At 40.0% G+C, this 72,089-nt stretch overlaps 1 protein-coding gene across 1 annotated transcript; it reads right to left on the bottom strand.

Annotated features, from left to right (window-relative positions):
• Positions 1-29,840: 29,840 nt before the first annotated feature.
• On the bottom strand, positions 29,841-68,675 carry LOC133218853 (ubiquitin carboxyl-terminal hydrolase 10-like). Its single transcript, XM_061365665.1, has 14 exons — positions 68,667-68,675; positions 63,877-63,945; positions 60,852-60,897; positions 53,414-54,424; positions 47,784-47,875; positions 46,089-46,198; positions 45,579-45,634; positions 44,095-44,198; positions 43,218-43,317; positions 41,764-41,941; positions 37,868-38,033; positions 34,602-34,746; positions 33,220-33,285; positions 29,841-30,949 (listed from the first exon to the last, which is right to left on the bottom strand). Exons 1-14 carry the CDS (start codon positions 68,673-68,675, stop codon positions 30,762-30,764), a joined length of 2,340 nt encoding a protein of 779 aa, XP_061221649.1. The 3' UTR covers positions 29,841-30,761.
• Between the last annotated feature and the right edge of the window lie 3,414 nt (positions 68,676-72,089).

The raw sequence follows: 72,089 nt of genomic DNA, 5'->3' as shown, positions 1-72,089 counted from the left end.
AGCAAAGAATGGACTGGATGCATAAGGGCTGTGACAGCAGTTGTCATGAATATTGAAGAGGCTCGCAAATTCACCTTGGGACAAAGGATTACTGTACTAGTGTCCCATGTGGTAACAGCAGTCCTGGAACAGAAAAAGCCCACTGGTTATCTCCTTCATGTTTTTTTAAATACCAGGTCACCCTTGTGCAACATGATAATACAGAAATTGTAGTCACTAATGTTGTCAATCAACAGAACTATTAACACCTGACTGCTTGGCCACTATGTGAAACTGTATATTCAAGCCAACCAGATTTGAAAGAAACCTCTGGAATGTGCCCTGGAATTGGCTAAGGACAAAAGGATAAATATTTGGACTGATTCTAAATACGCATTTGGTGTGGTCCATGCACAGTGTGCCATCTGGAAAGAATGAGGACCTTTTGAACTCACAGGAGAAACAGATTAAACATGCTACAGAAATTCTGTGACTACTGAAAGCTGTTCAGCTACCTGAGGAAGTAGCTATTATGTATTGTTGAGGACATCAACAAGATGAATCTGATCAGGAAATTGGAAATAATTTGGCCAATTTTGAAGCCAAATGAGCAGCTACACAATCTAAACTCGATCCCTTAATCCCTGACGGCAAACTAACAATTGAGAAATCTAAACCTAGATATTCAGAGGAGGATAGAAAATTGATTGGAGCTCTCAAAGGAGAGGAAAACAAAGAAGATTAGGTTTAGATACCTGATGGGCGAATTATAAAACTCATTGAGGTAGCAACTCTTTGTATAAATACTTAGATGAACAAATGGAAGGAAGGAATTGATATAACGTAGTTGAATTGGTGACAATGTCAGCTCTGTCTCAAGAATAACCCTAAAATTGAAAGTAGAAATCCAATGGGTACAACTGTGGAAAAAGTTATCTGGGACAGCACTGACAAATAATTTTTTCTGAATGATGGAGACCAATATTTGTTGGTGTTAATGAATACTTTTTCAGGGTGGCCAGAAGCATGCCAGAGGCAATTTCTTCTGACTGAGGCTCACCCTTTAGTACAAAATAGTTACAAGAAATTAGCAAAAATTAGAAATTGATTGGCAACTACATGTTCCATACAGGCCTCAGGCCAGTGGGCAAGTAGACAACACTTCCTCTTACTAGTCCATGGTAATGGATGTGAAGATTTTGAAGGTATGTGTTGTATGAATTTAACAGACCATTCCAAATCCATCTATGCTGAGACAAAGGGGAACAAAATCACAAAATGGGATATAGAAACTTTTATAAGAAGTTTTAAGTAATGTTAAGTTTGATGACTTTGTAACAGTAGCAATGGAAAATTACTGAGGTGCAGGATACATAGAGAAAAAAACAGAGTACAACTAGAGAACATACTAAGAATTCTCACAAGATAAATCGTTATAGTTGGCCTAGTTTTAAGAAAAACAGTCTAGAAGAACAGGACACAGGGATAAGGAGTATCTGGGAATGGCAGGTGTCCAGGATGGGCTACAGTTAAACTAACTGATAAGTAGAAGGATAGGAGGATTATTATGTCTCTGGTGCTAACGAACCAATTAAACTGGTATGAGCATCTACTGCGCGTGCTTCAAAGGCTGCCAGAAGTGATGAAGATTGTTGGAAGAAGTAAACGACCCTCAGAGACCACCACCACAATTCTGTACGCATGCGGGGAGCTCTCTGGAAAATGATGTAATCCATACGTAGCCTCATGAATATGTATGTATGCCCAGGGGCTATATAAGGGTGGCTTGTATAGCAGTACGGGGACACACGTTAGGAGGAGTTATCCCCCGTGTCTCCCGGCGTCGCAATAAAGAATACCTGCTTGTCAGCTTGAAAACGTCGTTGGCAAGTTTGTTCCTGGAGTTTTCTCCAAATCAATTTGGCGACCCAGGTGGGACCCTCTCTGCTCGGCTGCAGGACCCGCTGAGGACAGGGCTCCCTAGGGCCCTCGGGAGTTTTTCCCGGAGGGACCCCTCAACTCATTCGGATCACTGCCGGAGCAGACAAGGACCATCTCATAAAAGGTATTCTTTTTTTTATATAGTCTGTAAGGTGCAGGGGGCACCTCGGTTTGGTAAATTGGTTTGGTAAATTGGTTTGGTAAATTGGCTTGGTAAGCGTACGCATGGTTTGGAAGCCTTCCGTAAATCGAGATAAGAAATCTCGTAGGTAAAGGCGTATACCCGGCTGCTAGCATCCGTTCGGTATACACCCACAAGAAGCAGGGGGCTTCTTGTGGTTTGGGTCCTGCAAGACGCAGGGGGTGTCTTGCAGAAAAAGGTTTTGGATTTTACTGGTATACACCCAAAGGAAGCAGGGGGCTTCTTGTGGTTTGGGTCTTGCAAGACGCAGGGGGTGTCTTGCAGAAAAAGGTTTTGGATTTTACTTGTATTTGATTTATTTTGTGGCTTGTTATATTAAGGATTTTGGTCTTGTGGTTTTGGTATCAGTGACAGACTGTTATAACTAAGCAGGGGGTATCATCTTGTGATTTAGGTCCTACAAGACACAGGGGGGTGTCTTGTGGAAATGGTTTTGGGTCCAGTGTGCTATCAACAGCCCATAAGGGATTTTATTCAGTGATGCTGTCAGCGGGGGTCCCTGAATAGGTTAGTAGACTCACCCTCCGATACAGTGGGCTGTTCAGTATGGTTCCCACAGTGGGACGCAGACAGGCTGGTCGGACACAAGGGTCTCATCCTTCCTGGGACACTGACAGGCTGGTCAACTATAAAGGGTTCAAGGAAACCCCCCTATTAATGTTACAATATGGTCTGAGCTATAAGGGTTAGGAAGTATTGCTTTTGATTCTACTGGTATTCGCTTATTTTGTGGCTTGTTACAGTAATGATTTTGGCCTTGCGATTCTGGTACTGGTGACAGGATGTTATAACTGTGTTATTAACTGTTGTTTGTTTGGTTGAATTTAAGTCTCTGTCTTTGTCTCAAGTGTTGTAACTGTGTGGAGTATGCCTGGGGATCCCATCTGTGTGTGTGTGTGTGAATGTGAGATTGATAATGGAAAATCAGCAGAGTGAAGAGATCTTGAAAAAGAATCCTTTTGGGTGCATTTTGGCACACTGGAAAAAACTTGGAGGGTCTCCTGGGGGCTTGGTAAATAAGAAAATATTGGTAAAATATTGTAACCAATGGTGGCACTTTGTATACTTTGGAAGATCAGGAAAAATGGCCTAAAAATGGAACTCTGAACTATAATACATTGTTACAATTAATGTTGTTTTAAGGGGGCAAGGAAAATGGGATGAAGTAATGTATGCAGATACGTTTTTCACTTTAAGAAATCACACAGAGTGACAGACTGAATGCAAAATTAATATAGCTCCACCAGATTCCTTAATTTTGGCTTTGGAAAAGGACAGGGAAAAACTGAAAGTTACGCTGGAGATGCTCAGCCTCTGATATTGGGGAAAGATGTTTAAAGTTAAAAAACAGTAATCAGGAACATAAGGTGGAAAATCACGTACTACAGGTACCTCCGAGAGGAGCACCCTCTGCCTCTGTCCTATCTGATATTGATAAGGAGGAAGAGATTTCTGTCACTGGCAACAAGCGGCACATCCACATTCAGAGTTAAGAAGGGGTTAAACCAGAAGCGCTGTTGCAGAGGCAGGCATCTGCAGGCCCTGCAGAGCAGGGGGAGCTGCTGTGAGAAAAAGAAAAAAAAAAAAAGGAAAACCAAGGGGGAAAGGAGGGGAGCTCGAGCAGCTCCAGTGTTTGAGCGTGGGAGGAGGGATGTGTGCAGGAGGTGGGGGAGTGGGCTCTTCTCTTCTGTGGGACCGGACCGGTGTGCGTGCTATGGGGGGTTTTGGACGCTGGAAGTGAGACTGCCTGGGGAGGGCAGTGCCATGGAGTGGCTCCGGTGACTGAACTGGAACTAAACTGACGAGGACCTGGGGAATCTACCCTAGCAGATCCACTGGTTACATTAAGACTATGAACTAGGGGAAATAAAGTGGAATTTTAGTGGATACAGGAGTAACTTATTTGGTGTTAAATAAGAGAGAAAAGAATTCGTTACAGATGTGGGAGCTACTGGCCACCAAGGAAAAGAGGAAAAAAAAAAAAAAAAAAAAAAAAGCATTCTTTTTGGAACCTTTAAAGTACAAATTGGGAAAACAAATCGGAATGCATAAATTTTTATGCATGCCAAATTCTCTAAAATCTTTGTTAGGGCGAGAAGCAACATTTAAAGAAGGCAAAATGGAATTCAGAGTTAAAAACAATTAATTGCAGTTTTGAGTTTAATTCAACAGAAAAGCAAAAAGGAGAACCTCCCTGAAATAGAAGAAATCCTTAATCAGGTATATGTGGGAGTATGGGCACCTGAAGTTCCAGGTAAGGCAAAAAATGCTTTGCCTGTTATAGTGGAAATAAAAAGGGGGGGCCTACCCAATTAGAATAAAACAGTATCCCTTAAAATTAGAAGATCAAAGGGAATAAAAAAAAAAATTGATAAATTTTAAAATATAGATTATTAATTGAATAATAATCAAAAATGGTTTGCCGTCCTGGATTTAAAAGACACTTTCTTTTGCTTACCACTGGCCAAAGAAAGCCACAATTATTGGCTTTTAAATGGGAAAATCCTGACAGAGGAAGGGAAACTCAATTAACTTGGATAGTTTACATAAAGGGTTAAAAAAACAAACAGTCCGGCAATTTTTGGAAATCAGCTAGCATGAGAACTAGAATCATGGAAGCCACCTGCTCAGAGGGGACTCTGTTACAATATGTGGATGGCCTGTTAATTACTACAGAAACAAAGGAAGAATGTATCAAGTGGACAGTGGAATTGTTAAATTTTCTGGGACTGAATGGGTATCGGGTATCCAGACAAAAGGCGCAACTAACCCAAACCCAAGTTTCCTACCTAGGATATGAAATAACAGGAGGACAGAGAGAACTTGGAACTGCTAGAAAAGAAGCCATTTGCCAGACTCCAAGACCATCGACCATCAAGGAGCTCCGGACATCCCTGGGAATGACTGGATGGTGCAGATTTTGGATCCATGATTATGGTGTTCTGGTAAGACCCCTATATGAACTGTTGAAAGGAAACTCTCCCTCTTTAGAATGGACTGATACAGCAGAAGGGGTTTTTAGAAATTTAAAAACAGAGCTAATGAGAACTGCAGCTCTGCGACTCCTGGATGTGACTAAATCCTTTTGGCTATATTCCTGTGAAGAGCAAGGAATAGCTTTGGGGGTCCTTGCTCAAAAACTAGGACCCTACAGAAGGGCAGTGGCCTATTTTTCAAAACAGCTGGATGAAGCGAGCAAAGGATGGCCCAGATGCCTAAAAGCTATGGCAGCAGTTATCACAAATATTAAAGAGGCTTGCAAATTTACTTTGGGACAAAAGATTACTGTACTAGTGTCCCATGTGGTATCAGTAGTCCTGGAGCAGAAAGGAGGTTATCTCCTTCATGTTTTTTTAAATACCAGGCCACTATTGTAGAACAGGATAATACAGAAATTGCGGTCACTAACGTTGTGAATCCAGCATCCTTTTGCAGGAACAATCGACAGAACCACTAACAAAAGACTGCTTGACCACCATAGAGACTGTATATTCGAGCCGACCAGACTTGAAAGAAAGACCTCTGGAAGATGCTGATTCTTGGTTTACTGATGGTAGTAGCTTCATGAAAAATGGTAAATGAAAGGCAGGATATGCCATTACCACCACTTCACAGGGAAAAAAAAAAAAAAATCTAAACCTTCACCTGGTAACACCTCTGCACAGAAGTCAAAAATAATAGCATTAATAAGAGCCCTGGAACTGGCTAAAGATAAAAGGATAAATATTAGGACTGATTCTAAATATGCATTTGGTGTGGTCCATGTCCATGGTGCTATCTGGAAAGAATGTGGACCTTTGAACACACAAGGGAAACAGGTTAACCATGCTACAGAAATTCTACAATTACTGGAAGCTGTTCAGCTACCTGAAGAAGTAGCTGTTATGTACTGTAAAGGGCATCAACAAGGTGGCTCTGATCAAGAAATTGGAAATAATTTGGCCAATTTTGAAGCCAAACGAGCAGCTGAACAATTTCAAATCATGTCCTTAATCCCTGACGGCAAACTACCAATTGAAAAATCTAAACCTAGATATTCAAAAGAGGATAGAAAATTGATTGAGAATCTAAAGGGACAGGAAAATAGAGGGTTGGGCTGAAATACCTGGTGGGCGAATTGTAATCCCCTATAACCAGCTCTGGATGTTAGCTCAGGAAGAACATAATAAAACTCATTGGGGTAGCAACTCTTTGCATAAATATTTAGACAAACAAATCTATACACCACAGTTCAATTAGTGACAAAACAATGTCAGCTATGTCTTAAGAATAATCCTAAGACTGAAAATAGAAATCAAACTGGGACAATTGGGAGAGGAAGTTATCTGGACAGCAGTGGCAAATAGATTTTTCTGAATTACCAAAAAAAAAAAAAAAAAAAAAAAGGGGTGGTTATCGATATTTATGGGTGTTAACGGATACTTTTTCAGGCTGGCCAGAAGCATTCCCTTACAGAATAAATAATGCAAAACAAGTGATTAAAATATTATTTAACAAGATAATAAGATCATTTTGGGGTACCAGAGGCAATTTCTTCTGACCGAGACTCGCACTTTAGTGCAAAATTGTTACAAGAAATTAGGAAAAAATTAGAAACTGATTGGCAACTGCATGTTCCATATAGGCCTTAGGCCAGTGGGCAAGTAGAAAAGATGAACCATCTGATTAAACAACAAATTAGTAAAATATGTCAGGAAACAAATTTATATTGGTACCAGGCATTACCACTGGCTTTATTAAGAATTCGAACTAGACCCCGGTCAAAAGAAGAGGTTAGCCCATTTGAGATTTTGTATGGAAGACCGTATCAGTCCCAGTTTAAAGGAGAAAGTCTTCAGGAAGTGGGAGAAGGCTATCTCCAACAGTTTCTGATCAATCTGGAAAAACAATTGGAGGAGATAATAGGGAAAAGAGCAAGAGGTTTGGATTATCTGATTCACCCTTTCAGATCTGGAGACTGGGTTTATGTTAAGAATTTTTCAGGAGATCCTCTACAGGAGAAGTGGAGCGGACTGTACCAGATATTATTGATCACCTTTACAGCAGTGAAGATAAAGGAACAACCTGCTTGGGCACATTATTCAAGAATAAAGAAAGCACCAGAGCCAGAGAAGACAGGGTGGATCGAACCTTCAGGACCCTTGCGTATGAAATTGTGTCGGTCATAATTTGGACTCATATGATAACTGGCGCACAAGCTTGGGACCAGAATTTATACCTGAAATTAGTGCAGAATGTTACTAATGTTTTAGTCATAGTGACTGTTGGGTGTGTGCACAGTTGCCTAAATCAGGAGAAAGCCTGGATCTCCCATTAATTGGAGTTCCAATTCCTAACACTGTCTCATGGACAAATTTGTGGGTGAACACTAGCGATCTGTATTCGAAGGAAAGGTTAACATTTGAAATAGTTAATCCTAACCCAGGTAATAAATACTACACCTGTGCACAAAGGGGTATTACATCAGAAACCAGAGTAGGAGATCAGGCTTGTTTAAATGCCACAGATGTAGGTCACCATTCAAATTACAATCATACAATTAACAATTAACATAGATGGTATCGTAGTTCAGTGATGGCCCGTTCCTAAAGGGAAAGGATGGTATTGGTTATGTGGAAAAATGCTTATAAGATTCTACCCCCAACTGGAAGGGGGCATGCACCTTAGGTGCTGCAATACCCAATTTTACTATTATCAACAGGTACCCTTCCAGGACCTGGATTAGAAGTTTTGCTGAACGAATTGATTGAGGGTTTAACCCTATTATTGAACGGCACAACTCATTTCACAGTTTTGTAAAAGGGCTAATTCCATCTTTGGCAGTAAGTGAATTAGAGAAGGCAATTGTAAATATCTCGGCAACCATAGAGGAAATGGAAAGTAAAAACATCGATATAATCCAGGCAGAACAAGAGATAACTAGCCTATCTAAGGTGATATTACAAAACTGAATGGCTCTAGACATGTTACTGGCATCAGAAAGAGGGGTTTCTTCCATAATCAATGAAAGGTGTAGTTCCTATACAGACTAAAGTGGTGGAATTGAAACAGATCTGGAGGAAATTTGGAAACAAACTAAGATATTTCGTGAAATGGCCATGGATGACACCTCCTGGGGCTTTGAAGAAACATGGAAAAAGTTAACTTCATGGTTACCCAATCTCTCCTGGTTGAGGCAACTGGTTGCAGGAATATTGGTGTTAATTATTTTAATATTGATTACTTGTGGTATGATACAATGTTCCCTCTGGTGTTGTAAGCGGTCTATGATAAATTACGAAGAATGGAAACAGAATGAAACTAAGCACCAGGTAGAAACGGGATATTATTTCAAAAAGACTTTTGGTGGTAATGGTAATATATAAAATGTTGCAAAAGAATTTGCAAAAGGACAGAAAAAGGGGGGAATTTGAGACAAAGGGGAACAAAATCACAAAATGGGATATAGAAACTTTTATAAGAAGTTTTAAGTAATGTTAAGTTTGATGGCTTTGTAACAGTAGCAATGGAAAATTACTGAGGTGCAGGATACATAGAGAAAAAAAACAGAGTACAACTAGAGAACATACTAAGAATTCTCACAAGATAAATCGTTATAGTTGGCCTAGTTTTAAGAAAAACAGTCTAGAAGAACAGGACACAGGGATAAGGAGTGTCTGGGAATGGCAGGTGTCCAGGATGGGCTACAGTTAAACTAACTGATAAGTAGGAGGATAGGAGGATTATTATGTCTCTGGTGCTAACGAACCAATTAAACTGGTATGAGCATCTACTGCGCGTGCTTCAAAGGCTGCCAGAAGTGATGAAGATTGTTGGAAGAAGTAACCGACCCTCAGAGACCACCACCACAATTCTGTACGCATGCGGGGAACTCTCTGGAAAATGATGTAATCCATACGTAGCCTCATGAATATGTATGTATGCCCAGTGACTATATAAGGGTGGCTTGTATAGCAATACGGGGACACACGTTAGGAGGATTTATCCCCCGTGTCTCCCGGCGCCGCAATAAAGAATACCTGCTTGTCAGCTTGAAAACTTTGTTGGCAAGTTTGTTCCTGGAGTTTTCTCCGAATCAATGCGAAATTACAAGAGTTACAGGAAAACATGAAGAAATTGGAAGTTGTTGGATGATTGGTTGAATGGATTTGGGATTACAGGGTGGATTAAGGAGTTAATCAAACAAGGGATTTCGATTCTGGCTGTATTTCTTTCAGTTTTAATGGCAATTCCATGCTTAATCCAATGTGGATCGAATATGTTTTGCAGATCCATTGAAGGCACCTGGGTACCTCTTAAGTAAAAGAATTTACTTATTTTATAGAAAAGGGGGGAAATGAAACTGATGTGGCCTATTGTGTACAGGGGGGGTGTACAAGGGGGTTAGACAGAATGTACAGAGGGGGGTTGTACAAGGGGGTACTGCTTAAGTCATAGCTGGCTTGACAAGCTCAGCAGATGCCTTATCAGGCAGTACCAGGATAGAACCTCCTAATGAGGAGAACAGAGGGGGGTTGTACAACGGGGTACTGCTTAAGTTATAGCTTGTTTGACAAGCTCAGCAGATGCCTTATCAGGTAGTGCCAGGATAGAACCTCCTAATGAAGAGAACAGCTCATTAAACCAGTTGGGCATAGACCAGACCCATTCAGCTCCTAAAGAGTATACGTGAGGACCAGAGGTAAAAAGTTCAAGCCTGAGGCAGACTCGTTTACTTCATCTTGAAGACCCCTACCCACAAGAGGAAGACTACTTACTTCATCTGAAGACCCCTGCCCAAGACCACCAGGAGGCACTGCGCATGCGTGGAGAGCCTTTTAGCTCATTATAATACGAAGCGGGGATAGAATATAAATATGTATAGGCGTATTGTGCAACCTAATACATATGTACAACATTACAAGATAAATGTAGAAGGAAAATGGCACTGAGGGGCACATGCCTTTTGGAGGACCAATCCCCCGTGCGTCTTCAGCTGAATAAAGCATACCTACTTTACAACTTTAACGAGGTTGTGATTGTGAAGTCTATTCCGCTATCAATTATCATAAGTTTCTTCCCTTTTGATGCTTGCGCACTGTCCTCTGATGGTCATGGGCAGGGGTCTTCAAGATTAAGTAAGCAGTCTTCCTCACTGTGCACTTTTCACCTTTGGCACAGTTGGATGCCCCAGTAATCACAAATTAGCTGAAACCAACCATATCTGCAAGCTTCTGATATCTGGCAAAGATATAGAACAGTGTGACCTTTGTACAAAATCTATTGCAAGCAGAAGAGGATGGGCAGACAAGGAGTATCCTAAGCTAGCAGATGTTTCAGAGTCACTGTCTCCAAACTAACTGATAATTAGAAGGATGGTAAGAAATAATTCACTCATTAGAAGGATGGAAAGAAATAATACACTCTTGTAAGCAGAATCATAGAATAGAATCATAGAATATTTTGGGTTGGAAAGGACCTTAAGATCATCAAGTTCCAACCCCCCTAACATGGGCAGGGACACATCGCCCTAAACCATACTACCCAAGGCCTCGTCCAACCTAGCCTTGAACACTGCCAGGGATGAAGCATTCACAACCTCCCTGGACAACCTATTCCAGTGCCTCACTACCCTAACAGGAAAGAATTTCCTCCTTATATCCAATCTAAACTTCCCCTGTTTAAGTTTTAACCCATTACCCCTTGTCCTATCACTACAGTCCCTAATGAAGAGTCCACCCCCAGCATCCCTATATGCCCCCTTCAGATACTGGAAGGCTGCTATGAGGTCTCCACGCAGCCTTCTCTTCTCCAGGCTGAACAGCCCCAACTTTCTCAGCTGATCTTCATATGGGAGGTGCTCCAGTCCCCTGATCATTCTCGTGGCCCTCCTCTGGACTTGTTCTAACAGATCCATGTTTTTTTATGTTGAGGACACCAGAACTGTACACAATACTCCAAATGAGGTCTCACGAGAGCAGAATAAAGGGGCAGGATCACCTCCTTTGACCTGCTGGTCACGCTCCTCAGGATACGGTTGGCTTTCTGGGCTGTGAGCGCACACTGCTGGCTCATGTTCATTTTCTCATCGACCAGCACCCCCAAGTCCTTCTCCGCAGGGCTGCTCTGAATCTCTTCTCTGCCCAGCCTGTAGCTGTGTCTGGGATTTCTCCGACCCAGGTGTAGGACCTTGCACTTGGCAGGGTTAAACTTCATGAGGTTGGCATCAGCCCACCTCACAAGCGTGTCAAAGTCCCTCTGGATGGCATTCCTTTCCTCCAGCGTATCAACCGAACCACACAGCTTGGTGTCATTGGCAAACTTGCTGAGGGCGCACTCAATCCCACTGTCCATGTCAGTGACGAAGATGTTAAACAAGACCGGTCCCAACACTGATCTCTGAGGGACACCTCTCGTAACAGGTGAGACTGACTGGTCTGTAATTGCCTGGGTCATCCATTTTCCCATTCTTGAAAATGGGGGTTATATTTCCCTTTTTCCAGTCGTCTGGAACTTCACCTGACTGCCATGATTTTTCAAATATGATGGCCAGCGGCTTAGCAACTTCATTTGCCAGCTCCTTCAGGACCCGCGGATGGATTTCATCAGGACCCATGGACTTGTGCACGTTCAGATTTTTAAGATGGTCTCGAACCAGTTCCTCTCCTACAGTGGGCCCAAGGTCTCCATTCTCACAGCCCCTGCATCTGCCTTCCAAGACATGGGTGAAAATTCTGTTATCACACCACAGACTTGCAACACAAACATTGTTCTCTGTCTTAGACCTAAGTTAAGTTAAAAGTTCTTTAGCCCTATGTTTTCCAGGCACTTGCTTTCCTTATATCACCCCTTCCTGCCCGCCTCACCCCCCACACAAGCTGCCTTCCAGACCTGGGGGATAACACCGGGATCCCCAGGACGTCCCCCTGGGCACGAAGCTACCCCGAGGTATTATGAGGCACTGAGGAAATGCTTCAGCTCTGGCAGAGACCTCCTCCCCAGCTGCCATGGGGTCAGCACCGCCAAACTCCCCCTCCCTGGCCCGACACCATCCAACCTAAAGCTCAGAGAGCTAGGATGGAAGTTTGGGACACAGCTTCATCCCACCCGGGACAGGCTGCGAACTTTGGGGCTGTTCAGTCTGGAGAAGAAGCTGCGTGGAGACCTCAGAGCAACTTCCAGTATCTGAAGGGGGCCTACAAGGACGATGGAGAAGGACTCTTCATCAGGAACTGTAGTGACAGGACAAGGGGCAATGGGTTCAAACTTAAATGGGAGATTTAGGTTAGATATAAAGAAGTTCTTCCCTGTGAGGGTGCTGAGGCACTGGCACAGGGTGCCCAGAGAAGCTGTGGCTGCCCCATCCCTGGCAGTGTTCAAGGGCAGATTGGATGGGGCTTGGAGCAATCTTGCCTAGCGGAAGGTGTCACTGCCTGTGGCAGGGGCTGGAACTGGATGAGCTTAAGGTCCTTTCCAACCCAAACCATTCTAGGATTCTGTCCCTCTTCCCCAGCCCCAGAGAAAGCACCTCATGCCTGCCTGGTGCACCACAAAATCATGTTTATTGACTAGAGGTCCCTCCACTGTGGAGACAGTGTTCTCACAGGAGAATGGATAATTGGTACATAAATCCTGAAAGATACAGCAAGGCCATGAGAGGCCCAAGGAAGCCTAAACAAGCAAGATAAGAAGAAGCTGGAATTAATTGAGTTAATGAGAACTGTGGACTGTTGGCAAGCTTTCGAGGTCAAGTTCTCACACCTGTGCTTAACCAATTATATGTTAGTCTCTAAGGGTCTTCAAGACATGTATCCAATCATAATATGCCAAATCACTGTAAGTGCATGTAAGAAATAGTATATAAGGGGTTAAGGCTTTGTAATAAATGGCTTTCGTCTGATCATATTGATCTCTGACTGGGTCCATATATTTTATGCAGCAAATGGCGCCCAACATGGGGCACCCCCTATTTTTCATATTGAAACTGAAGAAATTAAAGCGCATGGCACCGAAGAAAGTGGAAAACGTGGAGCCACAGGGATGCTGGCTGGGTTCCATCCGGCAGGACCAGGATTGCGAGGTAGACGCCTCGGAACAGAGCCTTGTGAGCCCAGAAGACACTGCGCAATTCAAATAAGATAACAGCTGATGGGGTCTGGAAGAGGGTTAGGATGGGGAATCAATTAAGTAAAGAAGAAATGGTCATCCTTAAGGTCTTCCAGCATATCCTCTCAGTGAAAGGGATAGAATATGACGATAATTTGTTAAAAAGACTATTGCTCTGGAGTAAAGAAAAAGAGCTGATCAAGGGTGTTAATGAAGTTCTTGATCTCGGGACTTGGGAAAAAATTGGGGCACGCCTGTGGGATGAAGTTACTTGTGGGTCTAAGGAGGCGAAGTCTCTTGTCGCCCCCTGGCTACTACTGAGACTCTAGCCGCAATGAAGGCTGAGAAATAGGCGGAAAAATATGCTTTTACAGCTCCCTCTGACTCACCTTCACAACAGCAGGGCTCGGCACCTATATTAGATTCAGCACCCGGCGCTACAGCCATGGTAGTGTCGTCTGTTCTGGGCATAAAACAGTCTGGCCAAAAACCGGCGCGCCGTAAGGTACAAATGTTTGAGGACTCTGCGCTTTTTCCCTATCCTGTGTCAACAACACCTTTATCAGCAGTAGCTCCAGCTGATACTCGGGAGCCAGTAGCGGCTTCTGAGCAACCGAAACAAACTGATGTCAACACTTTTCGTGCTGCTGCTGCTACTCCCCCTAAACTTAATCTCCAAGATTTTTGCCTGGGTGGGAGTCTCCTAAGGAGGAGAATGTAACTCTGAATAAATACCTACCTCTGCCACCTACACCACCGCTTGCATCGCTCCCACCAGAGCTGCAAAATGAGTGGGACTGGGGACAGTGGGCAAAATCCTTAGATAAACAATTACAGGACTTGTGAGACCGTCTGGACAAATTGGGGGAGGAGAGGGAGCAAGCCCCAGAAAAAACGGAAAAAACGGAAAAAACAGATAAGATCAGTACTTGTGATGTGCCGTTACCACCAACTCCTACATTTAATAAAGTTAATCCGAGTGCCATCAGATGGCAAGGCTGCATTCAGGATGCAATCATAGATGGTACTATTTTACCGATAGATGTTCCCGCTGCATTTCCTGTTATTCTAAATACTCAGGGACAGTCTGTCTGGACTCCTATGGACTGGAAAGCTATGAAAGAAATTAAGAGAGCAACTACTCAGAATGGGTTGTCTTCCCCATATACACAGCAAATGTTATCTGCTTTCTTTTCTAGTACTGTTCTAACTCCAAATGATTGTCTTAGAGTGGCTGCAATTTTATTAACTCCTTCACAGCTCCTACATTTTAAAAGTGAGATTGAGGAGCTTGCTGCAAGAGCTGTGAATGAGAATTCAGAGTGTAATCCTCATCACCCTTTGCACGGTGTTTCATCTGAAATGTTACTGGGAAAGGGACAATTTCACCCTGATGGAGTACAAGCTCGTATGAAAATTGAAGTTTTACAGCAAGCACAGCAATTGGCTTTAGCTGCTCTGAAAGCTGTGGCGGAAGCAGGAAACTTAATCCTTCGTATACATCAGTAAAGCAGGGACCTACTGAACCATATATGCAATTTATTGACAGATTGAGAGAGGCTATTGAAAAGAATATTGGTCTGGCATCTAATGCTAAAGAATCGATGCTTAAGCAACCAGGTGATGATGTGCTCCCCTGGTTGATGGGTAAAATCTTTTCGCATGTTCTGCAGTTTGGTTGAGGTCCAAGGTTGAGAAATCACCTCTTCTTCTTCCACTGACTCATGCAACAATAACTCCTGATCAGATGCTGTCCCCTGTAGTAAGTGCATTGGTTCTCCATCTTTCTTTGCTATGCAGGTCGCTTTTTGTGCCTCTTTTTTCTTTTCCCCTTGCCTACAGTGGCAACCAATATTGGCGCAAATTGGTTCTCTGGTTTATCTGTAGTGATTATCACTGTCGTTGGAGTGGCTGCAGTATCTATTGTTGGGGATGGTGCAGCCACTGTGTTTGGGGTTTGAGTAGCACCAGCAGCTGCGCTGTTTGTTGCTGTCAGGGTTTGAGAATGTGCTGTACTTGTCACTAGGGTTGGTGTAGCTGCTGTATTTGGAGTTGGAGTAGCTGCATTGTCTGTTGCTTTGTCCTCAGATCCAGAGACATTTTTTTCCCTTTGAAGGTGCTGGATGGTGTTGAACAAGACTCTGTAAGCATAGGCCAAGCCCCAGCACATTGCCATGATTTGTCCGTCTCTGGTATGACCAGGATGACAACACGCCTCATTTAAGTGTTTTACTAATTTTTCTGGATTCTGCACTTGTTCAGTGGTGAAGTTCCAAAGCACTGGAGGGGCCCAGTGCCCTAGATACTTGCCCATACTATCCCACACACCCTGCCACTCATGACTGTCCAGCCTCGGGGAAAATCTCTTAGTCCTCCTATAGCTTCGTTAACCCTAGACAAGGCCAAAACCCGACTCTGCTTAACTTTTGAGATCAGACAAAATGGTCCTGGGTAAAACATACTCTGTATGTGTGCCAACATGGTGATCCCCATCACAATCACCAGTCAGGTCTCAAGGGTACCCAAAGGCCATTCAAAAGCTTCAGAACTCTCAAATGATACTGTAAATAGGCTGGTGGGGGGGGAATGTCTCATACATAGATTGCCCACCTGAGGAGGGGAGAAAATATGTGTTATTGATAAACACTTGTAATATAAACCTCCCAAAGTATAGCGGTGGTGACCACACTGGGAAAACAAGTCAGATCAGTTTCATGATCAATGATTCTATTGTATTACAAGTCATTATCATAAAGTACAGTGAAACAAGAACCTTAGTCCAGGCCCCCCAGCTGATAAACACTAAAACAGCAAATACAGGCTGAAAGTAAGGTACAACATGCTGAAACTGTGAGACCAAGTGCAACAACTTTGAGAGCCAATAAGACAGCATTGTGACAGGTGACTATTAATCTGAAACAATGAATGCTTATCACAAATACGATTAGACACACTCTGTTCAGATCTGTCATTATCTCAACCCTTCGCGCCCCAAGTTGGGCACCACAAAGAACTGTCGTGTTTTAAGCCCAGCTGGCAACCCAGAACCATGCAGCCACTCCCCCCCTTCTTCCTCCCCCCACTCCCAGAGGGATGGGGAGGAGAATTGAAAGAATGTAATTCCCATGGGTTGAGATAAGAACAGTCCAGTAACTAAGGTATAACACAAACCACTACTGCTACCACCAATAATAATAATGATAAGGGAAATAACAAGGGAAGAAAATACAAAAGCTCACCACCCGCCGACCGATACCCAGCCCGACCAGAGCAGTGATATAGCCCGTCTGGGTAACTGCTCCCGGTTTATATACATACTGGGCATGAAGTGCTGTGGTATTGAATACCCCTTTGGCAAGTTTGGGTCAGGTGTCCTGTCTCTGCTTCCTCCTGGCTTCCCCTCCTCCCTGGCAGAGCATGAGGCTCAGAAAGTCCTTGGTCAGAGTAAATATTACTGAGGAACAAGTAAAAACATTTGTGTTATCAGCATTGTTCCTGTTCTAAAAGTCAAAAACACAGCACTGCACCAGTTACTATGACTGAGAAAAAATGACTGCTACTGCTGAACCCAGGACACAACTCACCACAGTTCCTGGTTACATCTGCAATAAACTATTTTGAAACATAATTTTTTGATAATCAAACTAACTGGTCCAGATCTGCAGACTGAAACAGTTCAGAAATATTAACCCCACACACCAATATCTTTGGAGATTTCACCTGGTAACAGAGAAGGTGAATTGCAGTCACAAGCTCCATAGACATTACATCTTATTATTTGCCAATACAAATTCTTCCGAAAATCCTTTGGGCCATTAGAAATAGCCCAGAATAAACCCACGGCTGTGTGAATCCCCAATACCTTGGGAACACCACTGCTTGTCAAAGGCACTATCTTCATTCCTGTTCAAACCCAGTGAGATTTAGGGTACTTTTATGAAGATAAACCCCTTGCTGACAGCCCAGGAGGTCCCCAAAACCCGGGCAGCAATTCTGGGAGCAACTTTAGAGCTGCAACACCACAAAACTTGGGAATGCTACCACTGCCCTTTGATGTGACACGTCTGGGAACGTCCCACGACATCAACACCAGGGTAAAATTGTGGAAAACAGAACAATTTCTTAATTAAAATCCACATGACCTTCCACATGACCTCTCTCCACCCCCAAATACCTTGTGCTTTTGATAATCCTTCTCCCCCACCCCATCAAATCCATCCCCATGCAGATCTGGCTTATGGAACAAGTTTTCTACCAGCCTTTTGGCCTCACACATTCCAAGTTTCTAGCTGAAAACTTTAGGTCTTAATATGCATATTTTAAAAGCCATTTCTTCAAACCTGGTTTAAGCATCAGTAAATAGCCACCAGATTTGTGGAGTACTGGAAAGGAGTTGGGCGTTGGGTTTTTTTCTTTTACATAATTACTCCCAGACAAAGCAAATATCCAAAAGGCTGCAAAATCCTTCTTTTGCTACAAGGGGAAGAGTCTAATATAGAAAATAAAAATTGTGGTTATGTGTCCACACCATACTCTTTCCAGATACCTTTTTCTTTTTTGGCCTTTGAGCAATACACTGATAATATCCTCAGTGAAAAATCAATAAATTAACTTTCATTTTATACTAAGGGAGGATTTCAACACTTGCTTTTTAAACCAGCAATTACCCGTTGTTATTTCTTTGGAATAGTTAATAACACTTGTAACCTGTTTCTGCTTGTTGTGGTTTAAACTCAGCCAGCCACGCACTCTCGCTTGCTCACTCCCCCCCCCCCCCCCTTACCTCCCCCTGCTCCCGGAGGGATGGGGAGGAGAATCCAAAGAATATAACTCCCACAGGTTGAGATGAGAACAGTCCAGTAACTAAGGTATAATAGAAAACCACTACTGCTACTACCAATAATAATGATAAAGGAAATAACAAGGGAAGAGAATACAATACCACCCACCGATCAATACCTAGCCAAACCCAGCAGTGCACCAGCACTTCTGGGTAACTCTCAGTTACATCGTGGGCATGATGTGCTGTGGTATGGAATACCTCTTTGGCTAGTTTGGGTCAGGTGTCCTGTCTCTGCTTCCTTCCGGCTTCCCCTCCTCCCTGGCAGAGCATGAGGCTCAGAAAGTCCTTGGTCAGAGTAAACATCTGAGCAGTAACTAAAAACATCGGTGTTATCAGCTCTGTTCCCAGGCCAAAAGTAAAAAACACAACACTGCACCAGCTACTAAGGAGAAAAGTGATTGCTACTGCTGAACCCAGGACACTGTTAAATAAAATGCAGGACTCAGGGTGAATTGCATCTTTGCAGCAGGAACTCTTCTCGTTACCTTCCCTGGTCATGACAACTTTACCAGATGTCTACACAGGACTACAAAGAGGAAAGGTCTTGGTTGTATACCAGAACCAAGTTGTAATATAAATTCATTTCCTATTTTTACCCCAGCGGATTATGCACAGGACATGGGAAAAGTTCCAGGAGCTCCCACAGCTGCAAAGGAACGCAGCAACGTTCAACACTAAAAAACTCCTGAGAGAAAAAAAAATAGCAAATAGGATGTTCTTAGGACTCAGCCTACATTAGATAAAACAGTATTAGGTGATAAAATTTTAATTTAAAAACTGTAATGTTAATCCATCACACCTATAGCAAGTCTAAACAAACTGAGACAAGGGGGCACAAAATCACAAAATGGAATATATAAAAACCTTTAGAATCAGTTTTAAGTAATATTAAGTTAGATGGCTTTGTAACAGTAGCAATGGAAAATTACTGAGGTGCATGATACATAGAAAAAAATAGAGTACAGCTAGAGAACATACTGAGAATTCTCACAAGATAAATCGTTATAGCTGGCATAGTTTTAAGAAAAACAGTCTAGAAGAACAGGACACAGGGATAAGGAGCATCTGGGAACCGCAGGTGTCCAGGATGGGCTACAGTTAAACTAACTGATAAGTAGGAAGATAGGAGGATTATTATGTCTCTGGTGCTAACGAACCGATTAAAACTGGTAAGAGCATCTACTGCGCATGCTTCAAAGGCTGTCAGAAGTGATGAAGATTGTTGGAAGAAGTAAACGACCCTCAGAGACCACCACCACAATTCTGTACGCATGCGGGGAACTTTCTGGAAAGTGATGTAATCCATATGTAGCCTCATGAATATGTATGTATGCCCAGGGACTATATAAGGATGGCTTGTATAGCAATACGGGGACACAGGTTAGGAGGACTTATCCCCCGTGTCTCCCGGCACTGCAATAAAGAATACCTGCTTGTCAGCTTGAAAACTTAGTTGGCAAGTTTGTTCCTGGAGTTTTCTCCGAATCAATTTGGTGACCCAGATGGGACCCTCTGTGCTCGGCTGCAGGACCCGCTGAGGACAGGGCTCCCTAGGGCCCTAGGGAATTTTTCCCAGAGGGACCCCTCAACTCATTTGGATCACTGCGGGAGCAGACAAGGACCATCTCATAAAAAGGTATTATTTTCTTTTGTATAGTCTGTAAGATGCAGGGGGCATCTTGGTTTGGTAAATTGGTTTGGTGAGCGTACGCATGGTTTGGAAGCCTTCCGTAAATTGAGATAGGAAATCTCATAGGTAAAGGCGTATACCCGGCTGCTAGTGTCCGTTTGGTATACACCCACAAGAAGCAGGGGGCTTCTTGTGGTTTGGGTCTTGAAAGATGCAGGGGGTGTCTTGCGGAAAAGGTTTTGGATTTTACTGGTATACACTGAAAGGAAGCAGGGGGCTTCTTGTGGTTTGGGTCCTGCAAGACACAGGGGGTGTCTTGTGGAAATGGTTTTGGATCTTGCTGGTATTTGATTTATTTTGTGGCTTGTTATGTTAAGGATTTTGGTCTTGTGATTTTGGTATCAGTGACAGACTGTTATAACTAAGCAGGGGGCATCTTGTGATTTGGGTCCTACAAGACGCAGGGGGTGTCTTGTGGAAATGGTTTTCGGTCCAGTGTGCTATCAACAGCCCATAAGGGATTTGATTCAGTGATGCTGTCAGCGTGGGTCTCTGAATAGGTTAGTAGAATCACCATCCGATACAGTGGGCTGTCCAGTATGGTTCCCACAGTGGGACGCAGACAGGATGGCCTTACACAAGGGTCTTATCCTTCTTGGGACACTGACAGGCTGGTTAACTATAAAGGATTCAAGGAAACCCCCCTATTAATGTTACAATATGGTCTGAGCCATAGGGGTTAGGAAGTTTTGCTTTTGATTGTACTGGTATTCGCCTTATTTTGTGGCTTGTTACAGTAATGATTTTGGCCTTGTGATTTTGGTACTGGTGACAAGATGTTATAACTGTGTTATTAACTGTTGTTTGTCTGGTTGAATTTAAGTCTCTGTCTTTGTCTCAAGTGTTGTAACTGTGTGGAGTATGTCTGGGGGATCCCATTTGTGTGTGTGTGTGTGAATGTGAGACTGATAATGGAAAATCAGCAGAGTGAAGAGATCTTGAAAAAGAACCCTTTCCGGTCCATTTTGGCACACTGGAAAGAACTTGGAGGGTCTCCTGGTGGCTCGGTAAATAAGAAAATATTGGTAAAATATTGTAACCAATGGTGGCCTTTGCATACTTTGGAAGATGAGGAAAAATGGCCTAAAAATGGAACTCTGAACTATAATACATTGTTACAATTAATGTTGTTTTAAGGGGGCAAGGAAAATGGGATGAAGTAATGTATGCAGATATGTTTTTCACTTTAAGAAATCACACGGAGTGACAGACTGAATGCAAAATGAATATAGCTCTGACAGATTCCTTAATTTTGGCTTTGGAAAAGGACAGGGAAAAACTGAAAGTTAAGCTGGAGATGCTCCCATATGAAGATCGGCTGAGGAAGTTGGGACTGTTCAGCCTGGAGAAGAGAAGGCTGTGTGGAGACCTCATAACAGCCTTCCAGTATTTGAAGGGGGCATATAGGGATGCTGGGGATGGACTCTTCATTAGGGACTGTAGTGATAGGACAAGGGGTAATGGGTTAAAACTTCAACAGGGGAAGTTTAGATTGGATATAAGGAGGAAATTCTTTCCTGTTAGGGTGGTGAGGCACTGGAATAGGTTGCCCAAGGAGGTTGTGAATGCTCCATCCCTGGCAGTGTTCAAGTCCAGGTTGGACAAGACCTTGGGTGATATGGTTTAGAGCGAGTTGTCCCTGCCCATGGCAGGGGGGTTGGAACTTGATGATCTTAAGGTCCTTTCAAACCCTACCCATTCTATGATTCTATGCTCAGCCTGTGATATTGGGGAAAGATGTTTAAAGTTAAAAATCAGTAATCAGGAAGATAGGGTGGAAAATCATGTACCACAGGTACCTCCGAGAGGAGCACCCTATGTATCTGTCCTATCTGATATTGATAAGGAGGAAGAGATTGCTGTCACTGGCAACAAGCGGCACATTCACATTCAGAGTTAAGAAGGGGTTAAACCAGAAGTGCTGTTGCAGAGGCAGGCATCTGCAGCCCCTGCAGAGCAGGGTGAGCCACTGTGAAAAAGGAAAAAAAGGGAAAACCAAGGGGGAAAGGAGGGGAGCCTGTGTTTGAGCGTGGGAGGAGGGATGTCGGGAGGAGGTGGGGGAGTGAGCTCCTCTTCTGGGGGACTGGATAGGTGTGCGTGCTATGGGGAGTTCGGACGCTGTAAGTGAGACTGCCCTGGGGGGGGGGGGGCAGTGCCATGGAGTGGCTCCGGTGACTGAACTGGAACTAAACTGACGGGGACCTGGGGAGTCTACCCTAGCAGATCCACTGGTTACATTAAAGCTAGGGACTAGAGGAAATAAAGTGGAATTTTAGTGGATACAGGAGCAACTTATTTGGTGTTAAATCAGAGAGAAAAGAATTCGTTACAGATGTGGGAGCTACTGACCACCAAGAAAAAGAGAGGAAAAAAAAAAAGTCATTCTTTCTGAAACCTTTAAAGTACAAATTGGGAAAACAAATAGGACCGCATAAATTTTTATGCATGCCAAATTCTCTAAAATCTTTATTAGGGGGAGAAGCAACATTTAAGGAAGGCAAAATGGAATTTAGAGTTAAAAACAATAACAGCAGGTTTGAGTTTATCTTTAATTCAACAGAAAAGCAAAAAGGAGGACCTCCCTGAAACAGAAGAAATACTTAATCAGGTATATGTGGGAGTATGGGCATCTGAAGTTCCAGGTAAGGTGAAAAATGCTTTGCCTTTTAAAGTGGAACTAAAAAGGGGGGCCTACCCAATCAGAATAAAACAGCATCACTTAAAATTAGAAGATCAAAGGGAATTAAAAAAATCATTGAAAAATTTTGAAATATAGATTATTAATTGAATGTAAATTGGAATATAATACTCCTATCTGGACAGAAAAGAAATATAATGGGAAAAGTTGCATATGGGTTCACGATCTCAAGGCAATCAACAAAATTGCAGAGGATATTCGTCCAGTAGTAATTAATTCGTATGACTTATTGACTAAATTTTATAATAATCAGAAATGGTTTGCCGTCCTGGATTTAAAGGGCACCTTCTTTTGCTTACCATTGGCCAAAGAAAGCCACAATTATTTGCTTTCAAATGGGAAAATCCTGACACAGGAAGAGAATCTCAATTAACTTGGACAGTATTATCTAAAGGATTTAAAAACAGTCCAGCAATTTTTGGAAATCATCTAGCATAAGAACTAGAATCATGGAAGCCACCTGCTCAGATGGGGACTCTGTTACAATATGTGGATGACCTGTTAATTGCTACAGAAACAAAGGAAGAATGTATCAAGTGGACAGTGGAATCGTTAAATTTTCTGGGACTGAATGGTTATCGGGTATCCAGACAAAGGGCCCAATTAATCCAAATCCAAGTTTCCTACCTAGGATATGAAATAACAGGAGGGTAGAGAGAACTTGGAACTGCTAGAAAAGAAGCCATTTGCAAGACTCCATGACCGTCGACTGTCAAGGAGCTCCAGACATCTCTGGGAATGACTGGATGGTGCAGACTTTGGATCCATGATTATGGTGTTCTGGTAAGACCACTCTATGAACTGTTGAAAGGAAACTCTCCCTCTTTAGAATGGACTGATACAGCAGAGGGGGTTTTAGAAATTTAAAAACAGAGCTAATGAGAACTGCAGCTCTGTGACTTATGGATGTGACTAAATCCTTTTGGCTATATTCCTGTGAAGAACAGGGAATAGCTTTGGGGGTCCTTGCTCAGTGTCCTGGGTTTAGCAGTAGCAGTCATTTTTCTCTTTCTTGGTAGCTGGTGCAGTGCTGTGTTTTGACTTTCGGGCTGGGAACAAAGCTGATAAAAATGATGTTTTGGTTTGGCCAAGGACATTGTGAGCCTCATGCTCTGCCAGGGAGGAGGGGAAGCCGGGAGGAAGCAGAGACAGGACACCTGACCCAAACTGACCAAAGAGGTATTCCATACCACAGCACGTCATGCCCAGGGTTTAACTGGGGAGTTAGCCGGAAGGGCGAGGGGGACTGCAGGATTGGAGGAGGTATCGGTTGGTGCTTGGTCGGGCTGGGGGGGGCAAGTTATCGGTCGCCTGGTGATAGGGTGGTATATTCTCTTCCCTTGTTATTTCCTTTATCATTACTATTATTGGTGGTAGCAGTAGTGATTTGTGTTATACCTTAGTTACTAAACTGTTCTTATCTCAACCCGTGGGAGTTGCATTCTTTCTGATTCTCCTCTCCGTCCCTCCAGGAGTAGGGGGAGGGCAAGAAAGGGGGGGAGTGAGTGAGTGAAAGCTGTCTGGTTGGGGTTATACCACGACACTCAGAAAGTAGGACCCTACAGAAGGGCAGTGGCGTGTTTTTCAAAACAGCTGGATGAAGCGAGCAATGGATGGGCCAGATGCCTAAAAGCTATGGCAGCAGTTGTCACATATATTGAAGAGGCCTGTAAATTCACTTTGGGACAAAAGATTACTGTACTAGTGTCCCATGTGGTATCAGCAGTCCTGGAACAGAAAGGAGCCCACTGGTTATCTCCCTGATGTTTTTTTAAAATACCAGGCCACCATTGTAGAACAGGATGATATAGAAATTGTGGCCACTAACGTGAATCCAGCATCCTTTTGCAGGAACAAATGACAGAACCGCTAACACACGACTGCTTGACCACCATAGAGACTGTATATTCGAGCCGACCAGACTTGAAAGAAAAACCTCTTGAAGATGCTGATTCTTGGTTTAATGATGGTAGTAGCTTCATGAAAAATGGTAAACGAAAGGCAGGATATGCCGTTACCACCACTTCACAGGTAAAAGAAGCTAAACCTTTACCTGCGAACACGTCTGCCCAGAAGGCAGAAATAATAGCATTAATAAGAGCCCTGGAACTGGCTAAAGATAAAAGGATAAATATTTGAACTGATTTTAAACAGGCATTTGGTGTGGTCCATGCACACGGTGCCATCTGGAAAGAATGTGAACCTCTGAACACACAAGGGAAACAGATTAACCATGTTACAGAAATTCTACAATTACTGGAAGCTGTTCAGCTGCCTGAAGAAGTAGCTATTATGTACTGTAAAAGACATCAACAAGGTGACTCTGATAAGAAAATTGGAAATAATTTGGCTGATTTTGAAGCCAAACGAGCAGCTGAACAATTTCAAATCATGTCCTTAATCCCTGATGCCAAACTAACAATTGAAAAACCTAAACCTAGGTATTCAAAAGAGGATAGAAAACTGAGTGAGGATCTAAAAGGACAGGAAAATAAAGAGGGTTGGGTTCAGATACCTGATGGGCAAACTGTAATCCCCTATAACCAGCTCTGGAAGTTAGTTCAGGAAGAACATAATAAAACTCATTGGGGTAGCAACTCTTTGCATAAATATTTAGACAAACAAATTGTAGGAAGGAATCTATACACCACAGTTCAATTAGTGACAAAACAATCTCAGCTATGTCTTAAGAATAATCCTAAAACTGAAAACAGAAATAAAATTGGGACAACTGGTAGAGGAAGTTATCAGGGACAGGAGTGGCAAATAGAATTTTCTGAATTACCAAGAAAAAGGGGGTTGTCGATATTTGTTGGTGTTAATGGATACTTTTTCAGGCTGGCCAGAAGCATTCCCTTGTAGGATAAATATTGCAAAACAAGTGATTAAAATATAATTTAATGAGATAGTACCTCATTTTGGGGTACCAGAGGCAATTTCTTCTGACCGAGGCTCACAATTTAGTGCAAAATTGTCACAAGAAACTAGCAAAAAATTAGAAATTGATTGGCAACTGCATGTTCCACACAGGCCTCAGGCCAGTGGGCAAGTAGAAAAGATGAACCATCTGATCAAGCAACAGATTAGTAAAATGTCAGGAAATGAATTTATATTGGTACCAAGGTTTACCACTGGCTCTATTAAGAATTTGAACTAAACCTCAGTCGAAAGAAGAGCTTAGCCCATTTGAGATTTTGTATGGAAGACCATATCAGTCCCAGTTTAAAGGAGAGAGTCTTCAGGAAGTGGGAGAAGGCTATCTCTGATAGTTTCTGACCAATACGGGAAAACTATTGGAGGAGATAAATAAGAGAATAGTAGGGACAAGAGCAAGAGGTTTGGATTATCTGATTCACCCTTTCAGATTTGGAGACTAGGTTTATGTTAAGAATTTTTCAGGAGATCCTCTACAGGAGAAGTGGAGTGGACTGCACCAGATATTACTGACCACCTTTACAGCAGCGAAGATAAAGGAACAACCTGCTTGGATACATTATTCAAGAATTAAGAAAGCACCAGAGCCAGAGAAGACATGGTGGATCGAACCTTCAGTACCCTTGTGTATGAAATTGCGTCGGTCATAATTTGGACTCATATGATAACGCGCACAAGCTTAGGACCAGAAGTTATACCTGAAATCAGTGCAGAATGTTACTAATGTTTTAATCATAGTGACTGTTGGGTGTGTGCACAGTTGCCTAAATCAGGAGAAAGCCTGGATCTCCTATTAATTGGAGTTCCAATTCCTAACACTGTCTCATGGACAAATTTGTGGGTGAACACTAGCAATCTGTATTCGAAGGAAAGGTTAACATTTGGAATAGTTATTCCTAACCCAGGTAATAAATATTACACCTGTGCACAAAGATGTATTACACCAGGAACCAGGGTAGGAGATCAGGCTTGTTTAAATGCCACAGATGTAGGTCACCATTCAAATTGCAATCATACGATTAATATAGATGGTATTGTAGTTCAGTGGTGGCCCATTCCTAAAGGGAAAGGATGGTATTGGTTATGTGGAAAAAATGCTAAGATTTTACGCTGCAAGTGGAAGGGGGCATGCACCTTAGGTGCTGTAATACCCAATTTTACTATTATCAACAGGTACCCCTGGATTAGAAGGTTTACTAAATGAAGTGAGGGTTTAACCCTATTATTGAACAGCACACTGCATTTCATAGTTTTGTAAGAAGGCTAATTCCATCTTTGGCAGTAAGTGAATTAGAGAAGGCAATTGTAAATATCTCAGCAACCATAGAGGAAATGGAAAGTAAAAGAATCAATATAATCCAGGCAGAACAACAAGAGATAACTAGCCTATCTAAACATGTTACTGGCATCACAAAGAGGGGTTTCTTTCATAATCAATGAAAATTGTTGCTCCTATACAGACTAAAGTGGCAGAATTGAAACAGATCTGGAGGAAATTTGGAAATAAACTAAGATGTTTCATGAAATGGCCATGGATGACACCTCCTGCGGTTTTGAAGCAATATGTAAAAAGTTAACTTCATGGTTACCGAATCTCTCCTGGTTGAGGCAACTGGTTGCAGGAATATTGGTGTTAATTATTTTAATATTGATTACTTGTGGTATGATACAATGTTCCCTCTGGCATCTGCTCCAGGTGGAACACTGTTGTTTCTGAGGCTAATATGTTACCTACAACCAAGACTTATTTTATTCACAGCAAGACTGAGATGAAAACATTCTCTTTCCAACTGACAGTGGAAGACTTCTGATAGCAGAAAGCCAAACTTCACTGCACATTCCCACATCCTGGGAAAGCGTCACAGGGCAGTAACCATTCCCAAAATAAAAAGTATTTTATTACACTTCTATTTTAAAAGTGCCTGTATTGCAAATACATCCACAACTGGTTAAGACATCTGTAAACAGTAAAAGCTTTTTGCTAGAAACCCCCTCACCTGTAGAAGTAGACCAACAACACAAGGTCCAATTTGTTTCTACTAAATATACCTGACATCTGACCCACAAATGTGAAGCTGGAATTTCTGAGTAACATCAGTCAAAACTCAGCAGCCAAACATCTTGTCCAGTCAAAACCAAAGTTAACTGCAAGGACCTAATATCAAGTAATATATTGCAATTTTATCTGGGCTGCTCTGTGTCCTGGGTTCAGCTGTAGCAGTTATTTTTCTCCTTCTTAGTAGCTGGTGCAGTGCTGTGTTTTCAGCTTTATTCTGAGAACAATGCTGGTAACACACTGATGTTTTTAGTTGCTGCTAAGTAATTTTCACTCTGATCAAGTACTTTTCAGTCTCATGCTCTGACAGTGAGGAGGGGCACAGGAAGCCGGGAGGAAGCAAAGACAGGACACCTGACCCAAACTAGGCAAAAAGGTATTCCATACCACAGCACGTCATGCCCAGTATATAAACTAGGGGCAGTTACCTGAAAGGGCTAGATCACTGCTCGGGTCAGGCTGGGTATCGGTCGGCAGGTGGTGAGCAATTGTATTGTGCATCACTTGTGTTTATTGTTTACTTTTCCTTTTCCCCTTTTAGTTTTATATTCTCTCCCCTTGTTATTTCCCTTATCACTATTATTGGTGGTGGTAGTAGTAGTTGTGCATTATACCTTAAGTTACTGGAGTGTTCTTATCTCAATCCATAGGATTTACATTCTTTTGATTCCCCTCCCCATCTTTCCAGGAGTGGGGGGAGGAAAAGTGGGGCAGTGAGCAAGCAGCTGCATGGTTTTGAGTTACCAGCTGGGCTTAAACCACCACAGCCTATGCTATCAGAAAGGGACCTTTCCACAGTCAACTGGAGGTACAGGTTAATACTCAGTGCAGCTTCAAGGGCGGGGGGTGTAAGGAAAATGAAGGGATTTCTGTAGTACAGGGAACAACTTCAACCAGGGTGCAGACACAGGATGTGAATAACAGAACAATTTCAATATCTGTTTTTTTTTCTGTTTGGAATAATCCCCCACCCCTCTCAGATGTCAGTGCCCTATGAGCAGCCAGGAGCTGAGGTTTTCCTTGAGACTGCCCAAAATCAAACCAAACTTTGGACAGAAAATTGTTTTTGAGTTGGTGGAATATCACCAAAATCAAGAACAGTCTGAGTCACAATTTTCAGTTCAGAAAATACTAATAAAATTTGCTTAATAAATACAACAAAAAAATACCTATACATTTGGGTATCAAAACAACTGACAAAATACCATACAATTTTCTCAGCATCAGGATCGTGGTAGTGATTTAAAGTTAACACTGCCCAATTATTCAAGAAAGAAACAGAAAAACATCTTTCTGAAGACCACACAGCTTTGAACAGGGAGAACAGGACCATCCCAGACAGACTGTCCCCATGCACAAGAGCATCTTCAGGGGTGACTCAGAGGCAGGCAAGTCCCCAGCTCTCCACCACCCCATGGTAGGGTAGAAGAGTCAGAGGGCAAATCAGGAGAGCTTTCTTCAGCAGGTCTCACTGCTCACCCAGCACCAGGGCAAGTGGCAGTTTTGTTTCCACTACAGGAGCTGTACATCCACCACAACAGCCCTACACAACACATCATGCAAACCACAGCTGTAATTTAACATCCCCCTATCTCCAACTCCATCCCCCCCGCCCCAGGAAGAAGCCATGAACAACCTTCAGCGCTGTATGATGTGGGCAGAACATCTGAGAGGGAAGTCCATGCCAAAGGGCACATGCTGAAATCCGAGGCACATGCAGGGCTGTTTCAATCTCCTGAAAAAAACCAACACTACTTTTCACTGAAGACCAGCACACATCTCCTGGACAGAAAAAGTGAACCATATTTGATCAGAGTATATGCAGCTTAACCTTTAACTAACAAGTCATGTTCAAATCAGCCCCGTTTTTACTGGCAACAATTGTAATACCTCTCCAATAAGCACAGAACACCACTAGCATCAAATTAAGACTTAATGTCTAGACTTTTATCATCATCTTCAGCAGCAGGGAAGGCAACAGGAGCTGGTCAAGGAAATACTTTTACCAAAGTTTTCAATGAAAATGTCAACAGGCAAAAGAAGGGAATACTTCAGTCTAAACCAAACAACATCTGCTTGAGAGCACCTATGCAGGGGTTTCATGGGGATTCAATTCATTTTCGGGCCAATGGGTGTTCAGCCCTGGGACCATCACAACCTGGCTGTGGGCCCACCTTGGACCTGGAGTTGTTGTGGGATGACTAACAGCCTCTCCCTTTCCCTCTCCCCTCAAAGTTCAATTCCATCTCAATGCCAAATGGGAACATTTCCAAAGTCTCAAGAAGTTGAAAAAGTAATCCATGCTAAATTGGGGAAGACTATCTACAGCCTGTGTAAGTTCTACAGAGCAATTTTTTGAGCTTCCAAGGATAGAATTTACCATTGAGGAAAAACACACCCCCCCCCCCCGCCTTAAACCAACTTTGTGACTTTTATTGATGGGCAACAACTTTATACTTCTAGATATCACTAAATTGTGTACAATTAGGAACTCAATATCACAGAAGAGCAGACAGCAAAATTAAACAAAGCAGACTTAAATATAAATCTTAATTATTTTGCCCATTTTGTTTTAATTTCATGTACACAGAAGCATAAATGCAGTTTGAAATTTCTTAATAGCAATAAAGTTACAATCACCCATCTATATAGACTAACAACTCCAAATATTTGAGCTGCAATGTGTACTGAAGCAGATTCTCATCACACAATTATTAAATTATGTCTGTCTATTAGGAACCAGCAACTTCACATTTTGTATGTTTGTACATGTTTTGAAGCACGTAGGACCATTTCCATCTCATACACATTGGCTCATATTTTACCACGTATCAAAAACTATCGGGGAAGTAAAGAGTGCTTTTCAGTTTGTTGTTTTATGTTTGTTTGTTGTTTTTTTTTTTACTTAAATAAAGAGAAAACATTTTCACAGAAATCTACAAGTTCTGTTGCTGGTGCAGGGTTTTCTACTATGCAATTAGGAAGTGGGAATCAAATGCAAATCCCCTTTTATTATCTTATGATTCATCATTAACTCAGATTAATTATTTTTTATATATATTTTTCTGATTCATGAGACCGAGTCTTTCAACCAAGTGACTTCATTCTGCAAAGTCAAAAGTCAACATAAACTATATTGTGCACAAACCCATGGCAGTTTCCTTCATCTCTATCCCATAGTTGCAAGGAAAAAAACCCACAAAACAACAAAAAAAACCCAAACCCCAAAAAACCCCATTCACTTAAAAGAGCATATACAGGAGAAAAAAGTTAGTGATAGTTGGTGTTCTACAAAGCAGGTATCTTGCACACACAGCATAGAAGGGCAAGGTTTCACAGCAGGTCAACTCGGCGGTAGTACAGGAGGTAGGCTGTGCGTTCTGCAGATGGCTTCACTACCTGGTTCTGACTGATCACTTTGACTGCCTGGTCATCAATGCGTAACCAGCCATTTAGACCAATTTGGAAGACGTCTGTAGTGTAATGGCCACCAGTTGCACTGTTTCCGTGATGATAGACAACTGCAAAGAGAAATTCATGATGTACATATGCACTATAAGCCGATAAATAGCCACTGAAAAAGTACATAAAGAAAATGTCACATATTGCTTTATCCATAGCATACTCATGGTTTAGCCAGATGATATGATCTGGCTTAAGCAAGAATCTGGGCTTGTTCAGCCTAGAGAAAAGAAGGCTCAGGGGAGACCTTATCACCATGTTCCAGTATTTAAAGGGTGGCTACAAAGTAGATGAAGGCTCCCTTTTTACAAATAGTCACATGGAAAAGACAAGGAGTAATGGGCACAAGTTACTCCTGGGGAGATCCCGAATGGGCACAAGGGGAAAAATTTTCACGAGAGCAACCAGCCACTGGAATATAATCTCTCCAGGGAAGTGGTGGACTCCCCAACATTGGACACTTAAGATTCAGTTGGACAGGATGCTGGGACATCTAGTCTAGGTCATGTTTTGCCAAGGAAAGTTGGACCAGATGATCCTTGAGGTCCCTTCCAACCTGTTACTCTATAACTGAATCTTTTAAGTGCTAGTGCTTGCTTGCTTATGTTTGATGCTATGTAGTATTAGTAATGTTTCTCCAGCATACCAGGCCTCATAATTCTAAGTAGATTAAGAATCAAAAGCATCAAATTGCTTTTTATAACTTCCTAAAGGATTTTCTGGGAAGGATGTGCCTCACAAAGGTCATCCGAAACAGTGCAGTGCACCCTTCAGAACTTCCAACAGGAACTGCTATTGTTAGTGAGATACTCTAAGCTACACATTCGCTTTGTCTGCAGAAGACAACAGTATGTTGCTGTAACTATTTGTAAAGAAAAAAATAATAATTTTCAAGTAAAACTATGTAGTAGTCAAAAGGGAAAAGACCTTTTAAGTACATAATTCTAGGGATGAATAAGGGAAATTGCATGCAACTCCTAGGAACATGTGAGCCCTAACCATATGCTTAACAAGAACAAATAAAAAAAAGAAGGAATTGCCCTATTTTACATAAGAGCAGAGGTATGTAATTATGAAATTGTTTACACTCATTCAAGACTAGAGTCAGGCTTCAAACTTACTCAGATTTTCTTCACACTTTAAGAATAATAAACATTTTAGAATAACGGGAGTTAAGCAAAAGGAAAGTGTATACTACATCTGTAGGTAAGGGGGGATTCAGGAAATAATTCTGTTGCAGTAGCTTAAACTTAAATTGTTGATTTTCTAAAATTTAGTGTTAGATAATTAGGCAAATCCTGGATGACAGCTGAAACTTAATTCTTCAAAAGTTAATTTTGGTAATATAAAATTCATCTAACAAGCTCAGTTTCTGTGGATAAGAACTCCTATACTGACTGAAAAATTAACTATTTTCCACAGGACTTAGAAAAAAAATTAGTGACACATTTTCTTCAAGCCACCTTAAATACACTGCCTAAACTTGTCCCATAAAAAAAACCACTACCAATAAAAACATATTACACTGGCAGAAACATTCCTGAATTTCCACAAGAGACAAGTATGTTATTTCCCTCTGTAACCTCAGCGGTCACAAAACTGGATCCAAACCACCAAGTCACACAAGGCCACTAATAACTGGCACAGATTTGGTGATATAGAAATTAAGACCTCTGGTTCTCCGCTTTATTATGTTCTCCTGAGGCTAACACAAATAAGCAGGTGCAAACTGAGTAAGAGTTTTAAACTTCAGGAAATTCATTACTGCCCAGAGACTTTTTTGTTAAATATTCAAATGCTGTTTATGAATTTTTACATAAGCTTTCAATCTTAACTACTAATTTAGGTATTGTGTACCTCATAGACACTCTAAAAAACATTGATTCCTCACACAAAAATCATCATCTCCAAGTTCACCTTTTCCACTATTCGTACCCTGCCAGCAACACTCATCTTGAGGGTTCAAAAGGATGCAAAGCCAGCATTCAAACAGCCATTTCAAAAGACATCTGAAAGATTATTCTGAGAATATGTGGTGTATTTTAGGCATAGCTATATTACAGCTGATATTTTTCAAGGTGAATCTGTTATGGAACTCTGTTTTTGCACAATGATGGATCAGCGAGAGATATAAATACAGATATAACAATGTATGTGTATATGCACATATGCAAAAAACTCCACTAAATAAAAGATTTTGACACCCACTACCTACTTCCATCTAATTTAAAAGTATTTTATAAAATTCAGGAAGCTCCAATGTTTCTAGAATTCTATATGTAGAATTTGTATTTGCAATACAGGGACTAGAAGCATATAGATAATATACCTGCAAAGAGCCGGTATGTTCTTTGGCCTTTAAAAATTTTACTTTTCACACCAGGAGATAGTAGCTCTGGAGGAAAAAGTCACAAAGGCAATAGTTAGCAAGTTTAGAAATGTAATTTCAAAAGGATCAATTAATTCTCTGAGAAACCAACACTACCATAAAGAAGAAAGTTTAACTAAAATGCCTTCTGTGGCCACTAAAGAATATTTATGGTTCTCATACCTGGTAACCAAGGGAATGAATTCTGAGGTTTACTGAACACTAATATCAATTGAAGGTTTAAAAATACCACCAGAAAAAAAGAAGGGGGGGGAGATGAGGATGGATTTGCCTTGTTAATCAAGGCAAATTGAACTAGTTCAACAAGTTTATATTAAGAATTTTTTAAAAATTAAATATTAAGTAATATTAAGTACTGCCTGACAGTGTACATCTCTCACTTGAGATATGAGTAACCATTTGTCTAATTTCCCCCCACCCCCCATCTGAGCTACTGGATGGCTAAGAGTCAATTTGTCATATCAAAACAAAGTGCATTTAATTTGGCAAGCTTCAGGTGCTGGATTATATGCAAACTCTGACACTTTTGAAAATCAGTACCACAGAATCCCAAGGGTTGGAAGGGACCTCAAAAGATCATCTAGTCCAACCCCCCTGCAAGAGTAGGGTAACCTAGAGTACATCACACAGGAACTTGCCCAGGCGGGCCTTGAATACCTCCAATGTAGGAGACTCCACAACCCCCCTGGGCAACCTGTTCCAGTGCTCTGTCACTCTCACAGTATCTCTTAAGATACTTGTTAAATGAAAGAACTGGGCCGGTTAACCTCTAAACTACAGCTTGTCTACCTTCAGGCTCCATTTTCTATAAAATACCAGTTTCCTTTAATCAGCCACTGTATATTACAACAATTTGCCACTTCTCTGTATGAAATCTGAGATAAAAGTATCTAGCACTACTTGGCAACAGCCCTCATTCAGCAGGATCACTTCCAATATTTGTCCTCAGCAGTCTACTCCTTAAATCTGCAGGGACCTCTTATTTTGCCAACCCAATGTCTAGGACATGCCAAAGGTGTTAAAATCTTTTGCCACATTGTTCTTTGCAAAATGTATGCCCAAACTCATATACAGGCAACATCAGGTTCAGCAAGACTGAACCCAGAAACCCAAATATATTCTTTTTGTGAGGGAGGAGAAAAAAAAAGCCCACAAAAAAAAACCCCAAACCCCAGCATACAATATTATTATTATTAATACTAATATATCAGTTATCCAAATTACCAACTCTCCACACAACAATGGAGAAAAAATCTTGTGCACAAGAAAGGAGAAAACTGAAACACAGATACTCCTAAGAAATTCTGTTAAAATATCTTTACCTTTACTAATTTCCAGATCAACAAGATACTCAATATTCTTGATAAGCTTCTGACATCCACCAGTTTTCTCATATACAAACCGCTTGAGGTGTAAAACAAGAACAGGGGGAAGTTCTTCTAGTGTCACTCTTCGACTGATCTCCACCTAACACATACATAGGACAAACATGAAGAAAACCTGTAATTTTTTGTTAATTGCTAGAAGTTACTATTTTAAATGAGGAACAAGTATTTAATTTTAAATATACTAGCAGAAAAAACACAGATTTGTTATTATAATATTAATTTAAGGTAAACACTGCAGTTTATGACTAAAGTGCACTGAATCTTCAACCAAAGAGTTGTCTTAAAGAACTCAACACTTTCATCAGAATGTAATGCTATAGAATGAGCACAGATATTTAGGTCCTGCAGTAATAAAAACACCTTGCTGGAGATCCCCCAGGAACAACTCATGATGGTTTAGTGATTAATAATTCTCAGCAAGCTATTATACTGCAATTGAAGGCCAATAACTTGTAACACATGCTGCTGATTTCAGAAAACTCTGAACTACATCAGAGAACAGCACTACATCTCAGCACCTGATGTAAAAGCTTATGAAATGCAATTTTAATTTCTTAAAACTGATAACTCTTTACAATAAACTGAATAGAAAGAAAAATTAAACACAATCCAGATTAAAGCAATCAGAAGACATTAATAATTTTAATAAAATAATATGATTTTTAGCTTTATCAGTAGTCACAGAATCACAAAAGAGTTAGGGTTGGAAAGGACCTTAAGATCATCTAGCTCCAAACCCCTGCCATAAGCAGGGACACCTCACACGAAACCATGTCATCCAAGGCTCTGTCCAACCTGGCCCTGAACACCGCCAGGGATGGAGCATTTACAACTTCCCTGGGCAACCCAATCCAGTGGCCCACCACCCTAACAGGAAAGAATTTCTTCCAATCTAAACTTCCCCTGATTAATTTTAACCCATTACCCCTTGCCCTATCACTACAGTCCCTAATGAAGAGCCCCTCCCCAGCATCCCTATAGGCCCCCTTCAGATACTGGAAGGCTGCTATGAGGCCTACACACAGGCTTCTCTTCTCCAGGCTGAACAGCCCCAACTTTCTCAGCCTGTCTTCATATGGGAGGCACTCCAGTCCCCTGATCATCCTCAGAGCTCTCCTCTGGACTTGTTGCAACAGTTCCGTGTCTTTTTCATGTTGAGGACAACAGACCTATACACAATACTCCAAGTGAGGTCTCACAAAAACAGAGGACCAGGATCACCTCCTTCGAGCTGCTGGTCACACTTATTTTGATGCAGCCCAAGTTGGCTTTCTGGGCTGTGAGCACATACTGCTGGCTCATGTTCATTTTCTCATCAACCAATACCCCCAAGTCTTTCTCCACAGGGCTGCTCTGAATCTCTTCTCCACCCAATCTGTAGCTGTGTCTGGGACTGCTCAGATCCAGGTGTAGACACTTGCACATGGCATGGTTAAACTTCATAAGGTTGGCATCAGCCCACCTCACAAGCATGTCAAGGTCCCTCTGGATGGCATTCCTTCCCTCCAGCGGATCAACCGAACCACACAGCTTGGTGTCATCGGCAAACTTGCTGAGGGCTCGCTCAATCCCACTGTCCATGTCAGTGACAAAGATGTTGAACAACACCGGAGCCAACATCAGTCCCTGAGGGACACCACTCGTTACTGGTCTCCAGCTGGACATTGAGCCATTGACCACAACTGTTTGCATGTGGCCATCCAGCCAGTTCTTTCAGGCAGCATTTCCTCTTAGTGAAGCCATATCTGCTGTCACCAACCACCTCGTTGATTTTCATGTGCCTTCCAGGAGAATCTGCTCCAAGATTTGCCAGGCACAGAGGTGAGACTGACTGGTCTGTAATATGAACAGTATGCACAAATTCTAAGTAATTCTAAGTAATCCATGCACACCAGAGATGTTCTTCACTAATGCACACTATAGGAAGCAATACCTCAGTGAGGAAAAAGTTTAATTTATTTCCTTATATCACGTTGTCAAACTGCAATGCCAAAAGCATGCTTTTCTTCCTTTAAAGTATTTTTCTGTTGCTATTATGTATCATATTATTTGAAAAGTAAGACAAAAAAGTTTGCAGAGCTGCATGAGAGTATAGAATAAAATGTCCTGATTCTGGGAAGTGACAACAAATGACAGGGCTTGGAGATCTCAAAAGATCCACCCCTCCATCCCCTCTGTATCAATTACAGCAATTTGTGTAAATGTACTTGTGTTTCTCCAACCTTCTCTTAAAGCAGTGAGGACAATTCTACAAGAACCACAGGTAACACCTAGTCTAGGTCCTATTCCTATTTACTGTCCAAGCATCACTACAGAAGATCAGCCTTTTCCTTTTTAGAGCAGCCATGACTTATAAAGTTTTACATCTGTTTCCACCTCTCTACTTCCACATTTTTTCTTCTTTTCAAGGCTGCGTACAGCAAGCCAGTCAACTACGCAGTGCCAAGAACACTACTGAATGGAGGTGTTACTGGTTATTGGAAAAATTTCAGATTATTAATCCAGAGAGAAAGATCATCAGATGTTTTAGTGAGTTTCTACCAGGCCTACCACCAATGAATATTTTCATTTTTGATTCATGAAATGTGTAAATGAAAACCCCTCACGAAGAGCCACAAATACAGTAATGTGAGTGTTCTGCTACAGGAGTTTTCTTCTTTAAGCTAGAATATGCTTTCAAATTATACTCTGAAGAGCTGATCCTTTACTAAGAACATCTGGCAATCCCCAGGAGTCAGTATGTTAAGATCAGCCAAAAGGTATTTAACTCATAATAGTATGCATTAACACAGTTCACCCTGTTTACACACACTCCAGTAAAATCTCCAACCAATTACTACACCAGCTTAGAAAAAGATGCCTACTTACAGGTTTGGTTTTGATAGTTCTCTTCCTTTCAGTGTACACAGTATCATAGAATAGTTAGGGTTGGAAAAGACCTTAAGATCATCTAGTTCCAACCCCCCTGCCATGGGCAAGGACACCTCACACTAAACCATGTCACCCAAGACTTCATCCAACTTGGCCTTGAACACTGCCAGGATGTGTAATATGTTTTAGTACTGCAGAACACTTTGAACAGGTCAGCACCTCTTTTGTTAACATAATAGTGTTCAAGTAACTATTTGTGAAGCAAGAGCTGTGTAAAAAGCTTTTAAAATTTTAATATTTGACTATAAAGAGGGGTCAACAGAGCACACCTCTTGCTTGTTTTTTGTGGTATAACCCTGGACAGACTCTCTTGCCACCAAACTTTCCAACGCATCCTGAACTGTGCGTATCTTGTCTGACTGGATATCCAGTTGCAGGGTGAAGAAAGGTTGCAGTGTAGCAGACTCCTTAGAACTCTGCTGGTAAACAACAGACCTATGGAAACAAAAAAGAGAAAATGTAACAAAGCAGAGTAATTTTCAACAGTATAGAACCTTCAAGTAAGAATGAACTGAAGTCTACTTTAATAACTTGATTTATAGTTAATCTAAAACAACACATACAAAGGTTAAGCTTAAGTGTCAATAACCTGAATCCACTTTACTGCAATTTAAATAATTTTCACATCCACTTAGAGCATGAGTGAGGTTATATTTGGTTTATTTATGCAAGGATTAAAACACTTATTGGATTAGCATCAAAAGTTTAAAGAAAAATACTGACAGTTTTGATAATGCAGTCAAAAATATGTGCCTCTGGATTCTTTTTGTGTTAAAGAGTTTTGAAATTATGTTTTCCAACAGATCCTTGGAAGTGCAAAACACTAGTGCTCATCTAATTGTCTGTTCTATTGTAAAAATCACAACTGATCCAGATTCTCCAATAAAAACACAATATTTTTAGTAATTTCCTAAAGACCAATTTCACAGCGATTTTAAAATGTTTGCTTAAATCTTGCCATAGGAATATATAAACTATGCTCCCTCATGGATTGGCATTTCCCCCCACCCATTCCAGTGTCCAGACTGTCCATGTATTCCTTTGTATGTAAACTTAAGTCTTTCAGAAAACTGGCAGGAGTAACGACCTAGGCCATGAGAACATGTTTCCCATTTGACTTTGATTTTGGTTTGAAGCATGTTCAGTTGCAGTTTTCAAGTAGCCTGGCTTGGTGATCATTGTTTTGTACAATGAGCAGTACACTCCTCAGCCATGTCATTGCACTAAATGGACTCTTCCTGATTTTAATTTTTCTTAACCATCTAACATGGATGAAGACTTTTTATTTTTTTTTTCAAAGTAGTGCTTACATTAAAAAGCTCCAGCTGCTACAAAAAAGTGGTTTTATGCATCCAAAGAAATCATTAATTTCTTATATTGTTACGCTTGTTACAGTGCGTTACAAAGCTTGGTAGTAGCAAGGTGATTAACACAGCTTTCTAATCCATGTAGCCAGGTCATGTATGAAATGTTAACATACAGGTTTAATGCTGTAGTGCAAACTCCTGTCAAGAGGCCCTTGGACTCAGGCAAAGCCCTGAAGAACCAACAGAAAGGCAACACATCTTTATAGAATCATAGAATCCTTTAGAGGAAAGAGAGATTATGAAAAACAGCAGCATCTTTATTTCAGTTTAACACTTCCTTCTTGGCTATATTTAAGGACAAAACCTTCAACACATGACAAGGACAGTGTTTCAACAAACAAACCCTTCACTGTGTTAAGTCTTGCTGCTTTTGGATATACTTCCAAAACCCTTTTTAAGCTGACCATTATTTACTGCAATAATCAACAGAAAACAGCTGGAGATGTTAACATTTTTCAAGTTCATGTATTAAAGATTAAGAATACCAGTAATACTCTGAAAATACAATGTTAAGGAAAAGCTTAAAAAAAATTAAAAAAACCCCCAGAAATTAAATTGTAACATCTATGCAGAAATTGATTTGATAGCAAAATCTTTGCAGGACTATGACTTTCTATAACAACATCATTTATTAGAACAATTACAAATTTCAATTGGTCAAGGGAAAATTCTTCATTTTCAAATGAAGAATTACTCTTGTTTACTGTAAGAACTCTACAGTGAGAATTTCTCATGAAGACAGGCACTGCCCATTGCTACCCTCTTTCAACTACAACAATGTAATTGAGGTATTTTCTTAAAATAACAGTGCATTTGAAGGGAGAAGTTGGTACTACTCATGGAAATATTTAGCAGACTTCTAATTGGCCTGTGAGCTAACTTGCATTTGAAATTCACATAAGCTGAAAGTCAAAGAGGGATTCCTGCAGGTGGACAAATCAAATCCTGATAGAACTGTGTATCTTCGTGCTTAAAGCATTTAAGTCTCACTTTGCTCAAGGAAGACTTTTTTGGGTTGTTTCGGTTTTGGTTGTTTGGTGGGGGTCTTTTTGAGGTTTTGTTTGTTTGTTTTTAAGTTATCATTCCTAAATAGGCATTTAACAGTCAATTAAAGACTCAAGAGGACAGCCTAAAGTTTCCCAAGCCAGAAGATGCCAATTCAAATAATTTTTCCTAGCTGCTTTTTCATAGAGTCATAGAATAGTTAGGGTTGGAAAGGACCTTAAGATCATCAAGTTCCAACCCCCCTGCCATGGGCAGGGACACCTCGCTGTAAACCATATCACCGAAGGCCTCGTCCAACCTGGCCTTGAACACTGCCAGGGATGGAGCATTCACAACCTCCTTGGGCAACCTATTTTCCATTTGATTTTTCCAATTTCAGATGTTCTTGTTTAGTGGAATTCTACCATATTCAATCCTTCCTATCTCCACCCTCAGCCTCCAAGGATGAAGTTTTCCAACATGACATGGGATACTGTTTCTGTGGTAAATTGTGTGACCTGGTTTGGAGACTAAATAAAGTGGATGTGGTGACAGAAGCCAACAGATTGAACCCTGTGGTTATGTTGCTTGCTGCAAGGTTTTGCCTTTTTTCAGTATTACCTTTGCTTTATGTCATTTTCAATGGACTTCTACAGAAGACAGCATTCTCTTGGTATTAAATTAAAAACTAATGGAATCATGTAGAGATCTAATCAATTCAGACCACGATAAATATACTAAGGGTATTAACAATACCTTGGGTACGTGAACATATCAACATGGAAATTCATCAGTACATACAGACATCTTTAGGCCAATTTTCATGGAAAATATCATTTGCCAGCTGTCTGACTCAAATCCCAGAAGAATAATTTCAGTGCACTTCACGGGCAGAAAGCATTAGCCCCATTATTCACACCTCTAGACCAAATACCTGGCAACAAAGGGAGTCAAACACTAGCAATTAAGTGTCTGCCTCCAATTTAAAAATAATTTTTCAAGCCTAGCATTTTGTGTTTTCGAGTATGTTTTTAGCAAGTGTTTACCTTGCTTTCATTTTAAATTACACATTTCTCCAAACAAGTCATAAGACTTCCTTTACAGAAAATATTCTTTCAGTATCTACTTTCTGCCTTCATCTGGTATCAGATCTGAACATAAATAATGTCACACATTCTTTTCATTCCTGTAACATTTCGTAGTAATTTCTATTTTTCCAAATTTCTTTGGCCTTTAATATTTATTAACTATCACACATAACTTTCCTACCTCTGGGAAGCATAACTGTTAAAAACCCGCAAAGTTTACAATTTCTTCATTTTATTTAATTCTTTTACTGACCAGATTTAACATTTAGCAAATCTCACTATGCCTTCATATCCTTATTTACAAAATGAGTCAAGACTCTTCAGAGGTCATAAAAATTAGGCTGTAAAGTTCTTTGGAATTCTTAATACATAAATATACAAAGCACACATATTTCAAACTCCTCTACATGCAATTCAGGGTTTTTTGTTATCTAAACAGTCTATTCTTTTAAGACACTTTAAAAGATTCAGACTTCACAGTAATTCACAGAATCATCTGATCACTGATCAATCCTTTGATCATTCTGGTCCATCTTCTGAACTGTCTCTTGCATAACAAATGCTTCATGGTAGAATGTTCATCTTTCCTGGCCTGAACAAATTGCATAACAGTTTCTTCCATCCAACTATCCAATGGTGAAAACTACAGACAGCAAAGCAGAGGAAAAAGTTACCTGTAAAGGCAAAGCAGCCTGTAGTCTCAACTTTTACAGAAAAGTACTATACCTTATATGACCACCAAAAATATCAGTAATTGGAGTCTGAACAAAATCAGTCTGTCGAGTAACTGATGATTTGTTGCGAGGTCCCACTTGCTCCCATTCATCCTCACTGCCTTCCCCTTGTTCATCTTGCTCCACTTCATGAACAGTCTGAGCCTCAGAGCCATTGGAAACCAAGAGTTCTTAAAGTGAAGAAGAAAAAAACATTGATTTTTGTACAAATAAATCATGTATACAGATAAAGAATTTAAAAGGCAAAAAGCCCCAATACAAGTAATTTTCAGAGGATAAAATATTTTCATAGATCATAGATTTGAGAAAGTAAATGAGAACAAGTATATTCCAGGCTCACTCACAGATGGACACATCCATGTATTAACAGAATGTAGCTCACTGATGACTGTACGTAAATAGATATAGTTTTATAGATAAGTTTGGTATATTTTTAGTAGTAAATTCATGGGGAAGAAAATTAGAAAGTTAAGTGTTATTCTGGAAACATAATTATGCCATTATTAAATACAGCTCCTTTTCTGCACAGATATTTTACAGAGAACCCAAGGCTTAGCAAATATTTTCTTTGCAAGTGCTAGAGTCAAGAGGCTATAAACTGTACACAGCTAAAGAACATGGAATGATCATTTTATATCATAAAAAAATTACCCTACTAAAGAGAAATTGGATAACTAGCAATCTTAATTCCATACTTGGCTAAGACTAATAGTTTTTTTTTTCATTTTTAATAGCGGACCCAGATGTAAAAGCACTGTAAAATAAAATGGCATTTTACTCTGCATACAAATTCTAATACTACTTTAAAGAAAATTTTTCTCCAGTTTTGTCAAGAAGAATTTTAAAACAATTTCATGTGTTCTGTTTTACATTAGGTATAAACTAGTCATTAGTCCAAAAGTTTCCACTTCAAAAAAAGATCTTAACGGTGATTTTAAAGATCAGTGGAAAAAACACTGATAAATTTTTGAACTACCATGGAGAAAGCTAAAACCCCAGTAAATAACTGACATGGCAGGTATTAAAAATAGCAGACAAATGTAGCCATGCTTAAGACAAGACTAGTCAACTTAAGTTGTTTAGTTGATCTCAGTAAAAATTTGTAATACTGAAATGTGTTATTTAGGACCACCAGGTAAATGATTTATTATTATTGTAATTCAGAACATTTACAGAATGATTATTATTACTTTTCTAAGTACCCAGTAACACTTGAGATCACTTGCAAATTGGACATAATGAACTCATTTTACCTTTTGGATAGATTTTAACAAAAGATTATTTGTTAATGTCCAAGTTAACTAAAACACAGCATTCTACCCCTATCTGAACATCTACACAAACATTACTCTATTACAGAATCACTGCAAAAAGGGAAAATATTTGAAAGAAATTGCTAAAAAAAACCCCACAAAAAACAAACAAACAAACAAAAAATCCACTAACTTTCATTATGTGGAGAGAGAAGTTTCTTTAGGGTTAGCATTTCTTCATGTAGTCCATTGAGGATAAATCCCAAGTACTCTTCAGCATCCTCTTGTCTGCCCTGAATAATTTTTTATTTTCCAATTATTATGACATTTTCATGTTTTCATTTCAACAGAGTTCATGACATTGAACATCTACCTTTCTCCTATTAATTTAGCTAATTAACCAACTACTCAGTCAAAGTTGCAAGGTCAAATAAAGTTTAAATTTTGCTATAACCACCCCTCATATTTAACCAGGTCAAGAAGAACCAACACATTAACTGGTAACCTTCCACAAGCAGTAAGCACACACATAAGCTTGACCTGCATACAAACATTACCATATTCTTCCTGATACAAATTCAATTTAACATGTGAGTTAGGTGGAGGGTTTTGCTATTCCTTTTCAAAGCAATATTAGAAATTGCTGTCAAACCAAAAGCCAAATCAAAAGATGGCCTGGATTATTAATCTCCTTTTTAAATTGAACCTAAATTTGAAATAGTATTTTGAGGTCTCTGTATACCTTCAACCATTCCAAGCAGAATCCCAATCAGAAATGAACAACTGTCTGCTTCTTAAATATAAATCCATTGGCATCTTCTTTATAAAAAGAGATGTTCCATTCCAATAGTTGCTTTTACATTATTCTGACATATCAAACTGACAAACTTGTAATTAACATGTTCCTATAATTTAAGTCTCAAGACAGTCTAACTTCATCATAATGAACTATCAACTAGCTGATCTTTATAGTATTTAGGCAGAGAACCTGACATATGGTTTCACATTGTTTTAACAACAGTGACTTCCTTGCAATGCAATTACAGAAGTCAAAGATTGGGAGGTCACACCTTTTCTGACATACTTGACTTTATAACTGTCAAAAGTCTATAAACGTATGCAGGTTCAAAGGCAGCTCCTGGTCGGATATCTCTCACAATTTTATCACCTAAAGCTGCAAGGCAAAAGAGAAGTACATATAAATAACAAGATGAAGGTATAATGTAGAAAACAGTCTACATGTTCTCTTCACACATCACTAGATTTCTGGAATCCAAAATTATTTTTTACTAAGAGTTTTATAACAATTTTACTGACTCAAGCTCAGAATTCATAAGATACAACTCTCTTACCTGTAAACTTTTCTTAATTGAAATACATCTTACATAACCCTACATACTTAGAGTAGTCTAGAGTATTAACTCTTTTTTTTACACTCAACACTGAAGATTAACAAGAATATCCCCAGCCATCATAAAAGAACAACTCTAGTTCTAAATTTTTTTGTACTTTTGTATTCAAAGAACACTTCCTTAAATCTTTTATATCTTTCTAATTCTAATAGATTACTTTTCCTCACTGCAGAAAAAAAACCAGCAAAAACCCAGACAAGAAAGTTTGACAGCATGCTCAACCTAATGGCAATACAAGGCCTCAGAAACTAGATTTGAAAACTACACAAGACAATAAAATGACCTAGAAGCATAATGAGTTGCATCAGACAGCAAGATTTGTTTTACAGAATCAAAACCTAAACATCAAACCACAGAAATATCTAAACTGTTTGGAAATCTCTGGAACCAGCTCCTTGTGATATTTTCTTATAATGTTACATAAACACATTCCTGAAGCAGGTTTTTATTTCTGTAAGTCTGTAATATAAGAGATTTGGTTTAGAGATTGAAAAAAAAGAAATCTACAAGATAAAATGATTTGCATAAAAAAAATTATATTCCTCACTACATAATCATCATTGATCCTAAATACATATTAGCAAGGACTGTATACTTTTAGGGTTTAACACTGAAATAGCGCATAGGTTGGAGAGGAATTAAGAGTTATGTCAACATGCCCAAAGGCAATCTCCAACTGCTAAAGAAACATATTATGGCCCTATTTTGTTTTAAATAAATACAAGTGTTTAGTATTTAAGGAATAATGACAGAATTTAGCAAGTTGATAAGCTAAACAGATAGAAATACGTAAGGAAGAAAGCAAACTAAAATACAGTGAATATCAAATGATTTTGTTAGAAAGGGCATGTTCTTAGAAGATATCCTAACAATTAAGCTAACCTTCAACAAAAATTATTCTTATTGCACTTGCACATTTTATCTACCAAATAGAAGGAAAAAAATAAGGTGCAACACCTATGACTCCTTGACATGAATCACCAGTAAGAAAAAACCTTAACACTGGCAGAAATACAACAGCAAACTTCTTAAGATATCAAGAAACCCCAAAAGTCCAAAAAGCCATGAAGAGGATCAAGCACCAGTATCTAAAGGTCTTAATTACATGATTTTAAGACTTTTCTCCCCCTATTCCCACTCACCTTGTTTTCCTTTAGGAGGTACAGGCATATTAGTGAATTCATTCATTAAACGAACACTGAAACAGAATGTAAGGAACAACTAGACATGAGCAGCAAGTTAAGACTGAGAAGTACAAATAATGAAACTAGATTACTATCAAAAAATAAAATAAAAATCAAAGAATATAATTATGAAGTCTGAGTAAAGTTCATACATAAAAATTAACCTGATCATGGCTTATGAAACCAAGGTGGTCAATTAGTTACTGCAGCTCTCACTATTCATTTTCGCATATTAAACACCATTTAAAACTGATATTCCTCAGGCAACAGGATCATCCTTGACTAGGCAAGCAATCATAAAATACCAAGGTCATTATAAAAGACATGTATCACCAAAACACACACAACAAAAAAGACTTCTGGATACATAACACCTTTCAAGAACTGCAGTAAACAATCATTCATTAGACATTGCTGAATGAGTTTAGTCAGATCACAGATTCATTCTATTTTTAACAAGCTACTTACAAACTGTCTATCATTGGTGTTGAGGTACATGGCCGCTGTGATTTTGAAAACATTGGAATGGACTTCATTAAATGATACATTGGAGGACAAGCAACCAAGGCTTGAAGGGTCTATGCAGTGGCATTAAGGAAATATTCAGAGAATGTAATCTGCATATTAACCAAATATTCAATTATATTTAAAATTATATGCAAAGCAAAGCTAGCTCTATTATGTAGACCAATCCAATAACTAAACTGGAACAGATGGATGGACTTTTATCACAACATTAACTATTAAGAAGCTACACTAAAAAACCCAGCAGTCTTGTAACATGCAGTGATTTCACTGACATTTAATAATGTCAAAACTTTAATTTAAGGGGAAGGAAAGATTTAACCTAGGTGCAGGAGAGAAAAAGAACTTTCATAGGAAAGACTTGATAATAACAAACAATTTGAAAATTGGCAAGTGATAACCTGTAACATGTTTTCTGAAAAGAATGTCAGCAGCCAGCTAACAGGCTTCAAAAATTAAAAGGTGATGATTCCCCCCTGTAACCAAAGCAAAGCAAAAACATCCACTGTGATGTGAAACATTCTGCAGTGTAAAGAAGAGTTTGGAGTAACCAGTAAAACTACAGTATATTTTGGGAGGAAATACTTTAAAAACATAAAAAACCATGCTACTCAGTGAGAACAGTGAATACAGGAAATGTATTAGAAGACCTGAGAACAGAAGAAATTACAAGAAAATGCAGCAATCTCAATAGCTAGAGACATATATTAAGTTGATCCCTACAACATGCAAAAACTGAGTTACAAATTCCCATGTAACATTTTAAGACTGAAAAAATGGGAGCTAGTACATGAGTGCAGAAACTGGTTATGTAAGATAAAAGCTGAAGTTTAAAGCACAGTTGCTGGTCTGGAAATAGGTTATTAAGTTCTGCAACAATCAGTCTTGAAACTGGTCTTAATATTTTTCTCTAGCAGTACTAGAAGTTAAAGTATCCTGTCACTTGCAGTGAGCCACTGCTAACACAGGAGATATAGATATATTAATAAAAAATATTAAAGTATCATAATACAGCCCTGAAGAAGGAAGATTTCTGTTACCCAAGGTAAAAGTTATTTTTGCAGGGGAATACAATTCTAATACATTACGAGTGAGCCAATCTTCCATCCTGCTGCAAAATGATTATTTTAGACACTGCATTTACAGTGATATGATCATGACTGCCTGCTCAACAGAAAAACAAGTGATCCACTTACCAAATAACCAAAATGAAACGTAGGAGTAAAAATAGCTACTTCAAGTACAAAAGAGAAATAACCATGTAAGCTGATGCATAAAGAGCCATGAAATTACTAGAAATTACAAGAAGGATTTCAGTCATAAGAACGTTCTGAAATATTTTGACAGAGGGAGCAAAGTGCAAACAGGATTGTGCAACCAAATGCAAGGGGACTCTGAACACAAGGTTCAGTGATCCAAAACAACCCTGGATTTCTAGACACTACCCTTAAATTCTTTAACCACAGTAATAGGATATGGAAAGACAAACATTTTATAAAATACCACAGCACTGTACCAGTTACTAAGAAGGAGAAAAATACCTGTTACAGCTGAACCCAGGACAATAATCCAGAAAAATTCTGACAGATACAATATACTAATTTTAAGTGTATTAATTTCTTCCCAAGGTAAGGATACAGCATTGATGTAGCACCAGTTTCCTTTGTTGATCAGTCCTCGCGGTTGCAAAGACACTGGTTTATGTATTAGCCTTACATTTTTCAGTATTTCTGCAGAATGAGAAACAATGAACTGAGCCTCAACAAAATACACATGCTAGCCATCAAAACAAGTATCTGCTGCTGCATTACAAAATAATTCAAATAAAACAACAAGATTCCCAGAAAATTCAGCAAGTAATTTTTACTCCATTTAAACACTGCTCATATTTCAAATCAGATATATTTCTTCAACCAAAGACAGACTGAAATTTAGGTCAGGAGGATGCTGATACAAAAACTAACCATCATAATTTCAGAACTGAGAAAACCTGCTTGTTTCCATTTTCCTAAAATCAGATATTTATATTCATACAGATACGCATATAGATATAAAATCCAATTAGCTGTAATCCCTTGCCACCACTTCTATGTATTCCCCAAGTCACTTTGCTTTGAAGAGAGATGAAACTGACTCAGCAGTCTGTTTACAAGTTTCAACATACGCTATCTTACACCAAAAATATCTTAGTGCAAACAGGACAGGCAGATGTTAATGTTGTCTTCAAAACAGCATGTTTTATTTACCAGTTTAAGACTTCCAAAATCAACAAAATAACAGGCTTACATAATACAATACGTACTGTTTTCCTGCTTTCAAAAACTTCATCAATGGCCCAAGTTTAAAAATTAGAAACCACTGCACATAAATAAGTCTGTCTCAGCTATGAAATGAAGAACAAGAGGGAGTTTTTCCAGGAAGACTGACCTGTTATATAGGTACCTAAATAAAAACTGTTTAAGGAAAATAATGGATCTAGTATACTTTAAATTTGCAAACTAAGGATAAGAGGCATACAAGACAAAATAAAAATTGCAAATAAACATAGCAATTGTCTACCAATGATGTTATTTATTTTTATAATAAACATGAGGGTCTCTAAATCCCTTATATGCTATGCTGCACAAACTTAAGAGTTTGAGCTGTTCACTAGGACTACCTAAACAGACAAGATAACATGACATAGGTGGAAAAGAGGCATTAAGCCATAACTAAGCAGAGGAGGTGGCAGAATTGCAAGCAAAATCCATGTCCTTCTACTTCCGAACTCTCTCTTTACCTATAAGATCCCATTTCCTGCTGTCACCACCAGTTTTAACCAAATAAAACCATAAAATAGTTTAAAGCAGTCTTCTATTACATAAAGAACCTGCCACCTGAAAGGGCAGACAGCAAAATGATGTAAAATGTATGTTGGCACCTAGTGTTGATATAGATAAATTTCTTCTGTATTGATATAGATGTTATAAATCATAGCTCAAGTATTTCAGAACTTACTGTTAAAGCAGCAGTTTGAAACATGATGTGCACAGACACAATCTTTCTATTAGTATAACTAAGAACACAGTTGAAAATTAGGATTAAAATAATGAAAAAAGTATTTAGTGATATGTCTATTAATAACTTTATGTGAACTGTATTTTTTCCCATTTTTTGTATGAAAATATTATTAGGACCTTTAGCATCCTCTTGTGGCCATAAACCTGCTTTGTAAACAATGTTTAAAGCAATTAGTGAGTTTTGTTTCCTTTAACATAAAGAAATTTTGCTACTTCAGCTATTTCAGCACTGCTACTGCTGAACCCAGGATAGTACAGCAACTTAATTCAATACCACATTTTAATTTCACACCTAACATTTACACAATAACTAAAAATTCTTACAAGCTATCAGAAGAAAAATACACTTGGAACTATGAGAAAACCTTCTTAAAATTTGAAAACCTGTTAGAAAGCACACATCACTTATTACAATGAATTCACATTCCCTTTGGTGGATACTGACTGTGGCCTTGATTTGAAAATATATCTGGAACAGTATTTCCATGTTTAGAAATTTATGTTGGCAAATAGAAAACGTTTTGCTAAGGTTCATTCACAGGGTGATGGTGGTATAAATACCAGTCAAATTAAAAAAACAAACCAAAAGGTAATTCCCTAATCAAGTCCAAAGGGTTTTTTTAACCATTTTAAGAGAAACCATGTGGATATGGTCCCCATGCTGAAGAGATACATGTTACAAATTGGCAACTTAACACAGCTTGAGACCATTATTTGGCAAATATTATGTAAATTGCTTGGATCTCTCTTCAAATCTGGACAATGCCAGGACAACATTGCTGGATACAAACCTTTGATACAAATTAAACTAAGTATTGTCTTGTTCACTGCAGTCTTGGGAGAGCAATGAATCACTGCCTTCTTTATGAATTTGTGTTACTCCAGCAATCTCATCTGACACAAAGTAAATCCAAATTTTCAATATTTGCCAAAAGAGTATGGTTTTCATATCTTACTTCTGTTTTCACTGCTGCACTGTTACATCTCCCTTGAGAAGTAATGTCCAAAGATGGCATTTCCATCAAGTCCTCAACAGCAACAACAGAATTATATTTATCTTCCATATTTTCCGTGTAAATTGGTATTAACACACACTGGAAAAAAGTTTTGCCTTCTTCAGCTTTACTAAGGACACTTATCAATTCCCTATAACTTCCAGATCCTTTTATTCTCTAATAATATCACCAACCAACCATTTCTTCCTTGTACTGTATGCTTCCATTTGATTTCTGTTCTGGTGTATCCTTCCATACTTGCATTTATTGGCTTCCCCTCTTTCTAATTTAAAAACATTCCAGATTAGTCAGATCTTAAGTGCTTGTGTTCTTCATCTGAAATTCTGCCTGCTGAAAACAAGCTTTACATGCACTGATAATTCCATCATCCACAACAAAAAAACTCCAAGAAAACATGATTTGGAAAATCTTTTTAGCTTTTCCCACTGAAATTTTTCCTGAAGTTACACAGAACAGTTAAAAGAATAGCTAGATTTTCCAACCACTTATTTCCCAAGCTTACTTAGAACATTATATAGGGCATTATTAACTATCATAAGGTTATGCATCAGAGGGCAGTAACTGCGAAATGTGGCAAGTGAAACCAGGGGGTTTGCCTTTTTTTTTTTTTTTTTTACAAATACTGTACCCTTCAGAAACAAATTATGTTTGTACTAGCATCTAAATTAGGCTAAGGTGAATAATTAGTATAGTTGTCCCTTTCTAAATGTGCAAGTGTTGTATGTATACTTCTCTACCATTCTGTTATCTGCCTTGAATTTTGCCAAATAAACATCAGTGGTTCATAGTTTGCTTCAGAAGTTGCCTTAACTTGCTCACTGGTGTTGCCAGTGAAGCTTCTTACCACAGACCTTAGCGACCTGTTAAAATTAACTCTTCAGTATTTTTTTTTTCTCAGCAATATTAACATGAAATTTGTCCGGTTTATTTATTTTCTAGTCCTGATTGTCTCCTTATCTTGTACAGCTTTTGTTTAAATTTGAGGACTAAGAAACCACAGATGCTTGCAGGTTGAATCAAGCAGCATTAAACTATCTTCAAGGTGCCTGTGAATCTTTAACCTACCTGGTAATAGCTGCTGAAATTAAGGCACAAACCAGCAATGTGTCTCCTTGTGGCCTGAGCACCCGATCTAAATGAAAACTGTACAGAAGAGCCTCAGAGCTCCAACATTAAGTCAGAAGATTTGCTAGTTTTGCTTGTTAAACTCAAGATACTTTAGGTCTGGATTTTACCTGTGTTTAGCACCCTATGGCACTTGTGGTCAAAAATTCCCATTGGCATGAGTTGAAACTGGTGAATTCTCAGCAAATCCAATAACAGGATCTCAACTCAGTCACACAGAAAACAAAGAACACAATCAGCAGCTACCTACATAGTGGTGTTAACCTAGATAGAAGATTTTATATTAAATATGTACAGAACAAAGCAAATGATCTGCCTGGAAATCATAAATTGAAACTCACATAACATTTTTGAGTGTGGGTATATGAACAAAGCACTGATGCACCTGCTTTCCAAACAACTGAGAATATTAAAAAAAGAATAGACCATGAAGTCAGTCACCTTTTTCCACAGAGCAAAGCACCTATTACATGGCATTCAGATCTCCAAGTGAACATTTTAGACCAAAATCAGTAGCATCTGAATTACAGCAATTGCAGTAATATAACTCCTATCTAAATCTGTGACAATGAGAAGATTAATTACTTTTCACTGGAAAAGGATCTACATTCAGATTATTCCTCTGCAAAACCAGCTAGCTAATAGTGAAGGTGCAGAAGAAAACTGTCTAAAAATTACACCACCATTTAAATACATTAAAGACAAAATAAAAAGCTCTGCTCCCACCTGGTGGCAAAAAATAGTGCAAAACCTTTAGAAGTCTAGAAAATAGAAAGTTAAATTAAATCTGAAGCAACTTGGACAAGATTAAAAAAACACCAACTTTTTCTTCTATGGCAAGCAATTCTAACTTTACAGTTGTCATAAAATAGTTTTAACTTAAAATTCATTACCAAATGATGACTTAATATTTTAACAGTACAACATGCTCTACATGTATTGATTCATAAAAACCATAATCACCTGCTTATACATATTTTTTTAATAGTCAACTGAGGTTGTGACACCTAAGTGAAAAATACACAGAAATATAAATTCTGACAGCTTTCCTCTTAAGTAGTGAAACTTACTGAGTAAGGAGGGAATGAGAGGCAAGTATATACTTCTGGGTATTCTGTACAGAAATATCCAGGTCAGCCTCTGGTTAGAGTAGAAACCTTGAAGCTGTCACACTCAAAAGGCCATTCTACTCGTATATTAGCTTGTAGCACGACCAGCAGGACTTTGCACAAGCCTTTTCACATGCAGACTATTTCACACATTCAAAATAATTATTTTTGTTCCAACACTCATGGGTCAGTGACACAAAATGCAACCAACTGGATATTTTTCTTTATGTTTTCTGACTAAATCTGCAAAACATGATCTCATGTACATTCCAGCATTTCTCATTAGAACCACAAATACGACAGGACCAATTGTCAAAGCCTCTGTATCATGCACTGCCTTCCCTGATGTACCCTCTAGACAGTTCCTTATGGCTCTTGAAAAGGCAATAGCTAGCACTGTTTCTAAATAAAACAATATTGTTTTATAATAGTGAAGGATAATTCTTCAGAATTTGACAGACATGCACCTCAAACAGCGTGTTAATAAATACATAAATAAAAATATTTCCTGAATGAGAATTTCCAAAGCAAGACCTATTTAAGATACTGTACATGTCCAGGAATTTCAGCTACTTTGACATAAATACATTAATACTCTTCCCTTCTTGTAATGGAATGCATTACAAGATTGTAAATACTGGATAATATAATGCACCATTTTCAGAACAAACTTTTCAAATGTATTCTCCACCAGCTTATTTAAAAATCACAGATCACTTAAACAGTTTGACATGTAGCGATAATTTTACAGTATCCGGGATGACAACATGGTAACGTCTCATTGGGATGTTTACTTGGGGATACAAAACTAACTTTAAATGACATCTTTCATGCAGTATTTGAACAGACGTCTTACTAAGAACATTAACAGAGGAATTTTCTCTATTGATATTATACACTCCTGCTTACAGAGTTAATACCCTTCCAGTGTAACATCCACTTGTGTGTATTAACTATACCTGCAATCTTTATGGCTACAGGATCCTCCGAAACTGGAATAGGTCCCTCTTTAACTTCAACCTGTTTTTCAGGGACCAAAGTAGATGTGGCAGGAGGGGTATACTTAGTCTCAACATAGACCACAGATGTGGAAGCAGATGGCTTGGAACTGTGAAAAAGACTAGCCCACGATTTTGCAGGCTGATTAATAGGGACTGATCCTGCAACTGGGACTGTTGCCTCAGTAGTAGGTGAAGCTTCCTCAGGCTTAGCTTGGTCTGAGTCAGTGCTTTCCACAGCACGAAATTCTACCCCACTGGCAGCTGTGTCCTCACCAGAGGATTCAAGTGTTTGTCCATTAGTAACACCAAGATTTTCAGTAGTATCAGCACCAGCATAAGACTGTACAACAGCTGTCCTTAAAGGGCTATCTCTGCCAGTCTCTGAGGGGATGCAAAACTGTTCAGAATTAGTAACACAGCATAACTCAGGTTGCCCTGCAGTTCTGGTATTGTCTAGTGCACTAGAAACAGAATTATCAGAGACAGCTTCATTAATGAAGTCCACAGAGTTGTTCGGGCTGTTGAAAGTCCTTGGTGTGGCCAGTGAAGGTATGTCTCCCGTCAGTTCTGTATCCTCTGTGCTTTTACTGTTTAGTCCTGAGGAATTTACATGGCCATTTACAAGAGCTTCTGTGGGAGCGATGCCATCACTGACATCTTCTAAGTAACTGTAGTATCCAGGTGGTCTTTTTTTCTTCTTTTTACGCTCCCTTTGTCCAAGACCATCACTTTCAGCATTAGAACCACTGTCCAAAGTGAGGTTTGGATCAGTGAACTGGCAGTCAATGGAGTTGTAGTTTGTTTCACTGAGAGTATCAGGGGGTTTCTGAGCAGGTGCACAACCAAGAATGAATTCTGGAGCCTGAGGATTCAGAGTACTTGAAATACTGTAATTTATGTTATTTAGTACAGATGAATGTGTCTCAATAACCTCATTAATACCAAATTCAATTCTCCGGTACTCTTCCCCTGGACAAGAGAAAGGAAACCTGAATTAATGAATGACACCCAATCAAAAAACTACAAAAATCAAGAAAACAACCCCATATTTTCTTACATCTCAGAAAACAAACTACATTCCCTCAAATTAAAATAATACTTATTCTCTATCGCAATCCTGAAGACTATTTCAAAACATCATTTTGTTAAAGATAAGAGTATGATTCAGATTTTCTTAAACAGGGTATGTAATTTCCCAAACCACTGCACAATTCCTGCATATGACTAACACCTATTATATTCACCTATTAAGAAAAACTATTAAGGCCCAATGACTTTAGCAATAATCTGCATTAATTACTGGATAATTGTGTATAAAATGCGGTGCAATGCTGTAACTTCCCACTTCTTCTAAAGCCAGTCTTTTCTACTGACAATTACAAAATCCAAGCCTTTACCTGTTTAACTTTTAAAAATAATTTCCACATGTGGAGTTTGGTGTAGGGGTGGTGTGGTGTGGTTTGCTTTTCCTGGTGTGTAAAGATTCATCATAATCCTTAATAACTGAAAAAGTTTTCATTAATTGTATGAAAACAAGGAAATTACATCTTTTGAAACTCTAGGCTAAAAAAAAAAAATTATGAACAGGTTTGGGTTTTTCTGGTTTGTTTTTTGTTGGTTTTTTTTCATTTATTTACCTACCTTGGAACTTTGATATGCTCTTTACAGAAAGACTAAGAAATACTCTACTGGCAGGCTACAGTACCACAAAATATTGTCAGTCACAAAGTACTGCAATTTCATGGAACCTAGTTTCATAATGCATGTGTTGTAACTAGCAACACTGAATACTTCAGTTACAGAAATTTTCATAACTATCAAGTAAAGAAATAAAATTGGTGAAACTGAGTCTCAGAATGTTAAAGGTAAGCTCATGTTTTAGTACTTAAAAGTTCTGTAGGTCTTTCAAGGATATGTATATTACTGTCTCAAAATACATTAATTTTAGTATTTTCTGTTTCCTCAAAGACAAGGAAGCTAAAAAACACATTTCAGAGTTTTAAGACTGTTACTAGAAAACCAAACAACACGAAATACTATTTCCAAAAGCAGTGTAAGTTGATGCACTGCTAAACTTTAAGGATTTTGTGCAACTTACATTATGTATGACACGTCAGTACATGCATACTTCCAAGTATACCACTCTATTTTGGCTTGTTTCCTAAAAAAAAGCCAAAAAAAAAAAGCCAAAAAAAACCCCCACCAAAACAAAAAAAAAAAAAACAAAAAAACAACCCAAACCAAAACAAACCAGAACAGCCGAAAAACAAACCCCAAAGCAAAAAAAATATAAAAACCACCACCACCACAACAAAAAAAGCAAGCAACAGTTTGGGGGAGGTGGTGGGAGAAGGTTATTTGCACACCTAAGGAAATAATCACACGGGAGCACAGAGGCTAGTGGAGAATGTTTTGATAGATAACTGTCAATGTAACTATTTTTAAACACTCCAAATACTTTCTAGAAAAGTCTGCTAATAAAAATTTTAGCTTTAGAAAAAAAATTTGGAACAAAAAAAAGAAACAATCTACAGAATACATATTTAACAAACATTGTGTGTTGAGGCCTGACTTACAAATGCAATACCAACATATTATGAATTAATAAACAAATATATATATAATGCAGTGTTAATTACTTTTCTGTTTCCATCTTTTAACTGAATAGTAAACACATTTCACTTATCAATTTCAATCCTGCTGCCAGTCAGACTAAAGGAAACAAACAAAAAAGATGAAGAAAAACTCTCCATACCCATCTCATTTCTCTAAATCATGTTAACAAGAGCCTAAATTTCAAGTTTTCTTCACCTCTACACTACACTCATCAGAAATCATTCTATAACACCATGCCTGTCAATCCACCATTCAGCAAGTACTTCTTCAATCAGTGACTTGCTATCACCAACCAGAAAAGAGGGCTTAAATTTCTTTTAATAAAAATCAGCAGCCTAGAGGCAGGGAGGTGGAAAGCTACTGCCTTATACCCACTGAAGAGGGAAGGTCTGGGAGATCTCAGGCATCACCTAGCTGATTAGCAGCAGCACTAACTGGCTACCAGCCCTGTCAGGACACACAGCTCAAAACCAGCCACAGCTTCATCTGCTTGCAAATGCAGTGCACAGGGTTTTAAGAAATATGGGTGTCATGGTTTAACCCCAGCCAGACAACTTGTGCACTTACTCCCAGTGAGTGGTGCCAGGCTGGAAGCAATCGAGGCCCACGTTAGTCCCCCCCCTTCCCCAGGGGCTGCCCCCCTTCCCTGCTCCCAGAGGGATGGGGAGGAGAATCGAAAGAATGCAACTCCCACGGGCTGAGATAAGAACAGTCTAGCAACTAATGTACAATACAAATCACCACTGCTACCACCAACGACAACAATTATAAGAGAAAATAGCAAGGGAAAGGAGTACAATACCACGCGCCGAACAACAAGTCTGACCCGGCAGACCCCCTGTCCTTCCGGGTAATTCCCAGTTCCCCCCTGGGCATGACGTGCTGTGGTATGGAATACCACTTTGGTCAGTTTGGGTCAGGTGTCCTGTCTCTGCTTCCTCCCGGCTTCCCCTCCTCCCTGGCAGACCATGAGGCTCACAAAGTCCTTGGCCAAACCAAAACACCATTTTTATCAACTTTGTTCCCAGACTGAAAGTCAAAACACAGCACTGCACCAGCTACCAAGAAGGAGAAAAAATGACTGCTACTGCTAAACCCAGGACAATGGGACACAAGTCCACAACAGAAATATTCCTCATTAGTTCTTCTGCTTATGAAGCAACTTATTAGTTCAAGCATGAACCAAAAGTTAGTTCTTTACCCTTTGTTACAATAGTACAAAGCACAAGGACAACTCACAATTCTTAGTATTCCTCCAGCCATGATAAGAATGAACTACTGGGCACATTTCAAATCCCTACCAGTTCAAAATAATCTGTGACTTCTGCTTCTTTTCCAAAACCCCAATTAAAAAATTTTAAAAAATTAAAAAATTTCTTTGAAACAAAAAATGTGATGAGTTAAGTCTACCACAGCCAGAAGTGTTCACTTCTGCACTCCTCTCCTGCTCCTCTCCAGCAAGCTTCCAGCTCTTGTGGCACCAAAAGCTAAGACAGCAAAAGCAAAAATAATCCAAGCAAGTTTCATTTTCCTGATTTTAGTGAATTTTACAGTGTTCTGTACAACAGACAATCACAAAAGCCAACTCAGGACAAGTGAGGAGCAGAAAACAAAACACATCCCTTACAATTACAGCACACTGATAATTTAGCTGAAAGTCCAACATGAACATCCTAGACTAAAACCTTGCTAAGAGCATAACCGATATTAAACTTTACACCCTACAGCAGGATTAGAATAATAAATACCAGTAGCTACTGTACAGTTAGTCTATGGAATGATTGGCAAAAGCTCATTTGCCATAAGATTGTGTCAGGTTCATTTAAAGAAAATGAGAGGTAATTTTTTCTATTTGTTTTGACTTTCCACTTTGCTTCTGGGCATCTTTGTTTCAATCTACTTCACAGTGCTGTTCCTGAATGGACTGAAACAGATATATCTGTCATGAACAAAATGACACACAAACAAGTATCAACAGATGCTTCAAGGACAAATTCTATGTACTATAGTGCCCTAGGTACAGCTGTAACAGTTATTTTTCACCATCTTAGTAGCTGGTGCAGTGCTGTATTTCAGCTTTAGTCTAAGAAAAATGCTGATAACACATCAACGTTTTAGTTGTCACTAAGCAGTGCTTACCCCAATCAAAGACTTTTCAGTCTTTTATGCCCTGCCAGTGAGGAGGGGCACAAGAAGCCCAGAGGAAACAGACAGGACACCTGACCCAAACTAGCCAAAGGGGTATTCCATATGACAGCTCATCATGCCCAGTATAGAAACTGGGGGGAGTTACACAGAAGGCCCAGATCGCTGCTTGGGTCTGGCTGGGTACTGATCGGCGGGTGGTGAGCAACTGCATTGTGCATCACTTGTTTTTATTCTTTTCCTTTCCCCTTTTATTTTTATATTCTCTCCCCTTGTTATTTCCCTTATAATTATAATTACTGGTAGTAGAAGTACTTTTGTATTTCTTGTGGTTTAAGCCCAGACAGTAACTCAGAACTACGCAGCTCACTCCCCCTTGTCTTCCTCCTCCCACCCCCAAAGGGATGGGGAGGAGAATCAAAAGAACTCCCACAGGTTGAGATAAGAACACTCCAGTAACTAAGGTATAACACAAAACTACTACTTCTGCCACCTATAATAATAATGACAAGGGAAATAACAAGGGAAGAGAATATAACCGCTCACCACCCGCCAACCAATACGCAGCCTGACCCGAGCAGTGAGCTCACCCTTCAGGGTAACTGCCCCCAGTTTATATACTGGGTATGACATGCTGTGGTATGGAACACCCCTTTGGCTAGTTTGGGTCAGCTGTCCTGTCTCTGCTTACTCCCAGGCTTCCCCTCCTCCCTGGCAGAGCATGAGACTCAGAAAGTTCTTAGTCAGAGTAAACATTACTTAGCAACAACTAAAACTATCGGTGTTATCAGCGTTATTCCCAGGCTGAAAGTCAAAAACACAGCACTGCACCAGCTACTAAGGAGAGAAATGACTGCTACTGCTGAACCCAGGACAGTACTATAGTAACTGGAGTGTTCTTATCTCAACCTGTGGGATTTATGTTCTTTCAATTCTCCTCCCCATCCCTCTGGGAGTGGGGGGGAAGGGAAAAAGGTGGGGAGCAATAGAGCAGCTGCATGGTTCTGAGTTACAGGCTAAGCTTAAACCATGACATATAGCAAAAACTGTGAATACATATACTAATTAGTCTGAACAGAGTTCTACCTATTAGAGCTTCATCTGTGATGTAATTATTCCTAGTAAGTATTAACAGATCTAATTCTGCAATAAAGTTAAATACTGAAGTACAGAAAAAAAAATTATGGGGAATAACGTGGTCAGTATGCACCATCTTATTGTAATTATAATTACTCTGCATAAGCATAGCATTCCATTTTCATTTCTACAGCTTCTTATGCAGCCATTACAGTGATAATATGCATGCACAGTACAGTGCAAGCTTATTAAAGACATTTTTCAGGCAAAACTTAATTTGCTGTCATTACCTAATCTCAGGGCTGGGAGGGGTTCTCTCAGGGTCTAGGAATGATATGAAAAAAATTTGTGCAAACCAACTTTCTGTATGGCTAGTGAACATTAAAATCTCAGTCTTAAAGAACAGAACTTAAATCCATAGTCAGACAAAGCAATATATGACTGGACACCTTTATCATCAATGAGAGACAATTCATACCATATGGCCCTTTTAATGAACTTTTCAAATTCCTATTAAAAATACTCAGGGTCCTAAACCTGGACTTGTACTGGAGCTCCTCAATTTTCAAAAATGTTGTGTACCTGATTTCACCTGTTGTCCTGCTTTATGACTGGCTCTTATTTTCCTTTATATGCAAGGCCAAAGCTGCTAAGCATAATGATCATGTTTTCCTAAACATTAATGTGCATTTTGGTCCTCTTAAGTACTTTTTAGAACTGTCCAGTCTGACACTTGAATTATTTTGAAGGAGATTTGGATGTTGTTTGCATCACACATATACATCTGGGTAAGTCTCAGCTTCCTTGCTTTACGCTGGTTCAGGGAAAGGAAAAAAATAAAAAAGCAAGCACACACCAATTTACCTGCTGCTTAAAATAATATTGATGTTTGGTTTAAACTATGCAGAGTGATGATCACATAACTCCTACTTAACTGTCAACTTCATATAGCTATGAAGGCCAGGTTGTAAGGTGTATAGGTGAGGACAAGAATAGACATATGACTGATACAGTTTTAAAACTAGAACTCTGTAATGTATTTTTACATCAAGAGTCATATCTTCACCAAAAAGGGGAAAAAAAAGGATTTTCCATGAAAATGGCTGAGCCGGACAAAAACAAGAATCAAAGGGAACACTGAGCAGAGCACTGCTTGCAGAACTGTTTTTAGGCCGCAACTGCCAGAAAATACTCATGCTAAATGTCACAGTAGTTACTTGTTTCTTCAGTACAAGTTCTCTAGCAAGCTTCAGCCCCCTGTGTTTTTACAGCTACATCCCACAATATTTAAAGCAAGGCACTAAGATCGTGTGGCAGCACAATCAAGGAGTAAGCACGTCTACCCTAATTAGCTGAAGTTCAATGCACTATTTTCAAATACTTTCACAGATCTCATTCAATAAAGGTGTTTAAAAAAACCACCTGCCAAATATATGTATATATATTTGCTGAATGAGTTCTGAAGATTAAAGAAAAGCTGTAGTGAATCTAAGGAAAGTGTCACAACCTTGAAATTTAAAAAAAATGGATACTGATTTCTTACCATAATGAAACTTACCTGTGGGCTTAATACCACATGAAACTGTTTCATTGTATGGGGGGAGCTGTACAAAAAAGAAATGGAAGACAAAGCAGCTCTTAACATTTGATAACAGTTTCATTTGAAATATCTGAATCCTTTAAAAATAACATCATTGGTAAGGTCTGATTTTCTGAGAGTATGTCTTCTATATTTCTCAAATCCCACACTGTAGCTTCAAGTGTCCTTTCAGATTACCAGTTACTGAAAGATAAAGATTATCTTGGTTACACACCACAGGCTCATCAACTTCTCAAGCAATTTACCTCACAGCATCGGGATCTTCCTTCATCAACAGTAACTGACCATGATTTCAAAATGAGGAACATATCCTCTTTTTAGACAGAAACTAAGGTTGAACAAATGACCTGTGAAAGGATGAAACAAAGTTTTGCACAGACAATAGTCACACCTAATTTTTTCAACTCTCAACCTGGTTCAGCTATAGTGATGTCCTTGAAATGTTTCAATTAAGGTATATTCTTAACCATATTTAACAGAAAAATTTATGATCATCAGCCTAAGCATAACCTAACCACAGCATATATTTATAAACCAGATAGAAACATGTCTATTATAAAATACTGGCAACATTTTATAGTCTCAGTGGTCAATAGAACCCTTGCTATTGTGTAACCACAGGAGAGCAATTTCTAATTCCTCCCTCACCTGCCTGCAAACTACCCAGCAGTTGAAAGCCTTCTCCTGTGCCTGCATGAACTGGGAGCCACTGCTACACTGCAGTCCAGCAGCTCTCTGGGTAACAGCTGAACTATTTCTGCAGTGGGAGATAAAATATTGAGTATAGCGCAGTTTTATAATGCTATTATAAATATTCATTGTAATGGTGTAACAAATATCAAAGGCTTCTCCATTAAAGTCTTCAATTCTCTAAAGTTACAGATAATTACATACTGCCTTCTTAAAGCACTGTAGACAGCAGTGCACTGGAAATGGCAAGAAAAATATTCCTAAAATTCCATTATTAAAAAGCACATAAAAAGATCACATACTGTAAATCAATTTATAAACCATAATACATCTTAATACATTAACTTTCTTGGTCAAAAATGAGAATCAGTGGGTCAGAAAAGGCTCCAAGCTATTAAGAGCCTATTATCTATATTAATATTGAACACAGTTCCAATATAATGTTATAGTTAGAGCTAAAAAAGTTACTTGGAAAGTCTTCAGTCAGCAGTTTATGATAAAACTTGTAATTCTTGTTTTTCTCCAATTCAAAAGTCTTAAGAAAATACAAAGTAGAAAAGAAAAAAAAACAGCGCACCTATTGGTCCCCCATGTATCTGGTTAACCAACAGCACCTATATTAAAGCAGAGATTTAGATTTCTGAGTTGACCTGTTTCATACAACTGGGTCATCTGAGTCATCTCAGACAACAGGTATCTGATATAACATGTATTAAGAACTCCATGTATGAAGAGACATTCTAGACAGCTTTTAGCTTTAACTAGTCCCTTGCCTCAGTCCACCCTTCAGTCTATAGGGAAAGGACTTCAGAACACCAGCATCAACAGATACTGGGACTCCCAGAACTGGCACTGCCCCCAACAGAATGTATGTCAAACACCCACCACTGCAGTATTATAATCTCAGTCTTGTCTGTCTTGAATTTCACCTTTTTTTTTTTCAGACCACTTTTCTCTGAAATATCTGCAGTGTAAAACTAATAAGCATAATTTTTATTTCATCATCCAGATAATTGAAACATTGACCTGAACCAGATCAAGGACAAACTTACAGAACATCATTCAATACAGTTTTTTATTTTGATAGCTAACCGGTAAGTGGTACACTTGGGACGGTTATAAAATGAAGTAATGCTGGTTCTAATCCTGTAGGTTCATGTTTCCTCAACATACTTCATGAGAATAGCTTTATAGAAGTCAAGGAATGATGCTTTCATCTTCTACAACGTAAGCATTAGCACAGCTGACATAGGACACTTGAGGTGACACTAGACAGGATGCAAACATCACACTGCTGCTACTGTATTTAATGGTGGGAAAACAGCAATATTGGCAGAAGAAACAGGTACTACCTGAAAACCTATTCTGCATTACTTCCCACCTACCAGAGAAGATACAAAGTTATCCCTAAAGGCAAGTAGAAGCTCTTTTTTGCTTTCTAAACTTCCCCACCCCATTCCCTTCATGCACCTTTATTGTTTAGCAGTATACTATGTTAATTATACTTAGAAAATTAAGTTGCAGGAAACTAAGTCACAATAACAATGGTCATCAGATTTGTAAAATGCGACAAAAGGATTTCCCCTTCTATAGTTGTAAGTGTTCATTTACTTTATATTGAGGGGGGAGGATGGAAGCATGACTTAAATGTTAAGATGATAAACATGGAACCTAACCTACAGAAATATTATTTTCCAAGCCTGGAGCTTAGGACAATGGCATAATACTCTTCCCTACAAAGTAAAACAGTTTCTTCATTCTTTACCAAGAACTACAAAGAATAAGAATCTACAATACTATCTGTAATATGTTATAAACTCAAACATGCAAAGACAACTGCTTCCACTCTGTAGTTCTCACTGCCACAGTAATTATTTCAATATTTATCCATTTCTCAGAGCTCATGCACAGCCTTCGTTGTACGCAGAGCTTTGATGGTTGGTCAGCAGTGCTCCATCTGCCAAAAAAATACTAAGAACCCCTGTGTTTCCAAAGGCTCACAAGACTTAGAAGACCACCTTACAACTGAGAACACTTCTGAAGAAGTTTTCTCTACAGCTATTCCAGCTCTGGAAGATGACAAGCAGAAGGTGGAATAATTAATTTCTTATTTCTAAAATATTACTTAACATCCACAGAGACAGAAAGAAGACTCCTGTTCAATATCTGCAGTTTGTAAATTAGCAAGCTAAAAGAATGATAAAGAAATAATTGTAGTTTTAAATTTCAAATATACACAAAGAGATGGAGCTTTAAAATGTAATTTCTAAAAGAAGCTTAAAGTAGATCTTACCTCAACAGAGCATCGCGGAGTCACAAAGAACTGATTAAATTCATCAGGACTGAACTCCCCAAAAATGTACTAAAAATAAAAGAGAAGCATCTTTGTTACAGAAGGATTTATATGCAATACAATTAATAAATTCATTATGAATTCTATTAAGATACTAGCATTCCAAAAGACCTGTGTGTTGGGAGCCAGAAACTCATCTCTTTCCATTCCAACTCTCATATTAATTCCTTCCCAAGCCTTTAGCAAGGTACTTCAGGCTCTAAAACTGTATACAATGCATTTTCCTTCAAACTCCCACTAGAGATAATCACAGCACAAACTGCACTTCATCCTCTGACCCATCTTAAACCAACTTGTAGGGCAAGAAATTGCATCAATTCATGTACGACCTAGATACACACTGGTTAACCTTCTAAAACGTACATATTTACCCTTCAAACAGGGAAAAAAAACCCAAAAAAACAAGAATCAGTTTTCTGGAGTTCTGCTAAACTAATGAGTTACACAAGACTAATGCTACCACTTACCTGAGCGCACAAGCAGAGAACTGAAACTGCCTAGGTATAGAAAAATACACAAGATCTAAATATCAGTTTTGGCACAGATACTCTTAGGATTCTGTTATCCCTGTGCCTGAAACTCCACACATTAAACCTAAAATGCCTTTTCCCAATATTATCTTCCTGTACCCTTCCAGATATTTTGCATCTATACTTTTACTTAAAATAAAAAGACCACCAAAAAAACCACCAAACAAAAAAAAACACAAAATACCACCAAGATGGGAGTTCATATTTAGTTTCCAGAAAATGCAACATTCCCAATAAGAAGACCTTACATGTTGGCATTTCATAGCAACCAGAAGCTTCTATAAACTTCTGGTCCAGTTTTAATTCACTGAATAGCTTCTAAACACCCAGGACAGCAGGGAGATACCGGGACAGAAAGGAGTCAAACAAGAAGTTAAATAAACTGACAAAACACACAAGTCCAGAGGACCTGATGCAATCCAGCCGCGGTTCCTGAAGGAGATGGCAAAGGAAGTTGCTAAGACGCTGTCCATCATATTTAAAAAACCATGGAAGTCAGGTGAAGTTCCCAATGACTAGGAAAAAGGGAAATATAACCCCCATTTTCAAGAAGAGGAAAATGGATGACCTGGGGAATTACAGACCAGTCAGTTCCACCTCCATGCCTAGCAAAATCTTGGAGCAGATTCTCCTGGAAGGCATGCTAAGGCACGTGAAAAACAACAAGGTGCTTGGTGACAGCCAGCATGGCTTCACTAAGGGGAAATCCTGCCCAACCAATTTGGTGGCCTTTTATGATGGGGCTATGGAACTGATAGTCAGGAGTAGAGCAGTTGATGTCATCTACCTGGACTTGTGCAAAGTTTTTGACACTGTCCCACACGACATCCTTGTCTCTAAACTGGAAAGAAATCAATTTGATAGGTGGACTACTCGATGGATAAAGAATGGGCTGGATGGCCACACACAAAGAGTTGTAGTCAATGGCTCAAGGTCCAGCTGGAGACCAGTAACGAGTGGCGTCCCTCAGGGATCGGTGTTGGGACTGGTCTTGTTCAACATCTTTGTCAGTGACATGGACAGTGGGATTGAGTGAACCCTCAGCAGGTTTGCCGATGACACCAAGCTATGCGGTTCAGTTGATATGCTGGAGGGAAAGAATGCCATCCAAAGGGACCTTGACGCCCTTGTAAGGTGAGCTGATGCCATCCTTACGAAGTTTAACCATGCCAAGTGCAAGGTTTGACACCTGGGTCAGAGCAACCCCATGCACAGCTATTGGTTGGGCAGAGAAGAGATTCAGAGCAGCCCTGCAGAGGACTTGCTGCTGGTCGATGAGAAAATGAACATGAGCGCTTGCAGCCCAGAAAGCCAACCGTATCCTGGGCTGCATCAAAAGGAGCATGACCAGCAGGTCAAAGGAGGCGATCCTGCCCCTTTACTCTGCTTTCGCGAGACCTCACATGAAGTACTGTGTACAGTTCTGGTGTCCTCAGCATAAAAAGTACATGGAACTGTTGGAAGAAGTCCAGAGGAGGCCCATAAGGCTGATCAGGGGTCTGGAGCACCTACCGTATGAAGACAGGCTGAGAAAGTTGGGGCTGTTCAGCCTGGAGAAGAGAAGGTTGTGTGGAGACATCATAGCAGCCTTCTAGTGCCTGAAAGGGGGCTATAGGGATGCTGGGCATGGACTACTGTCGTTTAAACCCTGTCGTCATGTTAGCCACTCAGTCTCCTCGTCCCCCCCTTCTTGCCCTCCCCCTGCTCCCAGAGGGATGGGGAGGAGAATCAAAAGAATGCAACTCCCATGTGTTGAAATAAGAACAGTTTAGTGACTAAGATATAACACAAATCACTACTGCTACCACCAATAATAATGATAAATGAAATAGCAAGGGAAGAGAATACAACATCTTGCCACCTGCCGACCGATAACTCGCCCCACCCAGCCCGACCGAGCACCGACCCATACATAGTCCAATCCCATAGTCAACTAGCCCTTCCGGGTAACTCTCAGTTACATCCTGGGCGTGATGTGCTATGGTATGGAATACCTCTTTGGTCAGTTTGGGTCAGGTGTCCTGTCTCTGATCCTCCCGGCTTCCCCTCTTCCCTGGCAGAGCATGAGGCTCACTAACTCCTTGGTCAGTCCAAACATTTGAGCAGTAACTAAAAACATCGGTGGTATCAGCACTGTTCCCAGGCCAAAAGTAAAAAACACAACGCTGCACGAGCTACTAAGAAGGAGAAAAAATGACTGCTACTGTTGAACTCAGGACAACTATTCATTAGGGACTGTAGTGACAGGACAAGGGGTAACGAGTTAAAACTTAAACAGGGGAAGTTTAGATTGGATATAAGGAAGAAATTCTATACTGTTAGGATAGTGAGGCACTAGAATGGGTTGCCCCGGGAGGTTGTGAATGCTCCATCCCTGGCAGCGTTCAAGGCCAGGTTGGACAGAGCCTTGAGTGGCATGGTTTACTGTGCAGTGTCCCTGCCCATGGCAGAGGGGTTGGAACTAGATGATCTTAAGGTCCTTTCCATCCCTAACTATTCTATGATTGTATGATTCTGTGACTACTAAATTTTGTTATCACATCACAGACTTACAGCACAAACACTGTTCTCTGTCTTGGACCTAAGTTAAGTTAAAAGTATTTTAACCCTATGTTTTCCAGGCACTTGCTTTCCTTATATCAGTATTGCATCTCACTTTCTGACAATTATATGGTGGGGCCTCTTCAGCATGCATTACTTCCTCCTCTGGTGACATTCCAAAATCTTTGCCCTCTGGCCAGTCCATGATGACTTCTAGAATTCTTGGATGATTGGGATTTCCTATTTGAGCTTGTTGTGTAATTAGTGCAGCCCACTTATTCCATGTTGCATCAATTGCATGATGTGTAGAGGAGACCCCCCCTTTGAACATCCAGCCCATTATATGCACCCGAAGTACAGAGGTGATGACCACACTGAGAATGCATACCAGACCAGTTTCATGATCAGTGATTCGATTCTATTCCACGTCTGATTACTATCATTAGATAGTATTAATGATCACTTTGTGTAACCTGTCTTCATACAGGAGGTGCTCCAGTCCCCTGATCATCACCGTGGCCCTCCTCTGGACTTGTTCCAACAGTTCCATGTCTTTTTCATGTTGAGGACACCAGAACTGTAGACAGTACTTCACGTGAGGTCTCGCAAAAGCAGAACAGAGGGGCAGGATCACCTCCTTCGAGCTGCTGGTCACACTCATTTTGATGAAGCACAGGATACAGTTGGCTTTCTGGACTGCAAGCAAACACTGCTGGCTCATGTTCATTTTCTCATCAACCAACACCCCCAAGTCCTTCTCTGCAGGGCTGCTTTGAATCTCTTCTCTACCTAACCTGGAGCTGTGCCTGGGATTGCTCCAACCCAGGTGTAGAACCTTGCACTTGTCATGGTTAAACTTCATAAGGTTGGCATGGGCCACCTTACAAGCATGTCAAGGTCCCTTTGGATGGCATTCCTTCCCTCCAGCGTATCAACCAAACCACACAACTTAGTGTCATTGGCAAACTTGCTGAGGGTGCACTCAATCCCTCTGTCCATGTCACCGACAAGATCAGACCCAACACCGATCCCTGGTGGGGACACTACAGGTCTCCAGCTTGACCTTGAGCCACTGACCACAACTCTTTGTGTGCGGCCATCCATCCAGTTCTTTAACCATCGAGTGGTCCATTCATCAAATTGATTTCTTTCCAATTTAGAGACAAGGAGGTTGTGTGGGACAGTGTCAAATGTTTTGCACAAGTCCAGGTAGAAGACATCAACTGCTCTACCACTGTCCATCAGTTCTGTAGCCCCATCATAGAAGGCCACCAAAATTGGTCAGGCAGGATTTCCCCTTAGTGAAGCCATGCTGGCTGTCACCAAGCAAATTGTTGTTTTTCACGTGCCTTAGCATGCCTTCCAGGAGAATCTGCTCCAAGATTTTGTTAGGCATGGAGGTGGGACTGACTGGTCTGTAATTCCCCAGGTCATCCATTTTCCCCTTCTTGAAAATGGGGGTTATATTTCCCTTTTTCCAATCTTCGGGAACTTCACCTGACTGCCATGATTTTTTAAATATGATGGACAGTGGCTTAGCAACTTCCTTTGCCAGCTCCTTCAGGACCCACAGATGGATTTCATCAGGTCCCATGGACTTGTGTATGTTCAGGTACTTAAGATGGTCTCGAACAAAATCCTCTCCTACAGTGGGCCTACGTTCTTCATTCGCACAGTCCCTGCATCTGCCTTCCAAGACTTGGGTGGTGCAGTTGGAGCCTTTGCCAGTGAAGACTGAGGTGAAAAAGTCACTAAGAACCTCAGCTTTCTCCAAATCCAGGATAGCCAGTTCTCCTGATAGTTTCCGGAGGGGGCCTACGTTGTCCCTAGTCTGTCTTTTATTTGTTATGTACCTATAGAATCCCTTCCTGCTATCCTTAAAATCCCTAGCCAAGTTTAATTCTAACTGGGCCTTAGCTTTCCAAACCTGGTTCCTAGCTTCCCGGACAACATCCCTGTATTCTTCCCAGGCCGCCTGTCCTTGCTTCCACTTTTTATAAGCCTATTTTTTCCTTTGAATTTTTAGTCTAACTAACATGAGTGATCATCCTTCTAATGAGTGAATGTTGTGGTTTAAACCCAGCCAGACATCTTTTTCACTCACTCCCCCCTTCTTGCCCTCCCCCTACTCCTGGAGGGACAGAGAGGAGACTCAAAAAGAATGCAACTCCCACAGGCTGAGATAAGAACAGTTTAGTAACTAAGGTATAACACGAATCACTACTGCTACCACCAATAATAATAATAATGATAAAGGAAATAATAAGGTAAGAGAATACAACACCTCACCACCCGCTGACCGATAACTCACCCCATCCAGACTGACCAAGCACCAACTGATACCTCCTCCAACCCTGCAGTCCCCTAGCCCTTCCGGGTAACTCCCAGTTACATCCTGGGCATGACGTGCTGTGGTATGGAATACTTCTTTGGTCAGTTTGGGTCAGGTGTCCTGTCTCTGCTTCCTCCCGGCTTCCCCTCCTCCCTGGCAGACCATGAGGCTCACAAAGTCCTTGGCCAAACCAAAACATCACTTACCAGCTCTGTTCCCAGCCCGAAAGTCAAAACGCAGCACTGCACCAGCTACCAAGAAGGAGAAAAATAACTGCTACTGCTAAACCCAGGATGTTTCGCACCATCCTTCTGATTATCAGTTAGTCTGGAGGCAGTGACTCCCAAACATCTGCTAGCTTAGGATATTCCTTGTCTGCCCATCCTGTTTTGCTTGCAATAAATTTTGTACAAAGGTCACACGGCTCTAAATCTTTGCCAGCTATCAGAAAATTACAGATATGGCTGGTTTCAGCTAGTTTTGGGATTACTGGGGCATCCATCTATGCCAAAGGTGAAAAGTGCACCATGAGGAAGACTGCCTACTTCATCTTGAAGACCCCTGCCCACAACCATCAGAGGGCAGTGCTTAATTGCCAAAAGGGAGGAAACTTACGATAATGAATACCTAAATTAATTGTAAAATCCCTGCCCCCCTCTCAGAAACCTAATGAATATGCATGTTTTTGTGTAATAAATATCTGCTTGCTTATCCCCTCATTGTGCAAGTTAGGAGTAGCAATCCCCCTTGCACCCGGTGCCGTAATAAACATACCTGCTTTATAACTCTCTGAGTTGTAGAGTCTGATTCCGTGCTTCAGTATGCCCTGTTTACTGATGGGTCCTGCCATATTGTGGGAAAGCATCAGAGATGGAAGGAAACTGTATGGAGTCCCCTACAACAAGTTGTAGAAACTGCTGAAGGATAGGGTGGGTCAAGTCAGTTTGCAGAAGTGAAAGCCATCCTGCTGGCCTTGGACATTACTGAACAAGAAAAGTGTCCAGTAATCTATCTCTCTATTGACTCAGGGATGGTGGCAAATGCCCTGTGGGGGTGGTTGCAGCAAAGGAATCAGAGCAACTGGCAACACAGAGGGAAATCCATCTGGGCTGCTGCAAGATATCACTGCCCGGGTGCAGAACCTGGTGGTGAAGGTACACCACAAACACGCTCATGTGCCCAAGAGTCAAGACACTGAGGAACACCAGAACAAGCAACAAGTGGATCAAGCTGCTAAGATTTAAGTGGCTCAGATGGATTTAGATTGGCAACATAAGGGTGAATTTTTAGCCTGGTGGGCCCATGACACCTCAGGCCATCAGGGCAGAAATGCAACATATAGATGGGCTCATGATCAAGGGGTGGACTTAACAATGAACATTATTGACCAGGTTATTCACAAATTTGAAACATGCTGCAAGTAAGCCAAGCTGTTAAAGCCTCTTTGGTATGGAGGACAATGGCTGAAGAACAAATATGGGGAGGCCTGGCAGACTGCATCACACTCCCATGAACCCACCAAGGCAAGTGCCATGTGCTTACCATGGTGGAAGGAAACACAGGATGGCTGGAAACATACATTGTGCCCCACACTACTCCCAGAACAACTAAAACATTGGTATGTTATCAGCATTATTCTCAGACTAAAGCCAAAACACAGCACTGCCACCAGCTACTAGGAAGGAGAAAAATAATTGTTACAGCTGAACCCAGGACATAACTGCAGCTGCAAGTTGTGGAAAACTAAAATCTCTCCCAAAGAGCACCATGGCTAGGTAAGTCACCCACAAAATGCTTTTCACAAGCAATTTGCCAGGGCAGGATTTAAGATAACAAATTTTTTACCTGACTTAATCTTTGTCATCTGGACTCCATCCTGACAAGGAATACAGATTAAGACCCTCAGAGGCAGTTGAGACCACCTACGCAGGACTGATGGGCCTCTTCTGAAGGCTTATCTTCCTATCTCAACCCTAAATTTCAGAAGTGCTGAATGCTTAGATCCACAGGTGAGTGAGATTTAACCTAGAAAGTTTAATATTAATCTCAATGCAGTGCAAAGTCCTATTAGAACCACTTTGGCCACCAAGAAAGGATAAAAAAAGACAATGGAAGACACTACACATTTAACAGTGACAGTAAGAGAAAGCACCACCTGCTCCTTTCACCAAGGCCACACAGATTTTATTTGGTTTCTTGTTTTGCTGTATTCACAATCCCACCTCTTGTGCTGCCCCAGTTCTGGCACACACTCAATGATCAGCACAGCGATTATACTCTACCTGAGAGGAAATGATCCAATGATTTTTTGTTTTGTTCACTAGGGGAAGGACGGTTAAGAGAGGGTGAAGAACCAGCATAAAGTAAAAGATTCAAGCTGCCAGGAGCGACAGCAGAGAACTCATCTTACTAGCTGAGGCTAACCAAGTTAAAATTTAGCTAAACAAAACCATACATATAGAATAATAGAATAGTTAGGGTTGGATCTCAAGAAGAAACAGGACAAAAGGCAAAGAATATTCTTTAGCTATCCAGCTCAATGTGTTATTGTAAAAGTCAGTCAGAGAAACTCTCTAAGACTCAATTTGGAGTTTCAGAAAGCAGGCATTCTTTACTGCAGCACTGGGCACACACATGAATCATTTCGCAAAGGGGAGCGCACCTGATACTTGCCAACAGAAGCTATATATTTAGCATAATCCTGCATATACTCAGCTTTTTCTAGGAACTAATTATAATATTTGCATCCT

This window comes from Neopsephotus bourkii, unplaced genomic scaffold, assembly GCF_033783945.1.
Source record: "Neopsephotus bourkii isolate Nb327-2 ecotype Australia unplaced genomic scaffold, CSIRO-AGI_Nbou_v1 NB_1290, whole genome shotgun sequence".
Classification (NCBI taxonomy): Eukaryota; Metazoa; Chordata; class Aves; order Psittaciformes; family Psittacidae; genus Neopsephotus; species Neopsephotus bourkii.
The sequence above is the reverse complement of the archived record's forward strand: the minus strand, read 5'-3'. Positions and strand labels throughout refer to the sequence as shown.

Excerpts from the sequence above, each read along its gene's own strand:
- LOC133218853 (XM_061365665.1), bottom strand. Across the intron at positions 47,876-53,413 it reads TGTAGCCATAAAGATTGCAG|AAATACTGAAAAATGTAAGG; the intron begins GTATAGTTAATA and ends CTCATTCTGCAG. Across the intron at positions 41,942-43,217 it reads TCTCTCTCCACATAATGAAA|AACTCTTGGTTTCCAATGGC; the intron begins GTTAGTGGATTT and ends CTTCACTTTAAG.